Source organism: Papaver somniferum, chromosome 2 (genome assembly GCF_003573695.1).
Source record: "Papaver somniferum cultivar HN1 chromosome 2, ASM357369v1, whole genome shotgun sequence".
Classification (NCBI taxonomy): domain Eukaryota; kingdom Viridiplantae; phylum Streptophyta; class Magnoliopsida; order Ranunculales; family Papaveraceae; genus Papaver; species Papaver somniferum.
Window position 1 is genome coordinate 208,554,864 of NC_039359.1, and position 72,089 is coordinate 208,626,952.

General features: G+C 37.9%; 3 protein-coding genes, 1 long non-coding RNA gene and 1 pseudogene across 6 annotated transcripts; 4 read left to right on the forward strand and 1 right to left on the reverse strand.

Moving 5' to 3' along the window:
• Positions 1 to 5,373: 5,373 nt before the first annotated feature.
• On the forward strand, positions 5,374 to 8,668 carry LOC113350364 (MADS-box transcription factor 23-like). Of its 2 annotated transcripts, XM_026594476.1 has the most exons (9): positions 5,374 to 5,769; positions 6,114 to 6,155; positions 6,514 to 6,589; positions 7,135 to 7,196; positions 7,578 to 7,677; positions 7,793 to 7,834; positions 7,923 to 8,006; positions 8,092 to 8,240; positions 8,323 to 8,668. In XM_026594476.1, the coding sequence occupies exons 1-9, from the start codon at positions 5,588 to 5,590 to the stop codon at positions 8,324 to 8,326; spliced, it is 741 nt and encodes a 246-aa protein (XP_026450261.1). In that variant the 5' UTR covers positions 5,374 to 5,587; the 3' UTR covers positions 8,327 to 8,668. The 2 variants fall into 2 exon arrangements, with proteins under 2 accessions (XP_026450261.1, XP_026450262.1); XM_026594477.1 differs by lacking the exon at positions 6,114 to 6,155.
• Positions 8,669 to 14,376: 5,708 nt separating this feature from the next.
• LOC113352686 (trichohyalin-like) lies at positions 14,377 to 15,120 on the forward strand. The gene has a single exon (XM_026596481.1). The coding sequence runs from the start codon at positions 14,377 to 14,379 to the stop codon at positions 15,118 to 15,120; it is 744 nt and encodes a 247-aa protein (XP_026452266.1).
• Positions 15,121 to 24,617: 9,497 nt separating this feature from the next.
• LOC113350361 (boron transporter 4-like) lies at positions 24,618 to 28,429 on the forward strand. The gene is made up of 13 exons (XM_026594473.1): positions 24,618 to 24,640; positions 24,774 to 24,886; positions 24,975 to 25,057; positions 25,141 to 25,333; positions 25,421 to 25,725; positions 25,820 to 25,986; positions 26,071 to 26,244; positions 26,362 to 26,457; positions 26,591 to 26,707; positions 26,934 to 27,247; positions 27,403 to 27,682; positions 27,809 to 27,940; positions 28,130 to 28,429. The coding sequence occupies exons 2-13, from the start codon at positions 24,789 to 24,791 to the stop codon at positions 28,157 to 28,159; spliced, it is 1,989 nt and encodes a 662-aa protein (XP_026450258.1). The 5' UTR covers positions 24,618 to 24,640; positions 24,774 to 24,788; the 3' UTR covers positions 28,160 to 28,429.
• A 1,413-nt stretch (positions 28,430 to 29,842) lies between these two features.
• On the forward strand, positions 29,843 to 33,011 carry LOC113350362 (annotated as a pseudogene).
• Positions 33,012 to 63,718: 30,707 nt separating this feature from the next.
• On the reverse strand, positions 63,719 to 67,099 carry LOC113354458. Of its 2 annotated transcripts, XR_003361886.1 has the most exons (6): positions 66,638 to 67,099; positions 66,474 to 66,538; positions 65,909 to 66,028; positions 64,585 to 64,668; positions 64,254 to 64,471; positions 63,719 to 64,099 (listed from the first exon to the last, which is right to left on the reverse strand). It is a non-coding gene; the product is annotated as an uncharacterized LOC113354458 (long non-coding RNA). The 2 variants fall into 2 exon arrangements; XR_003361885.1 differs by having other exon boundaries at positions 64,585 to 66,028.
• Between the last annotated feature and the right edge of the window lie 4,990 nt (positions 67,100 to 72,089).

Consider the following 72,089-nt stretch of genomic DNA (forward strand, 5'->3'; position numbering starts at 1 on the left):
GAACAAGAATCTTTCAAAGCAAAAAACAGATAATGGTGATAATCTGTGGTGGTTATCTCTGGCTACCTGTCCCAATACATGTTAAGCCATCTTTCGAAAAAAAAGAGAAAATACATGTTAAGCTGCGTTGATTTGGCTGCAGGCTCACATGATAACCAGAAGTGGTTATCTTTCTCTAAAGAAATCGATACTTTTCCATCACTTGGGTTTCGTAGGGTGTTTGTTTGACACTTGTCCAAATCCCTGTTTTTCTTTTGGTTATTGTGCACTTGATCTCCACGTGGAACCTAGTACTACTTTCGATTGTTTTTCGAAGATCTTGCAGCTCAAGTTGCCACAGAAGTTGTTTCATATAGCTAGACATCGAGATTTGGACTATATAGAATGCATCTCGTTGAAGATTTGAATCAACAGACATCGTTCCCAAACAACCAAATTAAAAGGAAAAACAAATAGTACTACGTCCAACATAGCCTAGCCTGGACATTACTTACCGATTTGAAATTTATAGATGTCCATTTTAGCGAAGTATAATATGTATCAATATTTTAAAGTACTCCGATACAGAGATGATTAGCTAATTGCATTTAACGTTGATTTGGTTTTATCGATTTCCATAAGCAACTAGCGACTAATGTGATTCTCATAGCAAAACAAATGTATATGTGATCTAGAATTAAATGTGTAGATTGTCTCACGAAAGTTAGCATATATTACCATTATATGTAAGCTGGCCCCAAAGACAAACTTAGTTAGAAACATTAAACTTTGGACAATTAATTAATTAAACTGCTATTGTATATATAATTTGAGTATAAATTGTTGTCCTCACATTGAAAGTTAGGCCAAAAACTTGAATTCTAGAGATTTTGGCCCCCGACCAATAGGAATCGAGAGTTTTCACATTGAGAATTAGGCCAAAAGCTTGAATTCTAGAGTTTCTGGCCCCCGATCAATAGGAATTGAGAGTTTTGAGATCTTTTCGGTCCTAATTCGTGAGAACGAAAATAAAACCCTAATTTCCATTTCTGCAGCTGATTTCCCTCTGCCTATTTTTCTTTGTTTTTACAGCACCAAGAAACGTTTGTTGCGATTTCCCTCTGCCGGTTCTTCATTTTTACAGCACAAAGAAACGCATGCCTGCTGCTTTTTTTTCTTCTTCTTATTTGGTTGTTACAACAACATCCAAACCTGTTAGCATGCGTAGAGAACAAAGGAGCTTCCGAGTTATTTCTAATGGCATGAGACCTAAAATCTCTGCTCTCTCTTTTCTTCTCTGTATTCTTCTCTTCTTCTTTCATTTTTACAACAACATCCAAAGGCGTAAAGGTACCCTCTTTGTCAATTTTGTTTGGTTGTGAATTTATTTAGAGATTATTAAGTTTTGAAATACATGTACCTCTTCGTGAATTTTATTTTAGATTATTAATATTCAACTCAGCTACTTAGGATGTAGAATCTAATTGCTTTTATCCAACATGAATCACTTTTGAGGTAATATTCTTTGGGCATATCGTATGATGTATAATTTTGGAGTTTCTATGTTTATTGGCATCCTTAGTAGTCTCTTATGTAATGGAAGTTTATTATCAGGTTCCTAACTTCTATTGTAATGGTGATACGTCAAACAAATGAAAAAATTACGCTTGCTCATGCAACAAGTGCACAATGTATTTAAGGTACAAACTTATTCCGTCGGCATATGGTGAATCTTATTCCGCCGAATGTTAACACCACATATTGGTCCTTAAAGTTGCTACCAGTTAAGTCATTATTGAAGGAGTGGATGCCTGGACAGTTATAGTTGCTATGGTTGTTAGGTGAACGAGGTGTGCTTTCTATATCCATAGAGTAACGCATACAATAGTAGATGAGCAAGATGCAAGCGCTTGCATGGTATGCATGTATATCACAATCAGTATATAAAGTAGTAATCTATATGAATTATTACTCAAAGAGGGATAACCTAAAATGACCTGACACGGTACTGTAAATCCCTTTGTGCATGGATGTGTACTTGAAAAAATGTCTCAAGCAGCGATGGGATAGGAATCTTTGCTTATTGAATTATTTTATAGACTTAACTTGAGATTCCCCCCCCCCCCCCCCCCCCCCCCCCCCCCCGCGCTTTGCTATACGTAAATCATCCGACGTGTATTGTTTTTGTAAATAGTAGATTCATATGAGTTTTTCCCCCCCTTTACTTTGTTATACTTGATTACTGGCATATGAGTTTTCCCCCCTTTACTTTGCTATATTTTACCATTCATAAGTATTCGTAAGTGGTTGATCCAGATGACCTATGTTTTCTCCTTTGCTTTGATACGTAAATCATTCGGTATGTATTGTTTTTTAATATGATGTATCCATATGAGTTGTTTTTCTCCTTTTCCTTTGCTGTATTTGATCATGTATTATGTATTTATTTATTTTTGAAATATTTTGTATAATATGCTTTGACTGTCGATGCGAGTTAATGTTTATGATTCACCAATGGTTGAATTTCCATTAAATCCTATTTTTAAAAAAGATGTCAGCTCCATGTTCTCATCTTAACCTTATCTTATAGGCTGTTCTTAATAAGATATTAAGGGAAAACAAGAGCTTGCAGCCCAATGAAATATGTCAGGTAAAGGGTGTAAGTGGCACGAAGGTACGTACTTGGGTGTTTTCATACCAGTTTCTACTTGGGCAATTTAAGTTTGAGGGTGAATGTCTGAGTTGAATTTTTGGAGAGCTTGATTGCCTCTTTCTCTGTATAACTGATGTAGCTCATGCAGATTGGAGGGTGTCTGCGTGATCATATAGATCTTTCAAAGCCACCCCTATAAGAACATCATTAAGCTCCCTGATTCAGGGGGTACCACAACATATTTAATAATGAATGCAGGATTGGGATGCATGGATTCACTCTCCCAAATCGTGGGTCATGAACGTCATGCCTAAGCGTGTTTAATCTGATGAGTAAGTTTCTTTACATATTTTAATCTGACGAGTAAGTTTCTTTTCTCTCGAATGACAAGCTTTAGAGTGTAAAACGAGTGCACGACTCTTTAGGCGCTTATATAATTTTTGTATTGTTGGTTAAATAATAATCATCACCCTTTTGTTCACCAACATCAGAATTATATATGACCCGGAACTATGCACCATGGGTAAGAAGTCTTGGTCAGCTAGATAAAATTCATTCTGGGATGATCCAAAGTGTATTTATTTGATATTTTTCTTCCTATGCCCCTGGTGTCATTCGCAGATTGAGTCTATTAGACATCTTTTACTTTATTGTAGCATGGAGAGAGCAGTTTGATTTGTTCTTTTACCTGAATCGGTGTTTTATGTCGATTCATCCAACTCAGTTCATCAACCGATAAAGAATCGAGATAATCACGCGTACGGTCAATATATTTCATTTCAAAATCCTTATGTGATGAACTTGGCATCTCTAGAAACACAAATGTTTTATAGTGTTCCAACATAAAAGTCCTGATCTGAGAGCTAAAAATTCACATTATGTTCCTCTTATAAGATGGGCCTCATCTCATATCATCAACATTCTCATAATAAATCTATTAGGTTTCATCGTAATAATCTGTATTGGACTCATGCACCTCCATCCAATTAGGTAAAAGTACACTTTGATGTAGCTTTTAATACTGACACTAAAAAAGATGGTATTGGTTTGATACTTGCTGACTCTGGGGATGGGTTTATGGCAGGGAAAGCAGAAACTAATACTGCTACAGCCTACAAGAGCAGAGCAGGCTGAGGAATTAGCGTTATTTGAAGCTGCACAATGGTTCAAGGATCTGAACTTACCACTATCTTCAAATACAGTCTTCTATGAAAGAGATTGTAAATATAAATCGAACATCTGTTAGGATAGAAAACTATCTATGGAAAATTGTCGATATCGGCTGGGTAGTTTGTCCTACGAGATTTAGCGTACGGGGAATTCAGTAACGGTTAACTTCATATGACATAAGTTTGTGATATTTTTCAAATAGAAAAAAAAAAGAAAAAACAAATGATTTACCCCCTCAGCTTGCTTCCGATTTTCATTGGTTTTCTTTGTTTTTACATTGAATTCTTCATTTGCTCAACTTTCCTCCAATTTTCATTCTTTAATGGAGAAACTCCTTAATATGATAGCGTTGTGATAAAATACAAATAAGCTGATGCGACCTGTTTGGTTTAATAGGCTGATTTTATTACTCCAGAGTACAGTAGAAACTCTATAAATTAATGTTGTCGGGACCATCAAAATTTATTAATTAAACGAGATATTAATTAACCGATAAATTAATAATTATTAATTAATATTTTATTAACTTATAGATAAATTTCATATTACAAGTTAGACAAAATTGATGCTTTCGTCATTGTAAACTTCGATCAACAAATAACACAAGTTTAGACAATTTGGATGAACATATAGACAGTGAAATCACTCAAGACTTGCGAAATATGATCGAAAAATTGGGCTATCACAATTCAATGAATGTCGAAGATGTCCTAAATTATCCGAAAGAAAATGAGGTTACAAAGTTGTTGACTAATGAAGAAATAATCAAGAGCGTTATGGGACTTGATAAAGATGTAGAATAAGATGATGAAAGTTCTAATATAGAGCCCCCTTTACGAAACGAGGTTACTAAAGCGACAATAACATTGAATAATTTCTTGTTGAGCTATGGGAAAACAACACCAAAACAATGATAAGAAAAATTAGAGATGAAATTCAATGCAATATTAACTAAATCATTTTTCAAAAAGTCTGCGTAAATCACTAATGTATTGAATATATATATATATATATATATGCATTATTAATTTATATTTCATATGGGATATACATAGGTCATCAAAAATGTATTATCTTATAATTATAGCGAATTATTAATTTGGCACGTTGTCCCCGACTAGGGACCCGCCAAAAATATTATTTAAGAGAGTTTATTAAATAATCGAGTATTAATTAAAAGAGTTTCTACTGTAATTAACTTTTTTTACTTTTACGAAGATATAAATCTAATCTTGGACGACCAATTTTATAAAAAAGGTTAAAGTTTATGAAGTCTAATCTTGGAGTATCAAATATTTGCAATTTATATGTTTTCGCAGCTACAACTATTTGATCTGCTAATACTACATTTTGACAAAACAGGAGAGACCCGTATCTTCATTTTTCAGCGCCAATTACACTACAATTAACTTAGCCCCGTGCAACGCACGGGAAGGACACTAGTTTACATTAATTTTCTGATAAGTGCTTATCATTTTTTATACATTACCTATTTTTGTAACATGACAATATATGTGATAACCATTAACCACTACTGGTTTTGCTGAAACCTGCAGCAGGAAAATAGTGCTGTTGGGTCTTTGTTGCTTAGATAAACAAAACCGTAGATCTGTCGAACAAAAGTCACCTCTAAGGCTAAGGACTACTTATACCAGCAAGATATTCTTCTTTTAGTTCTCTTCAGAAATTTGTTCATTTCCCATTTCTAGATCCCCATTTTTGGTTTTTTGATCCTAATTTCCCATTTCTAGATCCCTCTTGACTTTGCTTAGGAGCTACAATAAGATGGGGAGAGGAAAGATTGTGATTCAAAAGATCGATAACATAACAAGCAGGCAAGTGACTTTCTCAAAACGAAGGAACGGATTGATTAAGAAAGCCAAGGAGCTTTCAATTCTTTGTGATGCTGAAGTTGGTCTTATCGTCTTCTCTAGCACTGACAAGCTTTATGAGTTCTCGAGTACCAGGTAAATCTCTCTTTCTGTTAATTAGTATGTCTTTTAATTTATCGCCTTGTGTCAATTGAGATCCCTATTTGACTACATACAGCTCATTAAAATCAACACCAAACGAGTTCAATATCAATTAAGTTTTGTTCATGAAACAGTTATCTTGCTTCTTATACGTTTGCTTCATGTATCTGAAGCAGATAACATGAACTGCATGGCAATGAACTAGCAAAACTTAATTAGGGAATTTGATCACTTGCAGCTACTAAAGTTTACTTACTATCCCTGTACTTGTTTTCTCTTTCTTATCTTAGTATTTTGACCCAATTTTTCTTTTTCACATCTTAATTTGTTAAAATAAGGTTGAACACGCTCCGATCGGATCAGCATAGATCGATCTTACGGTTCGTTACTTGCCTGATAAAATTATGATGCTTTTTATCTCTTTCTTCTGTATCAACATTTTTCTCTATCATTTTCTCTTGATACTGGATAGGTACGGGTCCATCCTACGACATGCCTCAAGGAGATTCCCCATCTCCAACTTTATATAAGGCGAGGGATGTGAGAGTTCTACCAATTAACATTCTTAAAAGTGGAAATCTCACTCTCAAAAATGTTTTTCTTATACGATTTTTGACTGACATGCTTTACTGATTTATTTTCTCTATAAAAGGATGTTCGATTGCTGTTAGACTAGGCCCTTGTAAGTCTCTAATGTATAATACTAATAATATTTCATTACCTGTTTTGGTATTATAGCATGAACTCTTTACTGGAGCGATATGATACATCAAAGGAGGAGAATCCATTGATGAATGCATCTACTGAGGCCAAGGTAGACTTTCAACAGCCTTCACTCTGTTATTCCCATTAACTACTGGCCATGACATGCTGCAATTTTTTAAGTAGTTGCTATTTACTTTCTCTTTGTAACCTTTTTGTAGCTTTTTAATTCACTGTCTTTGTGATTCATGGTGCATTTTATTTGATTTTTCCATTTTAGGGTTACATTAATTTACCATCAAACAATATACAGTATACATTGGCACCTAATAGAGGTTACATTTCTAGAGAATGTCTTCTATAGGGTGACATATGAAACACCCACATTTATCATCGCAGAAGCTGTAATATTGACCCCATTAGAAAGTTCGACTATAGTACAACACGCATCATTATGCACAAAAGTATATTGATTTTCTTACTATGCTACACCTTTAAACCCAAGATATATATATTAACTAGGCAAGCTCAGGGAAAAAAGAACTGCTGGCTAATAAGTGCTCTAACTGTTATAACTCCTAAAACAAAAACTAATATTCGTGTAAATATGTGTACATACAATCCCAGCCTAAATACTACTACTTATTTTACTTGCAGTTTTGGAAACGGGAAGCAGCAACCTTAAGGCATCAATTTCAAAACTTGCAAGAAGGCTATTGGTATGTCAGTTTTACTGTATAGGGAATGGATACAGAACAAAGAAATGCCAACTAAAATGAAAATGCAAAGTCTAACTATATCCACTTGAAGTCTGTAGATTTCTCAGTAAAAAGATGAAACCACCAATAAAGTCGTTAGATTCGTGAAACATGAAAACACTTAGCATGTGTTAAAACTTTGCACACCAGATACCTTTCATGAGCATGTGTTAAACATTGCTCACCTTATACCTTTCATTTCATGTAATTTCCAGATGAGAATTGCTAGCTTGTCAAAATTTCATAATCATACATCTGCTTAGTGTTAATACATAAATGAATATGTCATCCAGATAGTCTACAAACCTTATAATTATATATCATGCGAAAAAAAATATGCAGGCAAATGATGGGTCAAGAGTTATGCAGTTTGAGCGCTAATGAGCTACAAAATCTGGAAAATCAATTGGAATTGAGTTTGCGTGGTGTCCATATGCAAAAGGTCTAACATACTAAATCTTCATGCGATGCTTTCATCAGCACTAACCAATACATACATATATATATATATATTCCGGGTGAACAAATCCTAGTTAACAAGGTTTTTATTTCGACAGGACCAACTTCTAACAGATGAGATACGCAAATTAAACCAAAAGGTCTCCAAAGAACAGAAACTACTTACCTATTTCATAACTAAGTTGATATAACTCCAAACAGCTAATACGTTTGTTAATTATACTGCAGAGAAACCTTCTTCGCCAAGAAAACATGGAACTATTTAATAAGGAACACCATACACGTCAAGAAAATTTGGACTTGTTAAGGAAGGTAATTGCTCAGAGTTTATATTTTTAGTTAAGTTGACCCACCTTGTTGTGGTACAGCCCATCCAAGCATTAAATTTTGGTCACAGATCAATGAAGCGAGAGATGCAAATGAGACAGATAGGATGTCTCATTCTCCAAATGGCTTTAATCTTGAAGAAGATATCAAAGTCCAATTAAGCCAACCACAACAACAAAACTGTGATACACCAAGGGGGGAAAAAGCCACAACACTGAGGTAAAGTCCTTCCTGGTGCTATAAACTATGCATACGAAGTACTTCAATTTTAAAACTAATATATTAAAATTTCCATGAACAGCTGACGACAGTTGCGGTGATGAATGGGTGTTATAAATCCTGGACCGAGGCATTTGTTTCCCTTTGAACTTCACTCAATGACTCTGCAGTCTCCCTCTAAGCAATCCAAATAAAATAAAGCTTGAACATAAGTTTTGTGCTCTTTTAATTTCGCAATCTCCCTTTTCTGGTGTCGCTGGCTGATTTTGCCGCCAAATCTTTTAAAACACATCATCAAATTGTCCAAATATTCCGAATATATATCTTGACGTGAGGTGTGCTTATGAAATATACATATGATATATTGTAAGTAGAGAACCTTAATATTTGGTTTGAGGATAATTATAAAATGGCTATCCATGCATGTATGTTAGAAAGCTTACAATTTGTGGTGTCTAAGACCTTTAAGAGGTGAAATCTAGAAAAAGTCGGGTGAGTCAGGCACATGGACTTCAACATACCCATAAGCCTAAAACACAATGCTAATTGGATGACACCGATCGTCCGAAGCTGGTGATAACTTTCCCTCTTCATATCCATGGATTTTCCTCGGAAGATCCAGGTTGTCATATTTATATGTCCATGTGCATTACTAGTATTTTGGCACCAGTAGGTCTTGGCTGCTGTTGCTACCTCGGTACTCAACTGATTCACGACATTGAACAATTGTCCGTCCATTACTAATCAGTATTTTCGGATCACAAATCAGTTAGTGGCTTAGTGCTACGCCATCCTTTGTTGTACAGTTTTTGCGGCAAGTCAAAAGAATTTAGGTTACTAACAGTACTGTGTTTCGTCTTATGGTTGTTTGCTTCCTTACTTCTACTAGTAAGAGATGATGACCATTACGTTTGGATTTTGGCAGAAGTGATCGGATCATTGTATCAACCAAACTACAATCTATGACAGGAAAAATTTAATCTACGATAACAGCTGATCAAACTTTACTCTTGAGTGTCACAATGAGTAAACATCAGTAACATAATTCACTAGAGAACTCCTCGATTGTCCGGCCTGAAAATCAAGTCCGAGAAGATTAATAGAGTATTAAAACCGAGCAAAGGAAAAGAGTATTAATAGTTTTGGTTGATGGAAGTCTCTGTTGATGATGATCATCGATATAGAATCTGTGTTTGAAAATAGAAATTTCATTACTTTTTTTAATTTTTATTAATGATACAAAATTTCAACTATGGAGATAATATTTAGAATTTCTGAATTCACAATCAGATGGGAAGTATTAACAACTCACGATGAAGACTAAAACGTCCAGACTAGCAGACGTTTGTCATGTGGAGTGAGCAATAAAATAAATCAATTTTTTTAATTGCGTAAGCAGTGATGGGAGCAACCTTGGCTACAGTCCATCTCAATTTTGCAAGCCCTGGTGCTTATCACCATACACGTCAAAAGACGTGTTTTTGTTTCTGTTTTTTTAAATGGAAAAACAGTAGTTGTGTACTAAAATATTTTCTGGAAATCAATGTCAGGAAACGCTCATAATGACCGATATAACATAAACACGATGGTAAATAATGGCTGTTTCTTAATTCGCATATGTCAAGCGCTTGGAGGTCCTAGAATACTGTATAAGAAATGAGAAGCTGGATATAGACTGAAAGATTGCCCTTGACATTTATGGCTTTTGCTTGGAAGCTTCAGGTTTTCAAATTTCAATTTTCAGGTTCATATAGCAAATCTATCTTAGCTCCTGCTTTTTCTGTATAAGAAGCTGATTCGATTAGTTTTGTACCAAGTCGTAGAGAACCAACACCTTTTGGTTTTTATAGAAGAGATCGGATGTTTTTGTCAATCAAATATCTGTGATAATCAGTTGTGGTTATCTCTATCTGTCCCTACTGTACATGTTAAGTTGCATCATGTTGTCTGCACTGCAGTGATCACATGGATAACCAGCAGTGGTTATTTTCCTCATATAAACAAATTAATACTTAATTGATTAATTTCCAATTAATTAGTTTGCTTTTTTGGCATCTGTACGTACTCATCGAAACATCCCATCAGAGCCGCAGCAATTAAAAACAAAAGTTAAATAGTTTGACAGATACTTATGTCCGCGTATCTGAATTCACGTTTTCTGTGAAACAGCCAGACTTGCACCATGTTTGTTTACTCTAGACTCATCTGAGTCGTCTGGATCTGAATCATCTGGATCTAAGTGAAATCACCTGATTCATCTGAATCTGAGTCGATATGTTTGTTTTGAGTCAGATCTAACTCGTCTGACTCGGAAATAAGTGAGTCAGTGGTTTGGTCCCATGAGTCAGGGGTATTTTGTTACGTGACTCAAATGAGTCCGAGTCAGGGGTTATGTCTGAGTCAGAGGTCGAGTCAGATCTGACTCAAAATGGAAAACAAACGGTCTGACTGCTGACTCGGTCCGAGTCAGGGGTTGACTCAGATTCAGACGCCGAGTCAGCTGCAAACAAACAAGTTCTTGGTATAGTATTGCGCGGGTAGGTCTCCTGTCCGGGAATACTGAGGAACTCTGTGTACCGTGAAGAAAGGTCCAAACTAGCAGCCGCTACTCAATGGATTAGGTAGTAAAAGAAAATTTTTTTGGAACCCGAAAGCCGGACCCAAGTCCCTATCTGAACCAAGCCAGTTAGACTGGCCCCACTGTCAGACCCAACACCGCTTAACCCATTATACAACTAATCTACTACAAACCTTTACGGCGGCGGGGATTGAACCCTTGACTTCCTCCTTACTGGAGTTGATGGGATATCATTGAGCTATGCTCTTGGACCTATTGGTCATAGTATATACTCTCCAGAAATCTTGATAATAAATGAGAAGCTGGTGATAGTTTTCCCATGATATGTATGGGTTTTGCTCGGAAGCTTCAGGTTCTCATAATTTAACGTTCTGGTCGACCATATATTATTCGGGGACCAACCAACTGATCTTGGCTCGTACTTCTTAACTGATCTGACTGGTTTTGTACTAAGTAAGACATATATAATTCATTTGGATTTTTATAGAAGATATCTGATCATTTTTTCAAACAAATTACGATCTATGACATAAAAATTGTCATCTTCGATAAGCTCGTCAAACTTCGCCCCAAATTCTCTTCTAGCAAAGTGATGAAGTTGACCGACCCCAAAACATTGTAAACACCAAATTTCAGGAGCAATAATATTACTATAATCACAAGGTACGTATGATGATCTGCACAGATATATCGGGTGAATTCTAATCCGGAATAGTTCATGTTTCCATGACAAACGACGTTTGTGGCATGAATCGTCAAATCCACCATTCATGCAAACGCTAGGCATCCAAAAAGCAAATTACTATGATTTTTTTTCCCCATTATATCATTACCATGCTAACACTAGGCATCCAAAACACAACCAAGTCTGCTACAGGAATACGAAGTTACCAAAGTAAAATAAAAATGAAACCGTTTCTACCACTAGAGTGGTAACCCCTCATGAAGTTCGGTACACCTGACGGTGGAGATAGCTCTGGACGTAGTTTATAATGTCAAAAGGAAAGTTTGGTATCCTAACTAGCTACCGTCGTTTTGGTTTCAACCATTTTTTTATAAAAATAAACTAGAGAAATTATAATGGTTGGAAAATAAGATTGTCTCGGATCTAATTGAGATTTGTTAATCGTTATCAAGAAAGTCTAGAAAAATAAAGTATACAAATTGCGTACCTGCTATGTGGTGCTAGCTGAAAATATCTGGCTAGTGCTACGCCGTTAGCCATTCAAATTGAAAGAAAAAGAAAAAAGAGAGAGTTTTAAGCCAGCTAGAACGGATGATGTGTTCCTTTTCTTCTGTGATGCAGGTACCCATCTTAATTGGTCATTGAAAAGGATGGACCGGAAAATCATACTTGCAGATTTGCATAGAAATCTTAGTACCAAAAAAAAAAAAATTGGTTAAAAAGACAAAAATCAACAATTCCTGGGTGAAATGGACAGTTAGATTTTGATACTGTTTAAATGGACAAAAATGTAAAAATAGGCAGGATGTACCAGTTTCATCGTGCCCATTTTCAAATATTTTTTCTTATTTTTAATTTACACAGGATGTATCCAGTTTCATCCTTGGTATTTTTTAAATTTAAGCTAGGATGAATCTAGTTTCATCCTTGCTATTTTTTTGGCCATTTCACCCAAACTATTTTTTACTCGTCCATTTAAACCGTGATTTAAAAATATTTGGACAAATGACCCATTTTCCGAAAAAAAAAACAAGTTTGACATTGGATTATCTCTTACAGGGGTTTACTCAATAAATACATTTAATGATTTCCAAAGAGTTTAATGGATTTACAAAGTATTGTGTTATTGGTTGTATACTTTTAAAATCTCTTTCAAAGTTTATGTTACTCGTTGTAGATTGTCAAAAGGTCTTCTAAAGTTTGTGTTACTCGTTGTAAACTTGAAAATTCAAAGACTTTGCATACTTACCTATTTTCAAGACTTTGAGTGACTTTTGTGTATATATTTGCCTTGATAAAAGTCTTGCAAAATATGTAAGATTTTGGAAGACTTCCAAATTTTTTATAAAGATGTTTTTTACTCACTTTTATTTTATTTCATGAATACAAAATCTATAAAACTCCTATTATAGATGAGTATAAATTATATGATATGATTAACTGTTTTAATTAAAAAACTAAACACTTTTTAATTTTAATTATCATGTACAAATGTACAATAATAATTATTTAACTTATTGTTACACTTTATTTTATTTATTGAACAAAAAAAATAAGTTATATATATAAAATAATAATAATTTAGTTTAGTTTAATTTAAGTTACTATAATAAATAAGCTACAATAAATTTAATATTTATGTGTATCATGCATATTTTCATATAAAATTTGTTTTTACAACTCTTCGCGACTCTACAAATGTCTGCAAGACATTAGACAACTCTGCATAACTCCACAAAAGTTTTCTCAATTCTGTATAATTCTCGAAAAAGTTATTAATTTTCATGACTCTTTTTAAATCTCTACAAATCTACGAATGTATTTATTGAGTAAACCCCTGTTATTTCGTTATAAGGTCACATTCATGATTGATCATTTTTCTTTGTCTTTGATCCAAAAATAATAAGCCTTTGCGTGAATGGCAAGCAGGGTGTACGAGAGAAGATGATGCTTTTGTAGGAGTGAAATATCGCACATTCATTATGTATGCGAAGTAAAGATCATCTACCTTAAGCGAAGACCATCGCAGATACTAAAATAAGGATGACGTATTTAATGATGTCAGCATAGTCACGAGTAAAGTGTGATGATCTATGCGAAGTGTAAAGTGTGCGAGATTGAGTGAATGTACATGAGCGATTGTAACGCACAGTGATTCCGAAAGTAGGGTATCTATTAGTTGTCATCCACTATGTAGTACCCTATATAAGGGGAAGGAATCTGTGTATTGAGAAAGATCTCTAGGGTGAGTGTTGGATAAGAAATTAGGAGAGAGAAAGTTTATTTGGAGAACAGGTAAAATCTTTGTAATATTTTGTATTCGATCCCAAGATCTTGATTAATAAACGAGTGATTTCCATTATGATTACTTAGAAAATTATATAATATTGAACGGATGTGGTTGTAGGATTTCCTGCAACTGCATTTTGGCGCTAGAAACAGCTTGGAGTGGTATATCCTGTTGGTGAATCTGTTTAAAAATCAAGTTTCCAGAATTAAAAAACCTAGAACTTTTCCTTCAACATTTGAGATTTTCATCATCACATCTTTTCAATCCTTTTCAAATAGTTTTTCATTTGATAATACAAGAAAGTGGAAATGGTAAGAATTAGATCTACTGTTGAGCAAGCGGCAGCAGCCATAAGAAGTAAAGAATTGCCGAATGAAGAAGAGGTGACATTCATGAGCAATTAGAGGAAGGAGAAAGAACAAATCAAATAAATGATTTTACAAATGGACTACATCGTACACAAGGACAAAATAATGATATTGATTATGATATAGTGAGTATTCATACTGCACATACGAATTCTAACGAAGATGAAACACAAAGAACTGGAGATGCAGGAAGGATTGAAGGAAATGAAGAAAATATGACACTTGAAGAACTTAGACAAAAATTGATTGCAGAGCGACAAAGAGAAGATGAAGAGTGTGCGATTTTGATACGACAGAATGATGATTTAAGAGAAGAGAATCTCAGATTGCACGAACAAAGATCAAGAACCAGCAGAAGTTCATCAAGACAAAGTCGATCATATCGAAGAGATGCCAGGCGAGAGCAAACATTAGATAATATTGATGAGAATTTGCAAGAAGATGATAATATACAAGATCAACGCGACGAGAGACGCACAGTAAATGACCGATACGAGCAGCCACATGAGCATCGTCGCAGACAAGAAGATCAAAGGATCAATAGAATTCAAGATGCAACCGAACGTCATCGTACTCATTACGAATCAGATAATGATGGAGAACATGATCCGGAACAAAGGAGAATTCTATTACATGGTAGACAAATATTGAGGGATCATTATGCACGCGAACAAGAGGAAGAGAGAAACAACGATGTTCGTGAACGTGCGAGATTTGAACGTGAAAGACGTAGAAGACGAAGAGAAGAAACTGAAGAAAGAGAGATTGAAGAGGCTATACGTCAGAATAATCATGAGAATAGATTAAGACAAGACAGATTAAAAAGACCTATGCAACAAGATTTAGACCAAACTATGAGCGAAGAAATTCTCAGAGAAATGGCTGAATTGAGAGAAAATGATGACTACGCGAAAAAATGGTGGAAGAAGGCAGTTAGAGGAAGCAGTAGAAGAAGCTGAAAAAACACCTTTTGCGAGGAAAATTCAAATTGCAATAATACCACCAAAATGAAATTTACCTGTATTCACTAGTATATTTGATGGTAGTACATGTGCAGTACAACATATAAAAGCCTATAGACGATCTTTATTGCAGTGGGAAGAAAATGATGCAGTGTTGTGTAAATATTTTCCTGCGAGCTTGACTGGAGAAGCCTTGCGGTGGTTTGACGGATTACCAGTAGGAACAATTAGATCATTTATTCATCTACAGAACGTCTTCTTAGGACAATATATCAGTAATAATATGTTAATACCAGGAATTGAGACGGCCTTTGGACTTCGCAGAAGGGTCAATGAAAGTTTGCATCATCTAACAACACGTTGGAGAACCATGTGTAATGAAATGGCAAGACGAGTAGATGAACGATTTCTTACACTAGCCTTTGTCAATGCTCTTTTTCCTACAAATTTATTATATACACAGATTTTCAGGATAAAAGAAACCATCATAATGTCGGAGTTGCGTGAATTTCAAGAAGAGTATATTGCACTTGAGGAGAAGCTGGGAGAAATGGAATCTTATCCAGTTGCAATGCCTAATGCGAATACTGGGAATGCAAGTTTACTCCCAAGGATGACAAATGCGGTTGCGAGTACATCGCAGGGAAATCAAGGAAAGAAACTTACAGAAATGGAACAAAAACTGGTAGCAATGGGTAGTGCAAATCAAGAGGAACTCGAAAGAGAATATAAAGAAGCACAATCCCAAGCTAGAGGAAGAAATAACAAGATTCAAAGAATGGATAATCCCATGGTAGGTTATGGAGGTCAATAACCATATCATAATAAAAGACAAGGAACTGGAAAGATGGTCTGGGAAAAAATAAGCTTGACAAAGTTGAATACTACAGTAGACAAAGTCTGGGAAGCTGTTATACTAATGGAAGAAATTCCTGAACCACACAACGTAGGTGATGAACCACCACCGGCAGAAGTATCAAAGAATTTTGTGTATATCATCACTTTCATGGTCACACAACAAGTAATTGCAGAAATGTGAGGAAAATCATACTGAGAATGATTGAGCAGGAAAATTGAACCATTTCTTAGTACAGCAGCCATCGAATTTACCGCCACCAGCACCAGGAGGAAATACATATGGTGAGGAAAAAGGAAAGAATACATTTGTAATTGAAGTAGGTGCAAAGGCAAAAAACCTATATTGAAATTCGATTATACACTCTTTCAAAACTATAGAAGATTTTCATGACAACATCTTAAGTCGTGTGTATGCGAGAGATAACGATGGAAGAGAAATCCTCAACCTTGCGAAGATATCACCATTAAAGGATTGTCAAAAACAGTCCATTTCGTTCATTGCGGAAGAAACACCAGGAGGAGGAGAATTACATGAGTGTCCATTAGTGGTGAAGTTGGGAATTAATCCAAAAGCAAAAATAGATGATGACGATGAAGAAGAAGGTGAAGCGAATACTTGGGCTATAAATAGAATACTCATAGATCCCGTGAGTTCTGTTGATATTCTCTTTTATCATTCATAAAAGACTATGGGAGGAAGGGATGAAGAGTTAATTCCTTCAACTTAAAATATTTATGGATTCAATGGCGCTGCGAACAAGCCAAAAAGATAAGTAAAAATGAGAATTCCATTGTGAAGTCTGCCAACAGAAATCGTATTTTGTGTTGTTGATGTTGAATCACCTTATAATGCTCTGATTGGGAGACCATGGTTGCATAGTATCTTAGGTGTGGCTTCGACATTTCACCAATGCATAAAATTTCCTTTACCTCAAGGTCTAGGCATAATAAGAGGAGATACAAATGAAGGTAGAAATTGTCGGGAAATTGATATTGACAAGTGCGAAGAGCGAGAATACAAACGAAGAAATTAGAAACAGCATGCTAAAGATAGCCTAAGGGGTGAAAGATTAATGGTGGATGTAGTGTCAAAATCTTGAAAAATAGAAAAGAAGGATATTAAAGTAAAATCTTCTGCAAATAATCACACCAAGCGAGTCAGAAAGATTACTTCTAAAGAAGGAGAGTGAGTGCAGAGGAAGAAGCTGTGTTCTCAGAAGAACAGTAACATGTGCGATGATACTCGCACAAGGGAAATTGAAGATATCATGTGAAATAATGTTCTGAGAAGCATCAATGAACTTAAAGAAATACAAAAGATGATAGGAGCAGAATAGTAATATGAATATCTTTCTTTATGTATGAGAACTCAGTAAGAATTCTATGTACTAAAGTTATATAACTCACAAATAATAATGAAATGAAAACTTTATATTTTCATAAGATGATATCATATCAAGAAAAAAAAAGGCAAATGTAAGACCTTAAAGTAAGACCTTAGTATAAGGCAACAGAGTATATAACCACAGAAGAGAGGTATCCAACTGTGGCGTGCACCCTAGTTCGCATAAATGCAAGAGGAAAAAAGTAAGACCTATCGCACGTTATAATTGGGGAAACTTGATAAGCATAACTCAAGGGAAAGCTACATCGACCCTGGAACTTGAGTTATGGAGATTTGGGGTGAGAAAAAACGAAAAAGCCCATCCAGGAGAGGTGCCTTAAATTTTCAGTCTAAGTTGATTCTCTTAGATTAGAAGACTAAGGTAACAATGTCTCTCTTAAGGAGTGCAGAAATCCGATCAGGGCACCGAGGTACACGGTTGAGTCAAGAGTGCCCGGGGCGTCTGGAGCGTACCTTGCCACTCTTGACAAGTTATGACTATGATGCACTTGATCGGTCCGAAGATACCCCACTTAGGGTGCGGTCTCGTAACCATAAACCTTATCGGTGGAGGGTTAAGAGGCTGTGAAATCAACTGGTTTTTGTATTACCGGATGGGAGGATCCAACCTTAACCCGGTAGAGGTACGCTTCCTTGAAGGGGCAACCAGGGGGAATATAAGGACGGCACCCTCCATTAGGGAGCTGAATTGTATCAAAAGACGTAAATATCATGAGGATTTTCACTCACGGGAGTATTAAGGCTTGTCATATTTACGCAAAAGATAAACTTGAAGAGGCAATAATACAAGAAAAAGATAAGGCAAGATCAATGGGTTGATATACTACAGTATAAAGACTTCCTGCGATTTCGTCGCACAAGAACAAATAAAATTCTAGGCAAGATAAGACCTTTAATTAGGAAGGCAAAATAAGACCTCATGAGAAAAATACGATATAAGTTAACTTTGTTTTGCAGGAATTGATAGAAATAAGTTAGCTGTGAAGTGTTTCGCACGATAAAAAATATGATTGAAGTAGAAAGCGACACTATGTTCATCAGCCTATCAATCTGTGACAATTAGTAGAGGCAAGAATGGGAATGGAAATATAAAAAGAGTGTTAATTGCCCCATTTAGTAGTTTGATGCATGTGCGAAAAAGATGAAACTTTGATATTTGCGAATGCGAATATTAGTTAAAGGGAACTTATAATTAAGGGTTGAAAATAAACATTTTAAAGGTATATAATTCTAGAATACATGAAGATATACAAGAGGCAGAAGAAGGATTTACATCAAGTGAAAAATAATTAATTATCTTCATTATTATGTTCGGCCTCAGAATTATTTCCTTCTTCTTCGTACTCTTCATACTCTTCATATTCCTCTTCACTATCAATAATATCAGGAACAACATCGTTGGGAGGAACGTCTGCGAATTTATATTTAGAGAAAGGAATGCCATTGTCAACACAGACTTTTTTAACTGCTGCATCACGATCACGAATGGCATCCTTACCATTATTTGGAACAGTGAGGATATAATTCTTTTTTAACTGCTGATATTTGGAGTTGCGAGCAGATAACTCCATTGATAACTTCTCGGTTTCTTCAAGACGTATCTTTTCTGTAGCAGCAAGTTGTGTCTTTAACTCTTCAATCTACTCCAGATAATTCTTTTCTTTATCTTCGAAATATAAACAAAATGGTTAGACTTAAAAGATATGTCATCTTCAAGAAATGACAAATATGAAAGAAAAAGCAAGTGACCTTCGTGATTGGAAATAATGTCTTTAACCAGCGCAGAATGTTCAGATTGAAGGCTCACGTTTACGGATAAATTTTCCCTAGCATCATTCAGAACTCTAGCAGCCCAACTAAATTCAACTTCACTTTCTATGAGAAGTCGAGAACGGATTAAATTTATTTCCTCAATTAGTGCGTTCTTTTCGCTCAAAGCGAAATCACGTTCATCTTGAACTTTAAGAATAGTTTCTTGGAATTTTTCTATTATTTTCGCACCCTTGAGAGCGACCTCATGTTTTTCAGTAATGAGTTTATTCTTCTTTACTTCCAAAAGTTGAACTGTCTTCTTATTTTCATGAAGACGGCGTTTGAAGTTATTAAGTGTAGTTAATAAAGGTCTATGATCCATTCTAAGAGCAGTATACTTCAATCTTAATTCCTCCAGGCTAAGGTTCTCAAATCCTTTGGTTGGATAATTTTTTAAAGAAGAATTAAGATGTTCTAAAAGAATTTCCTTGTCAGGAAAGTTAGATGCCTCATCAGAAAGGTTATAAATATCTGCGAAAATAAAGAAATGAGGAATGTTAATTATCACGTAAAATAAGGAGAGTGCGAAGATCAAAGATTACGTACCAATAATTTCATCATTTATTTCTCGAGCCATGCGAAGTAATTCAACGTTGGTAGAATTTCCAGCCTTAAGTTTGGTATTTTCTTTCCCCAAACTGAGAAGTTTCCTTTGATAATCCGAAGAAACCGCATATGATAAGCGAGATACCTGTAAAAGTATAAGAAAGATGTTATGTGTCGGAGAACAAGATTAGAAATAGTATAAAAGAAGGTATAGATATTACTAAAGAACCAATTGCATATTGGAATCTTGGGTTTACAACAGAAGCAGTTCCTCGAAGATATGGATCATCCAAAATAGGAGCATCGCAGACTTTCGAGACCATACCAAAAGTTCATTGTAGACCATCATCATTAAGAGCCGACATGGGATCAGAAAAAAGGTTGGATAATTCTTTCATTGAAGAAGAGATTGATGGATCTTCAGAAGAAAAAATATCATTATCACTAGATTCAGAACTTGAAGAAGGGTAGAATTTTTTACGTTTCCTGGAAAGATCGGAAGAAGAAATTTTTGGCCCAGATTTAGATGCGAGTTTCTTGGTTCGTTTCTTGGTTTTCCAAATATCCTTAGTACCCGAAGTTTCAACCAGCGCGAATAATTAAGATAAGAAACAGAGGCAACAATATTGTTTAAGTTAAGAAGGAATGTTTCTTACTTCATTATTCTGCGAAGATGATGCATTGTGCGACGTTTTGTCCTTCTTAGCAGCCTGAAATCAGAAGAGTAGGAAAATAAGAAATAGAAAAAACAAGGTTATGCGAAATTAGGAAAAATATGCGAAGACTTCATACCATCTTATTATTCTCATTATCAGATAAGAAAAACTTCCAAGGTTGATAAACAGAAAGATTCGCAGGAAGGGGAAGATCAGAACCATCAACAGCTCTTCCAGATACATAAGGACCTACTAAAATGACTGGACAATTAATCCATCAAGAATCATTATACCTGCGAGCAGTACTATTAGATTTATCGTTCCAATCAACATCTCGTATAATTTTCTGGTCTTCAGAAATATCATCTTTTCTTCTTAAGCGAATGGCCCATTTTGTCGATTCGTTTTTCATGATCGCAACATAGTAGTTTTTGAAGAAATTATCAACAGTGTACTCCGCAGAGTTGATGGCTTTATCACGGTATAATGCATTTCGCACTTCATAAATATAAGAGGTTCCTAATCCGGCTGCGCGACGAGAGTATTCTAAAGCTATTATAATAACATCACCACTCAATTGAAATATACCTCTTGCGAATCGTTCATCAGATAGAATTTCATAGAATAAGGGAATTTCCGGATTATACAATGGGATGGGAAGATTATTCAGAAGTTGTCCTAATGAAATGATGATATTTTGATTAGACCACTGTTCAGAATTTGTTAACTCAAGATTGAGTTTGGATGAATAATCAGAATGGGAAGGAAGAGAAAGTGAAAAGCCTCTTGTGGAAAATTCTCTTTTCAACCTGGTGAATTCAGTTTGCATCTTTTTACCAGCTGAAGCCATTATAAGAATGAGAATGACGGATATATAGGTGAATGAAATCACAGTAAAAAAAAAATGTATCTTAATCAGATCACGGACGGAAATTACAGCTAAAATGCAGAAGCAGGGGAAAAGAAAGAGGAAGGTAAAAAGAAGAAAGAAGATATATAAGAAAAATTTACTCTCGTTTTTCGAGATTTTATCTCATTAATGCGAAGAATGAATGGATAAAAATAGACGGTTATAAAGACGTGTCTAGATAACGAGTGGATAAAAAGACACGTAGGTAAGGAAAGATCGAATTCTGGAAATGTGTCGGCAGATGAGAAAAAGAAAAGTCAAGCATGTGCGATATTATTAGATGGAGATTCTTCATATCGCTCACTTTATAAAGAGAACGAAATGACAAGAGGCAAAATGTAGGAGTGAAATATCGCACATTCATTATGTATACGAAGTAAAGGTCATCTACCTTAAGCGAAGACCATAGCACGTACTAAAATAAGGATGACGTATATAATGATGTCAGCATAGTCACGAGTAAAGTGTGATGATCAGTGCGAAGTGTAAAGTGTGCGAGATTGAGTGAATGTACATGAGCGATTGTAACGCACAGTGATTCCAAAAATAGGAGATCTATTAGCTGTCGTCCACTATGTAGTACCCTATATAAGGGGAAGGAATCTGTGTATTGAGAGAGATCTCTAGGGTGAGTGTTAGACAAGAAATTAGGAGAGAGAGAGTTTATTTGGAGAACAAGTAAAATCTTTCTAATATTTTGTATTCGATCCCAAGATCTTGATTAATAAACGAGTGATTTCCATTATGATTACTTAGAAAATTATATAATATTGAATGGATGTGGTTGTACGATTTCCTGCAACTACAGCTTTACAGAACAAATAAGGGTTAGTGAGAACTAGTTTAAAAAAGAAAGAAAAAATATCTTCCATGGGTGGAGACTAGAACTGGCAAACAAGCCAAAACCCGCTGGTTAACCCGGACCGGATCATGAAAACCCGCGCCCGGCTTGGCTGGTTGTCTAAACAAGCCGGGTTAGGGTTGGAGAAATGCCGGCTTGTTAGAAAACGGGTAAACCGGTCCGGACCGTAAACCCGCGGGTGCAACTCATATACCCGTAGACCCTCCCTCACTCACACTTCTCCATTTTCCGCGTTCCCCTCACTCAGGCCACGTTTCCAACTCCATCGTATAAAATCGAAAAAGAAAAGGGTAAAACCCTAGTTGTCGCCCTCACTTCCTCTTTCTTCTCCTTCTCCTTCACTGGCTACGATTCTTACTTTCTCTAGGTTTCTCAGCAGGGGACGAATCCAAATAATATTTTCCAAGCCTTTTCCTTACCTATTATACTCGGTAAGATCTGGTCGGTCTCTTTTCTTCTTCTGATTAATGTTGTCCTTGTTACGATTTTTTAATATGTTAGTGATGAGATTGAATGATTGATTATATTTGCTTCTTTTTTGAATTTGGGTCTGCAGTCTGCTACTTTTTCTTCTGATAAGGTAACATTAGCTGGATATTGGACTATTTCTGAAGAACTTGAACTTTGTCGTTTGGAAATTTTGCCTGGAACTGCCTCTGAAGCTCCACAATTTCGGGTAGTTTTCTGATAAGATGGGTTTGGGTTTTTTGTTGGTGGTATTTAGTTCGATTTAGTGGTGGTGTTATTTAATTATTGGCTGTAATCAAAAGAAGATGAATTTAAGATGACATCGACCGATGGGTTTGTTCGAATTGATACTCACTTGAAGCTGCTGCAACCGAGAGGAGAAAATGTGGATCTTAACTGTTATTAATGATTGATATCGAGATTCAAGAGTTGTCTGTTGTGGGGGAGATTAAGGAAGGATGAATGGGTTTGGTGCTGAACAAAACAAGATGGGTTGTGATTGTATTGTAAAAAGAAGAAACAAGAAAGAAAGAGTTGGTCTTGGATCTGTTGAATGAAATGAAAGTGGTGAATGATGTTGAAGTTGGGGATTAGATGAATGATTAGAAAGCAGTTTGTCTCCCATTGTTGTCTTTCGTTATACAACATTGTCCCCTTTAGTCTTTTATTGTGTTCTGTATAATCTGTGTTCGGTTCATTCTTGTTGTTGTATCTGCATTTCGCTTCTGGGGTAAACTAGGTTTACTGTTTTAGAGGTTGCCAAAAGATATAATCTATACTCAGTTTATTTTTAATTATAATTAAGCTTTAATTTTTTTTTAGTTAAACAGGCCGGGTAACCCGTGAACCAGCAAGTTTTACCCGTTATGGGCGCGGGTTGAAAAAATGACCACCCGTAAAGAATATCAACCCGCAGGTTTTGGCCCGTGCTAACCCGAACCCGTGTAACAGTAACAACCCAGCCCCGGCCCGCCCGTTTTCCGGCTCTAGTGGAGACTGCTCTAGTGGTGTACTATCCTTTTAGGCTCGATTATGACTCAACAACTAGCAAAAAGATACAAACCAAAGCATCATTTCTATACCATGACAGTGTAGACACAAATAAAGCTTTTGGCGAAGTAAAATGAAAAAGAACTTCAATTGTGAATCGAATTTGAGCCATTCAAAGTGTCATATACAACAAATGCAAGATTATAATTGAAGTTTTTCATTCCATAACGAGAAGGTTAAAAAATGGAAAAAGACATCCACAGAAACGGTAAGAAAATCACAGTTTTGGTTATTTTGGATGCCACCTCAAACCCGAAACGTTGGAGGTTACATACAATGATAGTACAAAAATAAATAAATAAGTTAATAACGTTGCTGATAAACTTGCAAAAGATGGTGCTTCCAGAGAACACGAACAAATCTGGATTGAGAACATTAATCAAAGTTTTATGAAAGAAAAAAATCAATTACAAAAAATAATTAGCACCGACGAGTCTCCAAATTCTATGATTTCTGCTTTTCAAATCATGTTCGCTTTACTACATGGTAACTTGTACCCCTTCTTAGTTGTTGTTAGAAGTCTGCTTATCAAAAAAATAAAGAAACATAGATAAGCCCTTTGGCATTGTTTTTATTGATAATTAAAGGGTCTCTCTGTATTTCTGTTAATCTCGTTCTCGTCAGTAACGTAAGAAAAACCAAATCTAAAGACTTTTCATGGGGAAACGAATTCCTGGCTGGAACAAACGAGTAACCAATCAAAAGTATACGCGTGTCAATAACAACCAGTTGTTGGTGGGGTCCACTGTGAATTTCCCGTTTTTTTTAAACAGAAGTAGAGGAGGGTTTGTCTGTGGTTTCTTCTTCATTTACTCTCTCTCTCTCTCTCTCTCTCTCTCTCTCTCTGTCTCTTGCTCAACGAAATTTTTCATTTTCTGAAACCAATTTAAACACCACCACACGTTTTCATCTCTGAAGTGTGCTGTTTTCGATCATCTGCCACTGTTAGGGTATTTATATAGCTTATTTAACATGTACTAATGGACCAATAGATATATAGAAGGATAAAAGTGTAAAGTGTTTTAAGTCAATGCTCTGTAATTACTGAAACAACTAACTACTATGTTTCTTGGGTTGTTCCAGGCAGCAATAGTTACCATGATCAAAGATCCATTCAAAGGGATAAAAGATGATATACAAGGAAGAAAGTTGTGTTATAAAGATGATTGGACTCATGGGTTACATTCTGGCTTCAGGTAAATCAAATCTACTCTCATACTTTGAAATCTTATTAGATAGATGGATATCCTCATTTGCATAAGGCTGTTTGGCCTTCATTTGCAGGATATTGGCACCTACAACCTATATATTCTTTGCATCTGCACTACCAGTGATTGCATTTGGAGAGCAACTGAGTAAAGAAACAGGTCAGGATACAGTTACCCATACATCGTCTTAATTATCTTGATAAACAGGATTATGGACTCCCAGTAGTGATTTTTGCTTGTAGATGGAAGCTTGAGCACAGTGGAGACTCTAGCTTCAACTGCGATTTGTGGTATAATACAATCATTATTTGGTGGACAACCTATGCTAGTTTTAGGCGTTGCAGAGCCAACCATTATTATGTATGGTTATATCTATAATTTCTCTAAAGGGAGAGCAGATTTAGGGTCCAAACTATTTGTAGCTTGGGCTGGATGGTGAGAATTTTTCATTTCACCTGTTTTTAGAGCCACTGTTAGAACGTTAAAGTATACATATCTTGTAATTGTGATGTTTTTGTGTAGGGTTTGTATCTGGACATCCCTTATGCTCTTTCTCCTTGCAATATTCAATGCTTGTACCATTATCAATAGATTTACAAGGATTGCTGGAGAACTTTTTGGCATGCTGATCGCGGCCCTTTTCATTCAAGAGGCTATCAAGGGAATGTTTAGTGAATTTGCGATTCCAAAGTCTGAAAATCCGAACGACGAAAGGTATCAATTTCAGTGGCTGTATACAAATGGATTGTTGGGACTGATCTTTACCTTTGGACTTCTCTTTACTGCTTTAAAGAGTAGAAGGGCCAGGTCTTGGCGTTACGGCACAGGTAAGAAAAGTATCTAACTGATCTATAACATTTGCACTTCTTCTAAAAGTAACTTTGAATTTGAAAACATTTTCGAACTGATCTATTATTACAGGATTCCTGAGAAGCTTTATTGCAGACTATGGGGTTCCTTTCGTTGTTGTGGTGTGGACAGCGATGTCATTCAGTATTCCAAGAAAAGTTCCATCTGGAGTTCCACGAAGGCTTTATACTCCTCTTCCATGGGAATCTGCATCGTTGTATCATTGGACAGTAATCAAGGTAACTATATATTTAAATCAACCTACGTGCATAAATTTTCTAAACCTTGATGTAGATGGCTGAGGTGTTTTATCGAAATTGCAGGATATGGGAAAAGTGCCACCGGTGTACATTTTTGCTGCCTTTGTACCAGCTGTGATGGTAGCTGCTCTCTACTTTTTCGACCACACTGTTGTTTCTCAGATGGCACAGCAAAAGGAATTTAATCTAAAGAAACCATCTGCTTACCACTACGACATGTTGTTACTTGGTTTTATGGTACTCTTAATTACCAAGCTTAAGATTATTCAGATTAGTTCATTGATTCATTCATATTGCCATATATAGGGTTCTATGTTTTGATTACTTTTTCTCAACTTGAATCCATCATTTCAGGTTCTGATATGTGGATTGCTTGGAATTCCTCCTTCAAATGGGGTACTTCCACAGTCTCCTATGCACACTAAGAGCCTCGCTGTTCTTAAGAGACAGGTGGGTTAAGAATCTAGTCTTCCTGTCTATTTCACCGCTCCTGGTAAACAAGAATATAATTTCATATATCGGCCAAGCACGTTGATCTGTCTCTTTCCAAGTCAGTAAACTCAACACCCTTTGCTATTTGCAGTTGGTTCGGAAGAAGATGGTGAGGAGTGCTAAAGAAAGCATAACCCAGCACGCTACTGGTTCTGAAATTTATGACAAGATGCAAGAAGTGTTCATTGAAATGGACAAATCGCCTATAGTAAGTAATATTCTCATATCCATGAAGAAAATTCGGAAACATAACATCCGTCTTTCCAATCTTGTTATTTCTCAACCCCATGATTTCTTTCTTTGAATACCCATATTACATTTCTATCATCTTAAGAGGTAAGTGCTTTCGGAATTTTGGAAACATAACATCCGTCTTTATTTTTCTTTCAAACACGTTCACGCTTTTATGTTGGCTGCATGGATTATGTGTGCAGTCAAGTTCAGCTGTAAATGACTTGCAAGGCTTGAAAGAGGCTGTGTTGAAAAGTGATGACGGAGGCAAGGATAAATTTGATCCAGAGAAGCACATCGACCAACATTTACCCGTCCGGGTTAATGAGCAGAGATTGAGCAATCTATTACAATCTGTCCTAGTCGGTAGTGCTGTATTTGCGATGCCTGTCATTAAGTTAATACCAACATCAGTACTGTGGGGATACTTCGCCTACATGGCCATTGACAGTCTTCCTGGGAATCAATTCTGGGAAAGAATGTTGCTGCTCTTCATCACTCCTGGTCGGCGGTACAAGTAAGTAGATTTTCATTTACTAGGATGTTGAGTTCGATCAAATTTTCTGATTGTTCGGTCGTCAACTTTATAAAATATGTGTGATCTGAATGAATTACTGAATATTGCGAAAGGTAATGGCTTCTTCTTTTCTCTGCATGATTGTGGCTGAGCAGGATTTTAGAAGGAGTTCATGCTTCCTTTGTTGAGTCTGTGCCCTTTAAACACATCGCCAGGTTTACTATCCTCCAGTTCGTATATCTTTTGATATGTTTTGGAGTAACATGGATTCCAATAGCTGGAATACTGTTTCCTTTACCATTTTTTCTACTAATAAGCATAAGAGAGCATCTACTCCCAAAGTTGTTTCAGCCGCACCATCTATATGAAATAGATGCAGCTGAATATGAGGAAATTGCTGAGGCACCAATTAGAAGTCGCAGTCTCTCATTCCAGGTAAAGAGTTAAATAAAGAAGCATTGCTGAGTATTTAGTTAGGTTAAGATTGATACGACCTAGAGTTATACTAGTTATGGTTTCCTTGTACATATTTATTTTGATCTTCCATAAACATTCGATCAGGAGGTGGTCGCATCTGGTGAGCAGAGTGGTCTAGAAATTTGTGGTGCTGAGATACTGGATGAGTTCACTACTAGTAGAGGAGAGTTGAAAAACCGAACTGTATCATTCAGAGAAGATAGCAGACCGTTAACGGTAAGGATAGGCTCTTGTTCACTTCATCCTATACTCACACAACACATTTACATGTCCATTTTGTATGTGCATGCGATGCTAAGATATGTTCTTTATCTCCGTTTACGTAATGATGTTAATTAATATTCTTAGAGGTATAATACTGTTCTATTGATGATTTTGTTTTGCTACATCGTATAAAAATTGCAGGTCCACCCTAACAGCACTGGAAATGAGTGAGTGCGACGCTTATAGCCAGCAATGTACTCTGGTGGGCGAAAATCCTAATAGTAAAAGTTTGCGTTTATCGGCGTAAAGATGGTTCGAGGCTGCTGCCCGAAAAAGTAGTTAGACCAGGCCGCAGTCGGTGCGTATCTTACTTCAACTCCTATGTACAGAGATGCGTTTTGTCATGGTGCTGTATAGGTTGTATTGATTGGTGCCTAGACTCTTTTGGCTTGTTTTGTGTGGCTTGTTTGTTTTGGGTGGATGGAATGGATTTAGTTTCTGTCACGCACTAAAGAGGTGAATCGTCGAACTTCTCTTAAATCCCTGTACTTGGGGATTTTTTTAGTTATTTTTATTTTTGCTTCATAAAAAAGCCACCATTATAAGAAAAGGCAACAAAGCCAAAACTATATATCGAAGTAGGGTTGGCAATGGATAACCGAATATTCGATATCCGTCCGAGTCCGTCCAAATCGTTAGGATATTATCCGAAATTTCGGATAACGGATATCGGATACGGATGTCTTATCGGATATTCTTATTTTAACCGGATACGGAAAAGGCATTATCCTATAGGATAATATCTGATATCCGTTAAAGAATGCATATGTAAATTTTTTTATATTTTTTTTGAGTAATATATTTAGTTGTTAGCTTGGTAATATGTGAAGAGTGGTAGAAATAAAAATATTATGGAAGAACAAAAACCAACTAGTTTTATTAGTTGTGAGAAAACCGGAGAATTTTTCAATATTGATGGAGAAGATTTGAGTTTTTGTTTAAATCTAATTTAATATAATAATTTTTAAAGTCAAATTTGTGCATTTGATCAAGGTATTTGGTTTTGTCTAGTCGAATTTCCTTAGGCTTCCTTTGATTCTTTTTGTAATTTATGAAATTAGTGGAAGACTAAAAAAAACTTAAATTACTTTTATTATAATGAATTACTATTGGTTATTACTGAATATTATCGGATAACCGACATTATTATCGGAACGGATAACAAAAATATTTTTGAATATCCGTCGAATATTATCAGATATCGTCGGATAGCTACCGTTGACAGTCATATATTGAAGGCATTCATAGTGCCGTGCCCAACCCTGAGTTCTGGCTGGCTACAAATTCCCTACTCTTACTAGGTTGGTTAGCAACATTTAACATAAACATTTTCATCTTATCCTTACAAATAATAATCTCGAAAACCATCAAGTGATCCGACTGTTCTCACTCTCCCTCGTAAGGGAGGTTGGGTTAATTCGAACCAACATTTCCTAGTTGGGACACTTCTAACCAACCTATGTGGGGATTGAAGGTCATATTCATGTACAAAACATTATCCCCTAGAGCAATATTCAACATATTCTGGACTATGCCGTTAACACGAAATTTGGGTTTACATAGTATATTGGTTCCAATCAACGAGAGTCACTGTTCCGGTTGACCGGGATCACCCCATCAAGTGGTTCCAGCAGGGTCCATGCTGTGAACCGCGGGTGTACTACACCCCTCCCGCCATTTCCAAGGGGTATAACTAACGGAGTCAATTGTATCACGGAAACCGTCAACACGTGTCGGATCCAAAACCAATATTCCGTATAAAGGAACGCCGTTAGTCATGGGAAATGGTAGAGTTAAAAATACTACTTGTATATTCTTTCTTCTGCTGCTCCACCATTCTCTTCCGTTTTAATCGTTTGCCTCTGATCAAAAAAATAATAAAAATTTTTTGCAAACCCTACCACCCCCCAAGAAATTTTTGGTTCCTAGAAGGATTCAAGGAATATATTCTCAAAATTGAGCTCCTTTTATTGCTGCCCATCAGGTCTGTTTCTTCTCCTTCTCCTTCTTTTTCTCTCCATTTCCTTTTGTTTTTTCAATTTTCTAGCGCTCATTTTTGTTTACCTGTAAATGCTGTAAATTGGGACTATTGAGAGTTGAGAGGTAAGTTACGGGGAGGTTTATCAATGGGTTGATGTTTAAAAATGGAGGAAGAGGAGGGATTTCTGGGAAACCCCCTCTGAATACCATTTGGGGTGAAACCAGAAAAAGAAATGGGGGACAAATAAAAAAGGTTTACTAATTAGGAGAAACAGAATTCAGTGCTGGGTTCGCCTGATTATGAATGATTACTGCAATTGAATTTTCAACTTCTCAACTGTTGGTTGTGTATGTGTGGTTTGTCTCAATATCTGATTTTGGGTTTCTTAATGAATTAGGAAAATTGATGGGTTGTTGTTGTTCAATGCTGGGTTTCATGAATTTTGAAGTTGTTAATTTGTAGTACTACTAGTTATTGCAAGTGTGGTGGCATTCTAATTTTGTGGTGTATCACTATCTTGTTATTGTTCAAGACCGGAGCGTTTAACTTCAATTGCGTTGCAAATTCATGTGTGGTGTGGCATTGCAGTTTTGTATTTGCAGTAGTCTCATTGTATCTTTTTATTCTTGAAGACGAAAGTGTTTAACTTCTGCATTGCAAATTTATGTGATTGGGATCCCTTATAACTTTTCGTACTGTTTTTCTTGTTTTCCATGTAGAGTATTGTTGGTTCCAGTTTCATGGCAGCTCACTTACATGAAGAGATGAGGAGACTGCAGAGTCTTGTGTGTAGACTAACTGCAGAGATAGATGTAAAGAATGAAAGGATGGAATACATGGAGAGGAGGGTAACCGACTTGTCGACGTCTCTTGATATAATGACAGATGAGAGAGATAAACTAAATCAAGCTTTTCTTCAGCTATCGATGTCACTTAGTAGAATGACGGAAGAAAGAGATCAGTTGATTCAAGCTCATCTTGAAGGTAACTACGGTGTGCAATGAACATTCGACTATACCATTTGAACACTCTAATGGGGTTGTTAATGCATGCTTTATGAAGACATTTTTTTTTGTAACAAGCCTTGTTTTGTTTAAGGTATCAACTGAATCTAACATGTATGCCCATCTTAACTTTATTTCAGAGATGAGAAGTATGCAGAGGATTGTGTACGAGAATGAGATGCTTATGAGGGACTTAGAGACTCACAATAGAGAACTCGAGCAGCAACGTAGGAAAATTGACAAGCGTGAGGCCCAATTGGATCTCTGAAGCAAGCAACTTTCTCTCTTAAGGGAAGAGGTATTTATACTTTTGTCAGCCTGAACTCTATTGATTAAACCCTCGATTCCCTTTTATGTCTTTTCGGGCAACTTTGTGAACCATGACAAGCAAACATCATTGGAACAGAAAAAGAAATTGGAAACCTTTTACCAGATATATCTCTGTTTGGATTGCCACTGCGACACAGGTTACAAGAAAGCTAAATACTGTGCAACAGAATTTTGAAAGAGGGAAAGATACAAGTAATGGAGAAAATGTTCAAGCCTTAACAGAGGTGGAAGATATGCGCAAAAAACTGGAAGAGAAAGATTATGAGTTGGATATTTTGACTAATCTGAATAATAGAATGGTGAATCACTTTGTGCAAGAGTTTAAGAGGAAGAATAAGAAGGATATCAGTGGAAATCCTAGAGAATTATAGAAGGCTGAGGACAGCTTGTGAGAGGGCAAAGAGGACTCTTTCCTCCACTGCACAGACTACAATTGAAATTGATTCTCTCTACGAGGGTGTTGATTTCTACACGTCTATTACCCGTGCCAGATTCGAAGAGATGAACATGGATTTGTTCAGGAAGTGTATGGAGCCAGTAGAGAAGTGCTTGAGGGATGCTAAGATGGATAAGAGCAGCGTTCAAGACGTTGTTCTAGTTGGTGGATCGACTAGGATCCCTAAAGTGCAGCAATTGTTGCAGGAGTTCTTTAATGGGAAAGAACTCTGCAAGAGTATTAATCCCGACGAAGCTGTGGCTTACGGAGAGGCTGTGCAGGCTGCAATTTTGACTGGTGCAAGTAATGATAACTTGAATACGATTTTGCTGTTGGATGTTGCTCCTCTCTCCCTTGGGCTGGAGACTGCTGGAGGGGTTATGACTACTTTGATTCCAAGGAACACCACCATTCCCACCAAGAAGGAGCAAGTTTTCTCTACCTATGCCGACAACCAACCTGGAGTGTTGATTCAGGTGTTTGAAGGAGAGCGAGCAAGAACCAGGGATAACAACCTGCTTGGTAAATTTGAGCTTTCTGGAATTCCACCCGCGCCTCGTGGTGTCCCTCAGATCACTGTTTGCTTCGACATTGATGCAAATGGTATTCTTAATGTATCTGCTGAGGATAAAACTACAGGGAAGAAGAACAAAATCACAATTACAAATGATAAAGGAAGGTTGTCGAAGGAGGAGATTGAGAAGATGGTGCAGGAGGCAGAGAAGTACAAGACAGAGGATGAAGAGCACAAGAAGAAGATCGAGTCGAAGAATTCTCTGGAGAACTATGCATACAATATGAGGAATACCATCAAGGATGAGAAGATTGGTGGGAATTTGGATCCAGCTGACAAGAAGAAGATTGAGGATGCCATTGAAGGTGCTATCCAGTGGCTTGACAGCAACCAGCTTGCAGAGGCGGAGGAATTCGATGATAAGATGAAAGAGCTGGAGAGTGTTTGCAACCCGATTATTGGAAAGATGTATCAAGGTGGTGCTGGACCTGACATGGGTGGTTTTGGTGGCATGGATGAGGATGGTCCTTCAATGGGTGGTGCTGGTGCAGGACCCAAGATTGAGGAAGTTGATTAAGTTGAATAACTATCACTGCCTGGGGGCGTGAAGTTGGATGGGTTGTGTTTTGTTGTTAAGCTCAGTTTAGTTTACTTGTTTTTAAGTTTAGTTTTTCTGTAACAAATGATGATGGTACAGTCTTGAGTGTTGGCTGTTGGAAATATCTGAGTTTTAGTGGATGTCCGTCTTTCATATCGTCTGTGTTTCTTTTTTTTATTATTTTTGGTTCCTGTCTATGTTTGAGTTTTGATTATGAATTTCGCTGGTAAAATTAATTTTCTTTGTCTTTCATATTGTCTGTGTTACATGCTTAAAAACAAGCAGTACTAATTAACTTTCAACATGTTCTGGCAGAGAAGGAGAACTTGTCAATTTACTTGCTGAAGAGCTCCCTTCAGAGCTATCAGAGCCTGCACGGAGCACTCGGTACAAAACTTTGCTTGCTAGAGATGGGATGCAAGAAAAGGACTGGTTATCTCTGGTTGAGGTTTACACTGATGTGTGGTTACTTGCAATCATATTTTTATTTTGCTGCCAGATTTGAATGCGATAGAAACGACAGGCATGCTCTTCTTTTTTTCCTCCCCATACTGATGCAATTAAGCTTTCATTTTGTTATCTTTTATCAAATTGCCTTGTTTTTCTGCATTACTTTTGCTTATATCAGTGGCCAATGGGATGTGCATATAAATTCTTCTTTACCATGCCAATCAAGCAACTGAAATATTTATTGACTTCCTAAAAAGTTTTCAGAGAGGTGTGTCATAGCCGTGGTACTGTGATGCGACATTAGTTATTTTTGGGGTTGACCGGGTTGAACTTATCTGAACCAAAACATAAGCTTACCAAGCCACTGCCGGTGCCCAAAGTCAACTTATCCTATGGATCTGCTGTGACATCTGCGAGAAGTGGTTTCATGGAAAGTGTGTCAGGATCACTCCAGCGAGGGCTGAGCACATAGTACTAATTCCGTTTCAGGAAAAGTGAAACTTTCACTTCTCCAGAAACAAAACAGAAGTAGTATTTGTGCCAAATCGCACGGTCAAGTACTAAATTGACTTTAGTCATAACACTACATTTAGATACAACGAGTCAACGAGGTGTACTGTGTAAACCGTAGTACTGAATCTCTCCCGCCATTTTTAACCAAATATGAAATGGACTCCGTTAACACGTGTCAGTTCCAAAACCCTCAATGTTACAGTTTAAATTTTAATATATGTTTTATTTCCTATCAAAAAAAAAAAAAAAAAACTTAATCAGGCAACAATCCGTTTGATTCACGGAGATGGCATGGCTCAGCTACTTTATTCTGATGGCTTCTCTTCCGATTTTAATCTTCACACACCTCTGCAGTACTGAACCCTAAACACATCAAGAGATTTTTGTCGAGATTTTGAGCGAAGAATACGTACAACATATTCTCTTCTAATTTTGAGCTTCCATTACTTGCTGCTGTCAAGTCTGTCTGTATCCATCTCCATTTTTTTCTCCATTTTTGATCTAATTTCTAGGGTTTTTCTAGAGATTCTTTTGTGAAACTAAGGAGGAGCCATGCCCAAGATTCGTCGTTTCAGTTGGGGTTAAACTAAAAGAAAAACTCGGGGCCAATTTAAAAAGGTAATTAAGACGATGTTATTTGTTGGCAGGGATTGCCATTTGCCCCACCCAAACCCATCCCCGTGGGTACCCGCCCCTATTGAGTAGAGTTTTACCCGTATAAACGGGGTTGGGATTGGATATGGGTAATACCCGAAATTAGTGAAGCGGGATGGGGCGGGGATGGGATTCTAGGTCCCCTCCCTATACCCGCCCCGTACGTTCCCATTTTATGATTTTATTTATTAATTATTTATATTATATTTAAACTAAGATATTATATTATATTATAAAAGAAAAGGTAAAAGTATAAGATATCATTAATTATTTATATTATATTTAAACTAAGAAATTATATTATATTATATTATATTATAAAAGAAAACGTAAAAATATAAGATATCATTAATTATTTATATTATATTTAAACTAAGAAATTGTACTATATTATATTATATTATTTAATTATTGTATTGATTATATTATATTATTTAAGCTTTCTTTATTATATATATTATATTACTTTATATGTATATTACACAGTGATCCCAAAATGACAACTATATCCACACGAGGTGAATCCGAACAGTCTGAACACCATGTCGAGACAATTCCAAGTTCTCCAATGGATGATGACCATGGTGAAACTGCCGAGGCAAACATTACAGGTGACTGTGATAATGCCGAAGGTGAAATTGCTATAGTTTCAGGGAAGAAAAGATCCATAGTGTGGAACCACTTTGAAAAGAAAAAGATAAAAGGGGAAGACAAAGCAGTTTGCAAATATTGTCATAAACCATTAGGAGGAAAAAGCACAAATGGGACTAAACATCTACAAGCACACATGAAAATATGTCCTCGACGTAAACAGCAAGACATAAGACAATCAATAATCACTCCGAGTAAAAAAAGTGACGGAAGAAGTCAGCTTAACACGTACATTTTTGATCAATCGTTCGCTAGGAAGGAACTTGCTTATATGATAATCATACACGAGTATCCGCTTTCCATCGTTGAACATGCTGGATTTAGACGATATTCATATGCGCTTCAACCGTTGTTTAAGGTGGTATTTAAGTTTGAAGAGTATTGGTTTGTGATCAATGGAGTAATGGCCGTAGCAATTATGTTAGATCCAAAGTTTAAGATGAAATTGATTGAGTTTTATTTTCCACAAATTTATGGTCAAGCTTTTTCAAAAATCGAAATTGATCGAGTACGCGATTTATGCGTTGATTTGGCGACGGAGTATGAACTGGAAGTAAAATTTGTTGAAACATCTGTTAGCCAAAATGATTTGTCTTTCAATTCAGAGATGCATGGTTTTAACGATGACGTAGATCCTTTGGAAGAGTTTGATATGTCTGTCTCTAATACTGCTCCTACTAGTACTGTTAAGTCAGAATTAACCAATTACTTAGAAGAAGATCTTTTACCTAGGATTGGTAATTTTGACATACTAGCATGGTGGAACACAAATGGGATTAAATATCAAGTCTTGCAGTGTATGGCTAGAGATATTTTAGCGATTCCAGTTTCAACGGTAGCTTCCGAATCAGCTTTTAGTACCGGAGGTAGATTTGTGAGTGTCCAACGTAATAGACTTCATCCAAAAACGTTGGAAGCTTTGATGTGCGCTCAAGACTGGCTATGGGATATGCTGAATGGTAATGAAATTCTCTTTTTATTGAAATGTTTTTTTTACATTTATTACATCATTATGGTTATATGATACACTTTCTTATTTTGGCTAGGTGGATCAAAATTCGATGGTGAAACATTTTGGGAAGAAACTGAAGCAGACGATGAGGTGATCAACATGGAGGAAGATACTTGATAAGAAATAATTAAGAACTAAAATGAGTGATGCTCGTTTATAGACCAATTTGTTTTTCTTTTGCTTGTTTTACGATGAATTTATGAGTTTGAAATTTTAAATTATTATTATTATTATTGGTTGAACTTAGGTATTGATTATTAAATTAACTCATCATATTTGAGCTTAATGTTATGGGTAACCCGTAAAAAACCCGCCCCGTACGGGTATTTCCCATTCCCGCCCCGTCCCAGATCAAACGGGTAATGGGGAGGGTGTGGGTTTTTTTTTGGGAACAGGGCAGTGACTGGGATACAAGATCCCCGCCCCATACCCGCCCCATGACCATCCCTAGTTGCTAGTGAAACCCCAATTTGTGCATTGTTTCGGAACAATTTGTTTCTTTTCTTAATTAATTAAGGTTGTGTGATTATGAGGAATCTGTTGTTCTTATTAAGGGGTGTGAATTTAATTAGTTTTCTCCTTTTCAAATGTATCTAGTAACTTCACTCTTTTAATAATCATTAGCTAGGCGCACGAGGAGGAAAATGGCGCCTGGCTAAACGCCCTAGGCGAAAAAATTTGAACAACTGTGTTTTTCTTCTTTCTTGGCGCTAGGAGAGCTTGGCGCCTCACACACCGTTGGTGTTAGATGTATATTCCAATATCTTTTGTATATTCCAGTATATTTTGTATTAGATGTAAATATTTGCTTACCTTCTTTAAGAAATATGTTACCTCTGTCAGGATATTCGACATAATCTTTTGTAAGCTAACTTCTTTATATAGGAGTTCTCATTGACAATGAAGACACACAATTTTCTTGTCTCGTCTGGTTTCACACTCTTGTGTTCTATATACTTTCTTGTCTTGTAACTACCTTCATGGTATCATGAGTCCGGTTTTAGATATGTCAGGCGATTTAATTACATCTTCTTCTTCTCCTAAGAATCGTTCATCTATATATACTTTAGCTTCAAACGATGGACCGGGAACTATGATCACACATGTAGTTCTCAAAGGATCGAATTATGAAGAATGGGCTAAAGGGTTTCGTATCTCTCTGGGCGTAAAACGAAAAATTGGCTTCATTAATGGTAAAGTCTCCAAACCTTCTGTTGATTCTTCTGATTTGGATGATTGGTGGACTGTCAACTACATGATTGTTTCCTGGATTTTTAATACGATTGATCCAATTCTTCGTTCTTCAATTTCTTATCGTGATACTGCTTTCGATTTATGGGAAGATATTAGACTTTGCTTTTCTCTAGGGAATGGAATAAAAATATTTCAGCTCAAATCTAATGTTGCTAGTTGCAAACAAAAAGATGGAGAGTCCATTCAAGATTATTACGGGAAGATGAAGAAACTCTGGGATGACATCAATGATTTTGATGCCTTACCTTCCTGTCAATGCTCCGGTTGCACTTGCGGTTTGAATGTGACTCTCAGAACTCGGCGTAATAACGATTAGGTACGTGAACTTTTAATGGGTCTCGTACCCTATTACGCTAATGTTCGTTCTAGTATTTTGGGCACCGAACCACTTCCGTCTCTGCATGCGGTGTATTCTCGTCTCATCCAAGAGGAAGAAGTCAAATCATATACTCAACAAAGGGAGGATACAGCTACTCCAATAGCTTTTCACGTATATAAGCCACAAGGATCAAAAAACGGAGGGGCCAAACCTCCATTAAAGTGCACTTATTGCGGTCACAATGGACATCTTGAGGATCGTTGTTGGGAGAAGCATGGTTATCCAGATGGTCGCCAGCCAAGAAGTCCACCTGCGACTCAGACCAAAAACGAATCATCATCTTTCCGTAACCCATCATCTACCAAGGCGAATGCTATTGTTGGTGAGATATCAGCAACTACAAATCACGTTCGTCTAACTGGTAAGAGTGGTCATACCTGGATTGTTGACACCAGAGCTTCCAATCATGTTTGTTGCGATGATAACTTGTTTGAATGTTTTCGTGATATTAGTCCTATTCAAGTTGGTTTGCCTAATGGTGTAAGTATACAGGCAACCAAAATTGGGACTGTAAAGTTGAATGATTCTCTTATATTGCACAATGTGCTGTATGTTCCAAAGTTCACTTGAAATCTCATTTCCGTGTCTCAATTTCTATCTTCATCACATGCTAACCATGCACAGAAGCATCTGTTAAGTGTTCAATTCACTAACTCTGAATATGTTATACATGACCATACTCTGAGGACGAAGATTGGTATGGGTAAGCTCACTGATGGGCTTTATTTCTTGATAGCGGGGGAACCAGCTCGTGTTAATGTTGTGTTAGAGAAGGTTGCTGCGGAATTATGGCACAAACGACTTGGCCATCCTTCTATTCAAGTATTGAAGTCTCTACCTCAAGTCGGTCGTATTGATAGTCAGTTAGATTTTCATGCTTGTGAAGTATGTCATAGAGCCAAGCAAACTCGTACTTCTTTTCCATTAAGTGATAATAAGGCAGTCGATTTATTTCAGTTAATTCATTGCGATGTTTGGGGCCCTTATCATGCAAATCATGCTTGTAACTCGAGATATTTTTTGACTATTGTGGATGATTTTTCTAGATGTGTTTGGGTGTATTTGATGAAAACTAAAGATGAGGTGCCTATCTTGTTAACAAATTTTTTTGCGATGGTTGAACGTCAGTTTACACAAAAGGTTAAGATTCTACGCAGTGACAATGAAACTGAGTTCAAAGGTCTTTTTCCTTATTTTCGAAAGAATGGTATTGTTCATCAAACTTCTTGTGTTAAGACACCACAACAAAATGCAAGGGTGGAAAGGAAGCATCGTCATATTCTTAATGTTGCTCGTGCACTACGATTTCAGGCTTGTTTACCAATCTATTTTTCGGGTGAATGTGTCCTAACTGCTGCATATCTGATTAATAGAACTCCTTCTCGTGTTCTTAATTTCAAAACACCGCATGATATTCTATATGGTTCGGCTCCTACTTTTAACTCTCTTCGAGTCTTTAGATGTCTTTGTTATGCGAAAAATCTTAGTCCTTGCGATAAATTTGACAGTCGCAGTCGTCGTTGTATATTTCTCGGTTATCCGTTTGGAAAGAAGGCATGGCATCTATTTGATCTAGACACAGGTCAATATTTTCAGTCATGAGATGTAGAGTTTATTGAAGATGTTTTTCCGTTAGCTGATAAAAATGAGCTTCTGCGACTGCACTCTTTGTATCTTGATGAGACTGCTGGAACTATATCTAGGGATATGTCTGCAGATCCCTTTGAAGCTGATTATAATGTCTTGCCAGTTTCTGGTGGTTCTTCTTCCGCTGCTGATAATGACGCACTTCCACGGACTAATTTAGGAAGCTCACCATATCTCCAGGATGTTGCACCAGATCTCCAGGACGTTGCACAAGACTCTGTACACATCACAGACGATGATAATGTACAAGTACTTCATCCGCCAGAACCTGTTGTATGTGATACACGTTCTGTTGAAGGAGATTCTGAATTAGTATTACCTGATGCTCCTCCACCTGTTGTACCTGATTCTGAATTAGTATTACCTGATGCTCCTCCACCTGCTGTACCTGTATCTGGTACAGGTTATATTCCCACAGTGACCGAAGATAGTGAACCTCATCACCACATAGTTACAGATGAGGATCTGGGGCGTAGTAAACGTACAAAGTTTGAGAATGTACGTCACAGGGATTTTGTAAGTTGGCAGGGTGTTTCAAAACAGGCTAACACAACCTTGGTTCCCCCTGAAGCTTTACATGTACCAATCAAGACCTCAGGTACTCCCTATCCTATAACCCATTTCGTGAATTATGATGCTTTTTCTGTTGCTCATCGTACATTTGTTGCAGCCATTTCGAATGATGTTGAACCTAAATCATTTAAGGAGGCTATGGATGCTCCCAGATGGCATAAAGCAATGGAGGAAGAGATTTCTGCCCTAATCTCCAAGGGTACATGGACAATTGAAGATATGCCTCTTAACAAACATGTAATTGGTTGTATGTGGGTTTTCCGAATTAAGCGAAGATCTGATGGCTCCGTTGAGCGCTACAAAGCCAGATTAGTCGTCCTTGGCAACCATCAAAAGGAAGGAACTGACTTCACAGACACTTTTGCTCCTACAGTAAAAATGGTTACTGTACGAACTCTTCTTGCGGTTGCTGCAATCAATAACTGGGAGTTAGTTCAAATGGATGTCCACAATGCGTTTCTTCATGGCGATTTATATGAAGAAGTATTTATGCGACTTCCTCCTGGGTTCGGTAATGGATTTTCTGGCAAAGTCTGTCGACTTCGTAAGTCTTTGTATGGTTTACGTTAGGCTCCCCGGTGTTGGTATGCAAAGCTGGCAACTGCTTTGCGTACATATGGTTTCTCTACAAGTGCCTCATATCACTCGTTATTTCTCTATCGCAAAAGAAATATTATTATGTATATTCTAGTATATGTGGATGATCTTGTTATTACTGGCAACAATAAGGCTGCCATTTGCGAGTTTCAAGCATATCTCAGTAGATGCTTTCATATGAAGGATTTGGGAGAATTAAAATATTTTCTTGGTATTGAGGTAGCTAGAAGCTCTAAAGGCATTTTCCTTTGCCAGCGTAAATATGTTCTAGATATCTTGACGGAAACAGGTCTTCTCGGATCCAAACCAGCTAGTATCCCAATGGAGGAGAATCATCGGCTAGCTCTTGCTTCAGACACGCTCATGCCTGATCTTGCTCGTTATCGAAGGTTGGTGGGGAGACTAATTTATTTAAATATTACATGGCCTGATATATGTTACTCTGTTCATACTTTGTCTCAGTTTATGCAACATCCAACTCAATCTCATTGGGTTGCTGCACTTCGAGTTGTGCGTTATTTGAAATCTAGCCCTGGGAAAGGTATTTTACTTCGAGCTGATTCCAAATTAGTTCTTGAGGCCTATTGTGATGCAGATTGGGCTAGTTGTCCAATTAGTCGTCGTTCTCTCACGGCCCATTTTATTTTTCTCGGCGGTTCTCCTATATCGTGGAAAACGAAGAAACAAACCACAGTGTCTCGTTCTTCAGCCGAAGCAGAATATCGTGCTTTAGCCTCCACAACTTGTGAGATTATATGGTTAAAAGGATTGCTCCGAAATTTTGGTGTAGGACATCTAAAACCAGTTTCAATTCATTGTGATAGTCAAGCTGCGTTACACATTGCTAATAATCCCGTCTTTCATGAGCGTACGAAGCATATCGAGATTGACTGTCATTTTGTGCGTGATGAAATTCTTCGAGGTACTATCGTTCCATCTTATATTCATACTACTTCTCAGCTAGCTGATATTCTGACTAAAGCTTTGGGACGTCAGCAGTTTCAAAATCTTCTTCTCAAGATGGGCATTTCGACTCTTCATGCTCCAACTTGAGGGGGGGGGTGTTAGATGTATATTCCAGTATGTTTTGTATACTCCAGTATCTTTTGTATTAGATGTAAATATTTGCTTACCTTCTTTAAGAGATATGTTACCTCTGTCAGGATATTCGACATAATCTTTTGTAAGCTAACTTCTTTATATAGGAGTTCTCATTGACAATGAAGACACACAATTTTCTTGTCTCGTCTGGTTTCACACTCTTGTGTTCTATATACTTTCATGTCTTGTAACTACCTTCAGTTGGTCTTATCTTAACATTCTTGTTTTCCATGTAGGTTATCCGTGGTTCAAGTTTATTGACAACTCCCTTACATGAAGAGATAAGGACTAAGGAGACTTCAGAATCTTGTGTCTAGACTAGATACTGTGATAGATATAAAGAGTCGAAGGATTGATTACATGGAAATAAATACGACCAACCTATCGAAATCCCTTAGTAGAATGACAGAAGAAAGATATCAGATGAATCAATCTCACATTGAGCTATTGAGATCCCTTAGTCTAATGACAGAAGAAAGAGATCAGCTGAATGAAGCTAATGTTGAGCTATGTATGTCCCTTGGTAGAATGACGGAAGAAAGAGATCAGCTAAATGAAGCTTACGTTGAGCTATCAACTTTGACGAATCACCTGAACCAAGCTTATCTTGATGGTAACTATGTTGCAGTTGGCTACTATCCCAGATGTTCATTCTAATGGATTGTGCATGGTTTTACCAACATATTCAGTAATTTCCCTTCTTGTTTAATTCTGATATCAATGCTCATACGTTTTACTTCAGAAATGAGAAGTGTATGTACACCTTTCATCATCCACCACGTGTACATGAAGAGACACGTGGAAGGCATGCAAAACAAGATATCAAAACATGATAACAAGCATCTCATCAGAAGATGCCACCGGTCAGCAGATCTGACGGTCAGGGACAGAGGATCACAGAGGTATGATGGCTTAGAGGAGCACCAAATAATACCCCTTGGGTGTTAGTATACCCAATCCCGAGGAAGATCCTAGATCAACGGCTGAGAGAGAGTTTGACTGACACAGATGTGACCAGACTAAGAGACACTAGTCTGACACGAGCAGACATCCATCTACCCGCATTAAATACCAAAGAGATATACACGTGTCAATCAGCTCGTGGAAGAAGCGAGGATAACCCTTCGTATTCAAGCTTATGCAGCAGCATTTGCCGAAGACCTCTGCGTAATGGGCACAAAGCACAAGAAGATAAGGTTACAACGGCACCTCAGAAGTAGGACCCACGTTCCAACCCTATAAATACCCCTTTCCACTAAGAGAGAAGGGGTCGACCAATACAGAGAAAAGATAGGAGAATATAGGAGAGAAATAGGAAGAGTAAGTGATCCCCTACTTCCGCAGATCTATGTGTACTCTAAAGTCATTTGACTATCTTTGTAATCATTCAATACATAGTGAAACACCAGCCCCGTGGATGTAGGCCTTAATGACGAACCACGTAAATCTTTGTCTCATTTATATTTCAGCACTTTACATTCAGCATTGAACGTCATGTGCTTTACATTTATGTTTGATTCTCTATTTACCCCTTTATACGAACATTATTTATGATAATATTCGACTAGACAATGACAAGCCCGAAGGCTTAGAGTTGATGAATCGATATAATCATCCCCTTTACATATACGACGTACAATTTCAGAATTAGAATGTACGCGAATATTGTTTGTGAACACGTGGATGGCTTCGAGATTTATGCGTTCACAATATGGCGCTAGAAACAGGGACTTTGTCCCGGTAAAAGATTTATCTTATCCTGTGATTTCACCTTAAACGCGCATTATGGTTGTGCCCTATTCTTGGTTCAGCGTTCTTTCAAAACCTTTTTTATTCTGGGTTCATGGTCTTCATTTTTACAAACACCATATCAAAGCAGGCAAATCCACGGCTATCTATCACAGATTTGCACGTGAGGCGTTTTTCTTTTAAAACTAAGACTTAATAATCCAGATTCATGAGTTCTCGCTACGGATCTGCCTTTTCAAGAGTTTTCCTTTTCAAAAGTAGTCTGAAAACAAGGTCCATGATTGTTTATTAGAGGATTTGTATTGCGAAAACAAGACCGATGGAGTCTTTATGTTTCTCTTTTATTAAGGCCCTTGGGCAGCTCATTTCTTTTTATTCCACAAATTTTGCGGATACGAATGGCACTAACCCGATCCTCGTGGATATCATTGGTTTTCTTTATTTATTCCCCTATGCAGAAAAGGACTAAAAATGGAAAAGATACTAGAGGCAGGAAAAACCAAAGCCTCATCAAAGGAGACACCGAGGACTACCCCGGTCATGACCCGAAGCAAGCAGAAAGGAGACAAATCTAAAACAGCTAATCAGACGCAGAATGCTGCGGAAATCACCTCACCTATGAACACTAACTCCATTGCAGCCGCGGCTCTCAAAGAAGCAGCCACAAAGAACAATGCAACTGTTGCGGCCCTCTAGGCTACAGAAGCTAACAAAACTTTGGTTTCAAACCAAATCCATCAACAAAGAGAAGTGGTGGCAGAATCTATGACACATCAGCCCGCACATCCGCCAGTCTTCGGAATGCCGTCAACCAACGGTCAAAATCAAACCATACCAGTGGTTTTAGTACCGCGAGTGGAAGCTCAACCGAGGGGACCAAACTTGGAGATACCAACAATTGAAGCTGATCCTCTACCACCCTTAATACACACAGTAGACGAAGGGGGAACCATGCCCGTAGGGGTACAAGCCGGAACTCCCAATCAGGGATCTAACCAGTCCCACCGACTGATGGTAGAGCTCGAAGAATTGAAAAAGAGCCAGCAGGTCTATGCAGATGTTGTAACTCTTTTGGACAGAGAGAACCAAGACTTAAAAGATCGGATTGCCCAAAGCACGAAGACCAGCCAACAACTGGACGAAGCAAATTCTAAGGCACCAGAGCCTAATCGAGACCGAAGAATCATCCTAGCAAAAGCCGCTAGGGGAAGCAGTGCATCCGATCCGGATTATGCCGCCAAAGACTCATACTATTATGACAGTGAAGATCGAAGAAAGAAACGCTCAACTGAGCACGAGAACGTGGGACATTACCGTGCAATGGAAGAGCTGCGTGATGAGATGATGGCTGAGATCAGGAAGTTAAAAGCCAGACAAGGCGGAGGAAGGCTTGAAGAGGTGATGAAAGAGGCTAACTCCACGCCCCTAACTCATCGCCTGGAAAATACCCCCATTCCGCTAAAGTGTCATGTCCCAACTTTTGAATGCTATGACGGATCCAGTGATCCCGCGGCACATATCCGGTATTATAATCGTATCTTAGCCCGATGGAGTCAAAACGACGCCGTCCTCTGTAGGTATTTCCCATCAAGTCTGAAGGGATCGGCTTTGTCTTGGCTTGACAACCTGCTACCTGATTCCATCAACTCCTACGATCAACTCGCAGAGAAATTCTTGAGAACCTACATGTACAACAAAGCTGTCAACACCGGAATGGATAAACTTTTTTCTCTGGCAATTGGTTACAAGGAAAACACGAGGAAATACACCAACAGATGGCATAAGATCTGCCAATCCATAGGGAGTGTGGATCCCGTAGTAAGCATCAACTGCTACAAGTGGGGATTAGACCGAATGAGTCCACTGTTTGTTGAGATCCACGGAACTGTACCTAAGACAGAAGGAGATCTTCGAATAATTATTGAGAAGTATGCTCGTCTTGAAGAAATCCAGCGTGAGAACCCGAGGGCACAAACGCAGAGGTCTCACCGTACCAATTTCGCAGAACAAACCAGCGGGGCTAAAAGAAATAGCTCAATGGAACGACCGCACGAAGATAGGAAGGAACGAAGAGATGAACGACAAAAAGACTATCGAAAATTCGAAAATCAGGTTTATACGAAGCTCAATGCTACCTACGCTTGGATCTTACGAGAGATCAAAGGAAGGGAAAATTTGGAGTGGTCGTGGTCTAAGGGAAAACAGCCCCCAAGGACCGAGAAGTCAAAAGATTACTGTGAGTATCATTGCTTCAATGGTCACCAGACCGAGAAATGCAAAAACCTCAAAATAATGCTCCAAAAGTTGATTGATGCTGGCGAACTCTAGCAATACATACGAAAGGAAGTCACCGAGGACAGATCCAAACGAACCAAGCAAGTCCAACTTCCAGAGGGAAACCGCACAATCAACACCATCTCGTGTTCCGAAGCCGTAGGGCCCTCACTTACAACGCAGATAGGAAAGAGGCTACGAAATAAATTTGAAGACCACTGTGAATTATATAAGATTGATGGAGTAGAGGTGGACGAGCACGAAGAGTGGATGGACGCACCTATCATCTTCGATACTGAAGATATCGAAGAAGATATGGAATACCATAACGATCCCTCACTACCAGTGGCCGGATGTAACCTCAAAAAGATCCTCATCTACGGGGGAAGCTCAGTGAACGTTCTATTCTACGACGCCTTCAAACAGATAAAGCTCCATGATGAACAGTTGTTGATCTCTTATTACACCATCTACGGGTTCAACGGAGTGCCCACAAAGCCATTGGGAGACATCGTGTTGCAGGTCAACGTCGGGCCTATGAAAGTAGAAACACGATTCAGCGTGGTAGACGCCTCATCCCCCTATAACGCCATTATTGGACGAAAGTGGGTGCATAAACTCAAGGGAGTGGCAGCAACTTACTTCCAATATCTCAGGTTCCCTACACCCGAGGGAGTAATGGAAAGCAAGGGAGATCGGGTCTCTGCAAAAGAGTGCCAGGCCACTCAGGATCGTATCAACAACGAACAGGAAGAGCAGCGAAAAACCCGAAGGATCAAAAATAAAGAAGCTGCAAAAGAAAAGGCCATAGACCTGTTTCTCAAAGAAACCGCAGGGAAGGGCTTGACAAAAGATGATAATGTTCTTAACACAGAGGCAAGTACTTCAGCAGACAACGAAGGACAGAAACATACCAAATAGCAATTAAAGAACGTCCCAGTCCTTGGGGACCCGAAGCCGGTGTTCACACCAGTGGAGCCCGTAAAAGAAATCAACATAGGAACGGAAGAAAACCCGAAGATGATCAAAGTAGGGACCATAATGGACGAAGAAAGAGAAGCTTCCTTAACCAAATTACTTAAAGAATACGCGGATGTATTCGCCTGGAATTTAGGAGACATGCCGGGGATTGATCCAAAAATAATCCAACACGAGCTGCGCACCAAACCAGGCACGCCACCTTTCAGGCAGAAAATAAGAAAAGTTGCACCAGAGTATCATAAGGCAGTAGAGAAAGAACTTCTGAAACTACTAGAAGCAGGCTTCATCAAGGAAGTCAAATACCCTACACGGATCTCGAACATGGTCATCGTTCCTAAGAAAAATGAAGGGGTTAGAATATGCATCGACTTGACTAACCTCAACAAGGCATGTCCAAAAGACAGCTATCCCCTACCGAGTAAGCAGTGGAAGGGTACGAAGAGCTGTCATTCATGGACAGATATTCTGGTTACAACCAAGTAGCCCTGGCAGAAGAAGATCAACAACACACAACATTCTACACCCCGCATGGCCTTTATTGCTACACTAGAATGCCCTTTGTACTTCGAAACGCAGGGGCAACTTACCAGAGAATGGTCGATGCTATCTTCAAGCCATGGATTGGTAGTACCCTAGAAGTCTACGTTGATGACATGCTCGTCAAAAGTAGGCTGCGCAAAGATCACCACCAGGACCTGAGAGATATTTTCGAAGCAATGAGGAAACATCACATGAAAGTAAATCCAGAAAAATGCACCTTCGGTGTCACCTCAGGGAAATTTCTCGGATATCTGGTAACAAAAAGGGGTATTGAGGTAGACCCCGCGAAGATTCAGGCCATAGTGGAAATGCCATCTCCGAAGAATTTAAAAGAAGTGCAAAAGCTCAATGGGTCCTTAGCAGCCTTGGGCAGATTTATTGCCCGATCCTCGGACAAATGCAAACATTTTTTCAATATTCTCAAAAAAGGGAGTAAGTTTGAATGGACCGCAGAATGCGAAGAAGCCTTCCAAAGAATCAAGGAATACCTGGCTTCAATTCCAATCCTGCAGAAGCCTGATCCTGATGAGGTTTTGGCATTGTACATAGCAGCGACAGAAGACGCAGTTAGCGCAGTGTTGGTCAAAACCAATACGAAGATAGAACAACCTATCTATTATGTCAGCAAGACCCTCAATTCTGCGGAAAGGAATTACACGAAGATCGAACAACTCATCCTGGCATTAGTATGGGCTACTCAAAAGCTGAGAACCTATTTCCTAACTCACTTCATCCGCGTCCCATGCAAAGCACCACTGGAAGCAGTCCTCAAAAGCGCGGGAAAAGTAGGTAGAATAGCCAAGTGGAACACCCACCTGGACCAATTCAACATCATTCATGAAATTCAACATTCCCAAAAATCCCAAGTATTGGCGGATTTCTTAGCAGACCTCCCCCTGGACAACGATGAAGAGATTAGGGGAATACCAGAAGACGAGAGGAAAGCAAGGATCCAGTTGATGTCCTCGAACCCGCGAGTCAAAGACAATGGGAAGTCTTCGTTGATGGTTCCAAAAATAAGGAGGGGCAGGAATAGGGCATTGTCATCACCACCCCAACTGGAGAAAGGATCGTACAGGCACTCAGGTTAGAATTCAAAGAGCATACTAACAACATCGTCGAATACGAGGCAGTCGTACATGCCCTCCGCTTGATAATAGAGATGGGGGTAACTGATGTAAGACTGACAAGTGATTCGCAGCTTGTCATACGGCAAATAGGGCTCGAATACAATGTGTACGACGACACCCTCTCAGCTTACATGGCCTTGGTCCAAACATTGGCATCACAAATTCCGAACATCAAGTTCCGGCACTTATGCAGAAGGGATCTCAGGCACGCGGATGCCCTAGCATATATATCATCCATGCTGAAGGACAAGAGTATCGAAGCTATCAAAATAACAAGGGTATACGAGCCTTCGATTGCATCACAATTTTCCTTTGCTACAAATCAAGATACAGTGGAAGAAAATATCGAAGATCAGGTGGGAGAAGACATCCGTGACGATTTTGACGAAGAAGATATCCTGTCAAGAGCAAATCAAGACGAAGATTTCACAACGAAGATGATTGGAGAATGATGATCCATGCGTTTCTCAAGGATGGAACCTTACCCGCGGATCAAACAAACCAGGAAAATACTCTCCAAAGTAGGAAGATATGATCTTCGGGATGGGTCCTGTACAAGAAATCTTTCCTCGGACCGTTACTACGTTGCTTATCCAGGAAAGAGGGGCATCGAATTCTAAACGACATCCATTATGGTGACGCAGGGAATCATAGCGGCATGAGATCACTAGCCGACAAAGCAAAAATGCAAGGATATTACTGGCCCACAATGATACAAGATGCTGCAAGAATGTCCCGACGATGTGAAGAATGTCAGCGTTTCGCCAAAAAGATACACGCACCAGCAACAACGTTGAATTCTGTGGATAGTCCGTGGCCATTTGCAAAATGGGGCATAGATATCGTTGGGCCTTTCATCGAAGGATCAGGGAAAAGACGATTTTTGATAGTAGCCACGGACTACTTCAGTAAATGGGTGGAAGCCAAAGCCTTAGCCAGGATCAGAGACGTGGACGTGTTTACTTTCATATTCCAAAACATTATTTGCAGGTTCGGCATACCAGCGGAAATCGTGTCCGATAATGGTAAACAATTACAGGGGAAAAACATAGACATGCTCTTCGACACTTTCAAAAAAAAAACAAGTCCACCCCCATATACCCTCAAAGCAACGGACAAGCGGAAGCTACTAACAAGACCCTCGCCCTTATCCTCAAAAAGCAATTAGACGAACACAAGGGGCGATGGTGTGAACAGCTACACAATGTATTATGGGCATACAGGACAACACGAAGATCTGCCACTGGGGAGTCCCCATTTCTCCTCACTTATGGAGCTGAAGCAGTCATCCCAACAGAGATCCTCATGCCAACCACAAAGACCGAAGCATGGGAGAAAAATCTCACAACAGACATGATGTTAGAGAGACTGGACGACCTGGAAGAAAGGAGGGAAGCAGCATTGCAAAAGATGGAAAATTATCAACGGAGATTAGCGAGAGAGTACAACAAAAAGGTTAAGCTTCGAAATTTTGTAGAAGGGCAGTATGTGCTAAGAACAATCCCGCAGTATCAACGAGAGAAGAAATGGGGAAAGTTAGCACCTACATGGGGAGGACCTTTTATAATACACGACATTGCGGGAAACGGTTCCTACTATCTTCGCAATCTGAAAGGCGAGGTCCTCCGGCACCCTTGGAATGCTAAATGGCTCAAACCGTACTACCCATAGGAGCAGCGCAGCTTTGCATCTGCGTGAAGAATACCAGAAGAAGAAGGCAGCGTAACCGCTTTACATGTTTCTATCTCTGGACGAGGAGTAGCAGGCCTCAACCTATCAATCAAACAAACTTTTTGGGAAATCTTCAAGCAAACGAAATGGTCAAAAGGCCCGCTGGGTGAACGCATGTACATTACATAATAAATTAACAATATTGGGGAAAGTAGTTAATCTACAATCTCTCAGGGCTCCCCTATCAGTGTCTATGAGTGTAAGACCAGGGGGAAGGCACCCAGCAGAAAGAGATACCCAACCAATTTTAAGGCAGCGGGTCGACGGAATGGGTGCATGTAAATATTTCAAATAAGCATCCATATCCTAGAACGCTGCCTCGGCCCCCACCGTTTGGGAATCCTCTGGCCCAGGATTCGCCAGCGGGGTGACAGGTCTCAAGACGATCACGAAGGTATTTACCTTTGTCGCACCCAAACACTCTCAACTTTTTAAAGCAAGTTATTTCTAGTTTAACACTTCACAATACTTAAAATAAAAATGAATTGATAACGCAGGTATGCCAAAAGGATGATCCATTTCATAAAGAGTTGATTACAAGTTCAGCAAATAAGATAAAGCAGGAAACACATCAAAAAATGATCCGAAATTATATAATCAACAAGGATCAACTTTCTATGACTAATAAAAGAAATCTACTTGGACGATACAGCTCCATCAACAGGGTTGTCTCTGCGAGATGAAGGTACGCTACCACCTGAAGAAGGCCCAGAAGAACCAGGCAAGGGCGCGGGAAGGGGACGACGCGGATAATTCTTGACAAGACCATGTTCGACTTTAAGATCAAGTTCAATCTTATCTAGGACTTTGTTGGTCTCTTCAGCCAACTGACATCGAGCTTTATAAGTGATAACAGCGGTCCGCTGGTTGGCCTGAGACACAATGCAGATAGGCGTTCCGCCTCTTTGGAGGCAATCTCGCTGCTTCCTCACGAGACGCGGCCAACCCTTTGAAATAGTTGGCTTGTCCTTCCTGCTGCACTAAGGCAGATTGAGTTTTTTAAGCTCATCATTTGCTGCGTGAAGCTGTCCCTCGAGTGCTGAAAACAAGAAATACCAAGGGGTTAAAACAAGAAATAACAGAATCACACTCGATAAAACGAGGTTATACCTTCGACATTAGCCGAAGCCTCTTCATACTCATTAACAACTGCCCGAGCCTCATCAAGAAAGTCATATTCGTCGGATAGTTTCTTATAATCCGTTTGAAGGTTCGTAAGAGCAAATTGACTCGCGTCTAAGTCTACCTGCTTCATTGAATCCAAGTGACGAAGATGGTTGACTTCGTCATTCATCTCCCCCATCCTTTTATGGAGTCGATACACATTCACTTCAAGATCTCTTTCAGACTCCACTTGGCGAGCAACATCAGCTCGAGACGCTGCTAGGGCTTTACTAAGAGCACCAACCTCACCTAGCATTATCTCTTTCCTCGGAAAGATGCAGCATACTATCCCTAACCCCGGGGCCTAAGAAAGAACGAGCCTGTTGTAACTCTCCTTCCAAAAAGCGCACTCTAGCCTCTAAGTCCGAAGCATGTCCTCGAGCTTCACGCAGGTTGTCATGCGTCCATAGCAGCGTACCATTAAACAAACGACGGTCATGATTGTACTTATTTTGCACATCAACCATCAGTGTTCGTTTTTTCACGCCACTCAGCTGCTAAGGCGTTGTGCTCATCAGCACGAGCGTTCCACTTTACGTCTTCGCTTTTCAACTTACCCACCAACTCTGCAATGCGGGATTTCTGTTGTTCCCTTTCTTTCTGAAGCCATATGAGCTCGGGGACTCCACCCACTGAAGATAGGGTGGGGAGACTCAGACAGAACACCAAAGTACAAATAGGGAATCACGAGGAGTGAAAGACCAATAAAAAATTCGAACCTGGGAGGGACGATACATTTCTACGAGCTTTCTCCAATTCATTGCGGACTATAGCAAGTTCCGAACGGAGACTCTCCTCAGCATTACCCAGCCGCTCCTTTTCCTTCAGGCGACCCCTCAGTTCACTTAGTTCCATTTCGGCCGCAGATAGTTCTTCTTCTCTATGACGAAGCTTAGCCTCCAACTTTAAAGACTTTGCTTTAAAGAATTGGTATAGAACATGGTTACAATGTTCGCTCCTCATCATCTATGTCACAAACAACAAACATTATTATACCCAAGGAATCGGATATCGCGAAGAATACAATGTTCGGATATCATGAGGCAATCAGTACAAGGATTTACCTCTAAGACACACTGCTGGGGAAAACTGTATTGGTACCCATCAGCTATGGCCATCATATCAGCAACAGAGGAGGGAGGGTCAACCACTATGTTAGCTTCCGAAGCTCTCAGATTCTTCTCCCACATCTCAGCAACGCGGGCTTCAGAAGACACTTGCATCATCTGACGAGTATAAGCGTCAAAATTCTTCTCACCAGGGACCACTGGCGCAGGGTTGGGGACGAACATCAAATTTTTCTTATTAAGCAAATCCAAAATGGCATCTTCGCCTTCAGGCATTAGCGAGTAAGGGAAATCCTATGAAGGAGATTCAACCACAGACTTCCCTTTGGCTGTTCTCCCCTCACTCGCGCAAGTCTCGACATCACCAGCCTCAGTATGATCACCTTCGTTTTCAGCCTGCTGACCAGTAGCACCTTGTTTACCAATATCCCCAAGAACATCTCAATCATCATTTTGGGAAAGCAATGAGAAGTCTTCGGCAAGACCCATGGAAGCGTTCACATCAAAGGATTCCCCCGCGGAATATATCCTACCAAAAGAAAATTCAGGGGAAATAACGGGCAGAGTACCCACGCCACCAATATTATCGCCAACAGGGGCAGATCCACCCCCGCCAGTACCACCTACGGTAATACTACCCTCAGACTCACCATCATCACCCGCGGTAATTTCTTCTTCACCATCACCACCCGTGGTAACTTCTTCTTCACCATTACCACCTTCGTCATCAGGATGAGAAGTATCGGTACGCTCTTCTCCATCAGATATTTCTTCATCCTTAGCATACCCTTCGTTTACAGGACTCGTAACCTCCTCATAAACCTCGGCCTCACTGGTAACCACAATATAAGATTGTTTGGGTCCAAGTTTCTTCTTCTTCGACACCTACAAACCAGTACACATACCCACAAATGCTCATTTTTTCCCTCACTTCAAAAATGAAAATTATTTCAAGCAAGGAAAAAGGGGCAAATAGAATAGAGAATATAAGAAGAAACTATACCTTGGAAGCAGCACTCTTCGGTGGATGGGTAGAACCAGAACCCTCCTCCTCATCTCCATCAACGACATCAAGAGCGTAAGGAAAATTCATGCCCGCGAAATTCAGACGCCAAGGACAGAAATCTCCATAATGAGAAGGAGGAGCATTTCACGAGGCTTGCTGTTTTCAGATGGACGCCAACCGCGCGGACCAGGAATCCAACCATAATCCCAAGGACCAACTACCTCAATAACAGTATCATGCCATTCATAATCATGATCCCGCTTAATCCTTTCACGAGCAGGAAAGAGTTTCCGTTTAGCAGATCCCTCAGTACCAGGAACATACTTCAGCTTGGCATCACTCACCTCACTCAAAAGACGAATTTCACCACGAGGACCAGCAATGTTACGAAGACTAACACTCCACGGCTTACGGTTTCTACTGTTGACATAATCCCCAAAGGAACTGTTAAAATTCTGAGGAGTGTACCACTCTCTCTCAGCAGGATTTGGAACATAGTAGGTCATCATAGTCTCTCCCTTGCTCCGCAGGTAACATTCCTTCAGTGCACGAAGATAATTCCCAGATAATTCCCAGATAGCCAGCACGTCATAATAAAAGGAGTCACCCGACTTATATAGGGGCAACATGAGACCCGCCTCGAAGGCTCCAACCGTAGTCAATAGATGAAACTCATCAAACTGATACTTAGCAAGGAGCTCGTAAGTGATATCATCGTCAGGGGCATAGAAGCGAACCTCAAAAGCTTGAAGCTCATGTTTTTCCTTGAACATCTCAAGATCAATACGCTTGAAAGTGACCTTCTTCTTACCAACTGAAATGTTGCGTATCACGGGGACAGTTTCTTCTTCGTCTGCGGAATCAGAAGTAGGACTCAATTCCGAAGCTTTCCTTTTAGAAGGAAGATTTTTAGACGGATCAGCTCTCGACATAGTACCCTTGGAGTACTTCCCTTTGAAAGAAACCGTGGGAGGAGGCGGCAAAGATTTCTGCGGAGGCACTGAAGGAGGATCCATTGAACGAAGGGGCAGAACATCCAATGTTTCATTACGAGGAGCAGGAGCCCGCGTACTCCTAGAGTCATCACGAGGAGGAGCCTGCGTACTCCTAGAATCTTCACGAGGACGAGAAGGGGCGCGGTTAACAACATACCTAGACCCAGAAGGACCTTCGGCAAATCCCCTTTCTTAGTAGGCACAGCCTTCGCACCAGAGGAAGATGAAACCCTATGACCCCGAGGGTCTGATTGCGAAGACTTATAAGGACCTTCCCCAAGTGGAGATCTGTCAGAATCTCGACGCGGAGGGGATCTTGGCGGACTAGATGGCGGGGTTTGGTAAGGAGCCCGCGGACGATCAGACATATCTACAAGCAAACACAAAAACAGTTTAGAGAAGAATACGAGGAGATCACTAAAGATCAAAAAATCCATAATTGATGGTTCATCCGGATAAACATTAAAAACCCTAAGAACTAAAAATAACCAGAAATACCCTATCAAACTCCAGGGATAATACTTAGATACAGACTCACAGACTTTGTAACAAAGAACAGTGGCAAGCATATATTCTTCGACATGTGTGTTCTTCATCACAAAGCCAAGAATACAGCACCAGTAAACAAACGGGTAGATACATAGATAAATCAATGATGAGCAGCTAATGAAAAAACCCATACTTGTATAGAAGAGGACGACAAGCACCAACCACAGTCGAAGATAGAAGGATCGGAGATATCAAAAGCTAGTTATCTGTGATACAAGGGAAACAGCAGTCGAGAGCGAAAGAGACAGAAAATTGAATGCTGTTATCTTTCTCACAAGAACGACGATAATAAATGACTAAAGAACAAGAATAGAAAACAAAGAAAGGATGAACACTGACAAGAAGAGGATGAACACTTACAAGAAGGGGATAAAAGTTTTTTTTCACATTATCTTTCCTATTTATAAAGCTAGAGAAGACAATAACTGTCCCTCGTACCAAGGAGCAGTTATGGGGAAAGTTAATGCAAAGTGGGAAACGTGCCCGTATTTATAGGGGAAGTTATTTCAGGAGAGATAAAACGTGAATGACGACCTTTCTTCTTTTAAATTGTAAAATACGCCCAAGTCAGAAGAAGAGGGGAAAATTGTATGTACACCTTTCATCATCCACCACGTGTACAGGAAGAGACACGTGGAAGGCATGCAAAACAAGATATCAAAACATGATAACAAGCATCTCATCAGAAGATGCCACCGGTCAGCAGATCTGACGGTCAGGGACAGAGGATCACAGAGGTATGATGGCTTAGAGGAGCACCAGATAATACCCTTTGGGTGTTAGTACACCCAATCCCGAGGAAGATCCTAGATCAATGGTTGAGAGAAAGTTTGACTGACACAGATGTGACCAGACTAAGAGACACTTGTCTGACACGAGCAGACATCCATCTACCCGCATTAAATACCAAAGAGATATACACGTGTCAATCAGCTCGTGGAAGAAGCGAGGATAACCCTTCGTATTCAAGCTTAGGGCGCAACATATGCCGAAGACCTCTGCGTAATGGGCACAAAGCACAAGAAGATAAGGTTACAACGGAACCTCAGAAGTAGGACCCACGTTCCAACCCTATAAATGCCCCTCTCTACTAAGAGAGAAGGGGTCGACCAATCCAGAGAAAAGATAGGAGAATATAGGAGAGAGAAATAGGAAGAGTAAGTGATCCCCCTACTTCCGCAGACCTATGTGTACTCTAAAGTCATTTGACTATCTTTGTAATCATTCAATACATAGTGAAATACCAGCCCCGTGGATGTAGGCCTTAGTGCCGAACCACGTAAATCTTTGTCTCATTTATATTTCAGCACTTTACATTCAGCATTGAACGTCATGTGCTTTACATTTATGTTTGATTCTCTATTTACCCCTTTATACGAACATTATTTATGATAATGACAAGCCCGAAGGCTTAGAGTCGATAAATCGATATAATCATCCCCTTTACATATACGACATACAATTTCAGAATTAGAATGTATGCGAATAGTGTTTATGAACACGTGGATGGCTTCGAGATTTATGTGTTCACAAGAAGAATGCGGAGGATTATGGATGAGAATGAGACATTTATAAGAGAGTTTACAAATCAAAGGACAGAACTTGAGCAGCAACTTAAAGAAATCGAGAAGCATGAGGTGCAACTGGATCTGAAAAGCAAGCAACTGGTTGTTTTAAGGGAAGAGGTACTTATCCTTTTGTCAACTTGAACTGAATGAATTATACCCGCATGAATTACTTCTTATGTCTTTTCTACAACCTCGTCAACCATGAAAAGCAGGCATCGTGACAATGACAATATTGGAAACGTTTTATATCTTTGTCTGAATTGCCACTACGATGCAATTGCAGGTGGAGGATATGTGCAAAAGACTGGAGGAGAAAGATTATGAGTTGGATGGTTTGATGAACATGAATAACGCCCTTATTACCAAAGAACGCATAAGTAACCACGAGCTACAGGAGGCACGCAAAGTTGTAATCGAGGTAAGACTTTATGAATCAAGTTAATTAACCCATGTGCACATATATAATCCAAAGCAAATAGGTGATTTATTCTTAACGTACAGGGTTTGGATGGGTTTGCAAATATACGTTCAAGTCCTCCTGTTGGGATGAAGCGGATGGGGGAGCTGAATGAGAAAACATTTCGAGATATTTGCATTACCAAGTTCTCAACTACAGAATGGGAAACAAAATCTGCTGAGCTATGCTCGTTGTGGCAATATAAAATACAAGATTCAGGGTGGTATCCTTATAAGAATGTGACTATATATAAAGAGCTTCATGTGAGTAATCATTCTATCAAACTCATCTTGTTTTACTTTTGTCCACTTCCTTTATATTTTCATTGCTTTCTTTTATGTACCATCACTGTGGAGTTAGTTTGAGGAGTGCTGTCAATTCTTTGCGGTGCAGGAAGTAATAAATGAAGATGATGAAAAGTTAAGAGAGCTGAAAGATGAATGGGGCAAGGCAGCATATGATGCTGTAGCTACTGCTTTACTGGAGATGAATCAGTACAATGCCAGCGGAAAATATCTTAGAGCCAGGAACGGGAACGAGGTCGGGAGCGGAAGCGAGGTCGAGAACGGGATTCGTAAAGATTTTAAAAAATGAAATTCGTGGAACGTATCCGGAGCGTAAATTAGGTTCATAGAAAAATTAGATATACTACTAATTTTCCTACACTATCGTTCATTTTCTTTTTTATTTTTGTGTCTTCAAGAATTTGGAAGCTAGTTTGGTGCATAGAAAATATAGGGAAGATATTGGGCTTGGGCTCCAACTTAGCCCACGGTAAAAACAAGACATTTTTAATTAAAAATAACCCAAGCCAATTCTAGGGTTTTAATTCAAAACAACATTTTTTGTTCTTCTTATTTTTCAGGCAGCCGTCTTCTTCTTCCTTGCTTCTTCTGTACCTTCTTTCCCAGTCTTTTTTCTCTGCTCTCTTTCTTCCCTTTCTTCTTCCTGTTCTTCTACTATACTTTCTTTCCCCTTTCCTCTTCCCTTTCTTTTTCTCTGCGCTTTTCCTCTTTCTTCTTTTTCCCTTGCACTGAAACGTTTCTCACCGAGTGGGAGCGCGTTTTTTCCATATCAGGAGCGCGTTCCCATCACGAATTTCAGTGGGGAACGCAAAATCGCGATTTCGAATGAGATTCGTGAGGTGGTTGGACGTTCCTGGCTACTAAGGAAAATATCCAGTTCGTGAGCTTTGGCATTTCAAGGAAGGAAGGCAAGCCAGCTTAAAGGAAGTAATGGAGTACGTCCTACAAAGATTGAAAGCCCTTAAAAGTGTTAAACGTCGGAATTACAGCTGTTTCTGATCAGTTATCTCTCATTTGTGAGCGGCTGAAGTTACATTTATGGGTGCAAAAGTCATCTAGTTTTTCATTGGGCTTGAAAAACTTAAAGACCCAATAGAGAATTTGGCACCCAAGGGTGAGCAATTGACCACACCCAAGCCATTACCTTTACCACATGAATTTGTTGCCTCATTTTGTTATTGAAAATTTGAAACTTGTTTTGAGGCATACCAATTTTTTTTTCGAGGCATACCAAATGGTGACAAAATAGGGTCACTAGATAAAAATGATCATCACTTCTTACCCACTCATTTTTAAGAATGGCAAGTATATCCTTGTTTAATTAGTGTTAATGATAATGATTAGATGTTAATGATTGTGATTAATTAGTGGTGTTAAAGATTGATTAAAGTTGAGTAATTAGTAGAAAAAATCTGTTTTTTGTGATAGAGTTTGGGGTTTAAGAGGAAGAAGAATTGAAGAAAAAAAACCTAGCTTTTAGAAATTTATGAGAAATCTGAGAATTTTGTGATTCAAAATGGGTGTTGAGGAACTTTATGCTAATAATATACAGATATAGTTGTATAGGATGTTTAGTCTCCTTTCTTTAGGTTGAAGTCATCAAAACCGAACTTTTAGGAGATCTGTTTTGGTTTCGGCTGAAAACTAAAGGCCGAACTTTACGCGCGAAGAACCATTCGGCTTCTAAATTTAAATCCAAACCCAAGTATTTGAGTTTTTGTTTATAGTTCGGCTCATTCGAACTCCTTAATAGTTAGCCGAACCTAAAGTTTATTCTTTGTAGTTTAAGAGGCCACTTACAATATAATGTTCCGCTCAAAATTTAGCAATACCAAAACCAGCCGAACATCAATGAATCTCTGAACCTATTCAAGTCAAAAATTCGGCCGAAAACCAACCAGAGTCGAATCAGACGAACCTAATATTTCCCTAAAAAACAGCCTAGCTAGGTTCGGGTAAAAATATAGCAAAATCGAATCAGCCAAACTTAATGATTTTTGTAAAACTATGAACTAGGTTCGGCTCAAAAATTGATATTTGTAGATCTGCCAAACTGTTCTTCTGAAACACACAAAAAAAAAAACGAAGGTAGGTAGGTTCAATTAGGGATTTTGCGATAGTTTGATATCTCTCGCGCAACACTTCATTTTACTGATGATTTTACAATTGTGACTTTAATCAATGATCAAAGATTTATGAACGAACGATTAATTGACAATGAAAAAAATCTCGAACGGATTAAGAGAGAGAATAAGAGAAGAATAATTGAACTGATTTTGATTTTGAATTTAATTAGTTTATGTTTTTAATTTTGATTTTGATTAGTTTAGGTTTAAGTAATTTAAAATAATTAAGGGTAACTTAGTAATCTACCCATTGCTAGGACCCTTATAAGCATACCCTAAGCATACCCTAGATGGTATCATCATTTAGTATGCTTAAAAAAAAGGAGTATTCCTTAAAATAGGTTTCTTATTATTCATTTACTCCCCGAGTTCTTATATTACCCATTTGGGTGGTAAAAACTTTAGCCAACATGCACAAAACAACTCGATAGTGGTTAGAACTGGTCCAAAATCCACTCACTAGTCTCATGGTCTGTTGTTGAGGCTAGTAATGTAGTTACAAGAAAACCTATAACTACACTCTTATGATATTATGTAAAAGATTCAACACATGGTGAATATAAACTCAGATCTTATTATAAAGATGAAGGTATTACAAATGGGTGATAAATAGAACCCTAATTACAATCCTCACAACTTTATCTCCAAGGAAATACTTAGACTTGAAAAGAACTTAACCCTTTTACAATGTTCTCTTGGCCCTTATATAAGACTTTACATAGTGGATGAAAACTAATATTACATAGTGGATGAAAACTAATGAAGCCATACCTTTCGTCTATTATTACGTAAATCTACAGGCGATTCCATCGCGCTGATAAGAGAAAGTCAACATTGTATTGGCGCAAGGTATCACACTTATCACGTGAACCATATCTTCGTACAGCTACATTATGACGTCATCACTTACCTCAATAGTGACTCATTAGGGTCATAAAATCGGTCTTTGGTGTGAACCTTTCTTTCGCGTTTATTTAGTCTTCTTGATTCGCCTAATTTCGATTATACGATATTTCTGTAGCCACGTTTTGCCTCTTCTCGCAATGTTCTTGCGAAAGAAGAATGGTGTGAGAACATCTAACTATTTTCGCATTGATCTCGTCTCTTAATATTCTCTGCAACCACTGATATGATTATGTACTTTAGGCGTAATCGTATACACGTGTTGGTAGTTACCCTGGTTGATTTACACGTCTCTCTTTCTTTCCCCTTTTAAATGGTAACTGCTCGTGCCAGTTCGCATTCTTTAATAAATGTGAATTAAAGATATTATTACTTATTTCTTTTTTAATCACTTCAAGTTTATTTTCCCAAAACTTCTTATGCAACTTTTCTTTTTCCCTCTCCAAACTCTGTGAAAAATATTTTGCTTAATCAACAAGAAACCCCTGTCGCTGAATCTCCGGTCATTGAATCCTCGTCAAAATTAGTCAACTTCCTTTTACTTCTTTTGCTTCAGTCGATCCTCCCGAGTTTTTTTCATCGGTTATTGTTCTTGAATGTTTATTTTCTGCTGATGCTCCTTATATTGATGATATTCCCGTGATATGTCTTTTTAGCCAAAGGGCGCCGAAATCAGTCAAGTAAATTGTGTCAGATTTTGAAGCAGAGCTAAATTGAAAGGGATTACGCCTCAAGATTCCAGATGGACCTCTGACCTTGATTATGACTGGTGTATCAGAAAAGATTGGAGTGCAAATAAGATCATTGTTTCGCTTGGGTACCTGCAGGCGGGCCTTCATATTCCACTTTATGATCATGCGATACCTTTATTTTATGAAAACCTCTCTAAGATGAAACCTCAACGTGGGATGTTCCAATCGGGGGCGATACTATTCATATTATACGCGAATTTTCTCTTCGCCCAACTGGTAAGGGTCGCTCCACGCGTCCGAATTTGGCTGACGACTATAACCCTGAAGATTATACCGTCGCATCCTTCTTCAAATATTACACATTTCACTGTATTACACGTAAAGATTCGCGTTGGGAATTCTCCTTATGTGATCTAAAAAATATCAAGAAGGAGGATAGAGTCATCAATGTTGTTGATCAGTATAGTAATACCAATGATTATCCTCTCATTTCAAGTTGAAAAAGCGAGGGTACAACAACCACACCCAACAATTCGATTAGCAATCTGTATGGACAAACTCCAATATACTTTCTAGAGAATCAACTAGACAGTCAGACTCAATCAAGATTAAAAGTATATCAAAGAGTGTATATCTCAATCTCTCGATTTGATCTTTACTCAAGCAAATAGAAATCTGCGAGTCTTTATCAAAGAGAGATAACTTGGATGGTACCAAAGACCAATATCCAAGTGCCAATCAATTTAAATCAACAACCAAAAGGTCGGATATTCTAATTGATTGAACAACGCACAACCTCTGATATTTCAATTACATAAACAAATATAATGCGGAATATAAATAACACAGACACCAGAATTTTGTTAACGAGGAAACTGCAAATGCAAAAAAAAACCCGGGACCTAGTCCAGATTGAACACACACTGTATTAAGCCGCTACAGACACTAGCCTACTCCAAACTAACTTCGGTCTGGACTGTAGTTGAACCCCAATCAATCTTACACTGATCCAAGGTACAGTTATGCTCATACGCCTATGATCTCATCAGGATGCTACGTACTTGATTCCCTTAGATGATCTCACCCATAACTAAGAGTTGCTACGACCCAAAGTCGAAGACTTTAATAAATAAATCTGTATCACACAGAAAAGTATACAATAATAGATAAATCCGTCTCCCACAAATATGCCTATGAGTTTTTGTTCCGTCTTTTGATAAATCAAGGTGAACAGGAACCAATCAACAACCCGGACTTATATTCCCGAAGAACAACCTAGTATTATTGATCACCTCACAATAATCTTAATCGACGCAGCGAAAAAAGATATTGTGGAATCACAAACGATGAGATGAAGATATTTGTGATTACTTTTCTGTCTTGCCTATCGGAGATATAAAATCTCGAGCAAATTATTACAATCGTACTCGTAACGATAGAAATAGTAAGATCAGATCACACAACTACGATAAAAGTAGTATCGGTCTAGCTTCACAATCCCAATGAAGTCTTTAAGTCGTTAATATGGTTTAGAAGAAGAAACCAAAGGTTAAAGGAGAATCGACTCTAGCTTAGCACACTAGTATCACACAGAATGTGTGGGGATTAGGTTTCCCAGTTGCTAGAGTTCTCCCTTATATAGTCTTTCAAATCAGGTTTTGCAATCAATGTTAGCTTGGTAACAAAACATTCAATATTCACCGTTAGATGAAAACCTGATTAGATTCAAGCTAATATTTCTCAACCGTTGGATCGAAAACTTAACTTGTTATACACAAATGAAATGTCCAATTTTGGGTTTATGAATCGTACCCAAACATTAAAATTTATTGGTTCAGCAATAGTTAACCAAGGTTTGCTATATGATCAATTTCATATCAACCATCTTCTTCTTCACCATAACTAGTCCAAATGACTCAAATGAACTAGTTAGAGAGTTGTTCAATTGCAAGGAAATCTTATGTAACTACACAAGACACAGTCGAAGCAAAATCGGTTTCATTCACTCGAATTGGGTTCGCGGACTTAAGCTCATGGAAGGAGTACACAAACTCCAGCAGAAATTCTCGGGTTTGAGAACTTCGCCAGTTCGAGGACTTGGCTCACGCCACTTCCATTTCTCTTGATCAACAAAGTTCACAAACTTTGGTTCAAGGAATAAGGACTTATACATATATGTGTTTCCACAACAATGCTTATATCCTACCAATGGTTATGTAATCTAAACTCTCATTTCAATCATTTGAAACATTCTCAGAGAATGTTAAATAGCCGTTATTCACAGATCATTTTTCGTCAGAGCAATTTCCAAAGTGATTGAAACATTACATGACTTTCGTCACTAGGCAAAGATGAATTTGGTTAAAGTGAAAGCTTACTAACACATATTTCGAGAAATAGATAGACGAGATAAACTCGGCTGGAAATAGCAAATGTGTATACACTACACCAAATCAGACATTTTGCTACACAAATAAGTGTGACATCTGATTTATTATCACACTTATTAGTGTCATAAATATGGTGTTTTTCTTTTGTTACACATTAGTGGTCACACTAATAAGTGTGACTTTAATTAATTTAAATCACACTAAAAAGTATGTCAAATCTCTGACATATATAAGTGTAACAATTTAAGCGGTAATTAAGAAAAAAAAAATATTTTTTTATTTCCCCACCCTGTTTTGGATCCATACACCCGCTTTCCCCTGCTTTCCCCAACCCACCACGTTGTTACACGATAATATTAAAAAATAGTACCCAACAAATTTAATAGAAATTAAATTAAATATAAAGAAATCCGTTTCAACATCAACTAATATCCTAATACACTTTTAAAACACTAAACAATAAAACCTAAAAATTATTATAAATTAAAACATAAATTCTGCCTAATAGTACTTATTAGGTACACAAAGTTTAATTTGTAACTTGCAAATGCTTCTTATACCATACTATCCAACCACCACCAACATGCGAAGATAGCTTATAGTAGTCATCACCTTGAGGAGGGTCCCAGATCGGTGCAGAATCATCATAGACGCACTCTATGTGAACTTTACCCTCGTTCTTTTGGACAGTTCTATGGTGACAGACTTCACCTTCCAAACCGGTCACCACATATCCAACTGCAACTATTTTTCCATTCCTAGCAAGCAGTGAACCAAGATGAGGGCTTTCCTGGTTTTGATAATAAGATTTAAGTTAATCACAAGTTTATGAGTTGCATAAAAATTCCATGGTGTTAGTCTAATTGTATCCAGTGTAGACAGCCAGCAAAGAAGACATCGTGATTACAAGTAACTAAAAAGGAGTGTTCAAGGATTTCAAATACCTTTAAAACCTGGCCAATTGCTTGCGTCAATGCAGATACTCCAGTTTTGTTGAGTTGAATTAAAGCTGGAAGACTCAATAACTAACGCACGAACACATAACAATATGTAATCTGAGCTCTAAGAGAAGTAACCAGAATAAGCCTAAAGTATACATATATTGCTTTCAGGATACTGAACCAAGAGCTCTGAAGTGAGATTAGTGATTGGTCAAAGATATCTGCCAAATTAATATATCAAAGACGATTATGAGAACTGACAAAAATAAAGGCTTGAAGTAAACAACAAGAACTACTTGAATTCAACAAATTTAAATCTAATCTAAATGCATACCTAGACAAAGTGGCTTATTACTCAGCCATGGTAAGCTAAATTCATTTTTTTCCAGGTTCTCTTCCTGCAATGATGGGAATTGTCCTACAAACAAATGAATACAAATTAAATGAATAAAAAAGATCTCTTCAGATATCATATGAAAGATATTTGTAATATGTGTAAACACATTTCAGAGTAGGGATACAGGTAACTTTGTTTTAATTAAGGACTTACTCACAACCTCATTAAATCTTATCTGATCCTACGTTCGCAAGCCGCCAACACAGTGGATCTTACCTGGCCAAGATTATGTATATCTAGCAATAGGCATACTTTAATTTAAAGAGGAATTGACAAGATAGGTAGAGCATATTATCTATCCTCTTGATAAGAACGAAAAACATATCCACATTACATCAGGAAAAATGTAGCCAGTAAGGATGGATTAATTTTCGAATAGATGATGCACATCCCTGTTCCCAACTTCTCATAACAGAGTTTTAGGATCAGTGATAATCGAAATACTTTCATGGAACATTATCGCGAGTAAGCATATTTTCTACAAACCCAAACTTCAAGTATGTTCCTACGATTAACTGAGAATAAAAGAAAAACTATAAATTCTTCACAGACTTTAACATAGATTACGCTTTAACTAGAAAAACTCACTATTCTTACCATAAATTTCTAAGAGCACAAGTGCTTTCATCCTTCCACCATCAGAAACCAATATCATGGTGGGTCATCAAGTTAGTGTTCATTTTCATCCTTCCGTTTCTATCTACCGGTCTCCCAACGAAATGTCATCACTTGCTCCATTATATGATCCCATTTAATAACACTACCACTCAACATTATCTAAAAGAAGTTAGACCATGTCATCATCTTTTGTAACATCTGCCCCTCTAGACATCTGTCCCTCTCACCAATTTATATAATTACACCACCAACTAAATAAAGATTAATATAGCTATAAGTACATAATAATTATTTAATCCAATATATGAGATAACTCTTGAGGTAAAACTTTTGTGTATGATTCTCTATGTACACCCACAAGTAAGGCAGGTGATATATAAGTTTCAAGTCATCTTTGGAACTTTCACATGAAATTATGGTCAAAGATTGTTTGAGTGATGAAAAAAAATTAAAACACAATGAAAAGGAATTAACAATACAAGCATACAAAAGTTCAGTTTAGTTCAACCTCAGAAACATTCGCCGCTCAAAGGAAAAGATGTTGCACAACTGTAATTGCTAATGAATCCACTTAAGACTAATAGTCTAATATGTATAACTGGCATTTACACTACGATGTCATTCAATAAGATAAACATCTAACCTGAAATGTATGGAACATCATGAGCAATTACCGTTGAGACGCGATGAGATGGAAGTTTACTTGTTTGAGATTGTTGTCAAATTTCTTTGTTTGCCTGCAAAAACCATTTTTGAAACCATCCTACAAATCCACCAGTAAAACTGTTAGAAGATTAGAGGATAGTCTGAAGTTGAAATAGTTTAGCAAAATGGAAGAATTTTAATTCAATTTAACAACAGCAAATTGAAGGGAAACTGATTTCATAAGTCTTGTGGGAAGCAACCTGAAGGAACACAATCAAAGGTATATCTTTGAACTGGCTAAGAGCTAAATGGCACAAACTTCTCATTGCCGGAAGGAAAAAAAATAATTCAATCTCAGTCTCAGTCTCAACTATTGTAAAACACTAAAACAGAACCCAGCTTGTTGATCCACAATATCCCTTTTGTTCTTTGCATTTACAAGCATTAAATAGAAAAATCAAAACCATTAAAAAACTAAACATTGAACATCTAAAGAAAAATGATTCTAAAACATAGATTGCAGTACTGCACTACCGCCAAAACGACAGCGTCTAGAACATTACCTGAATAACAAGATCAACAGTAGGAGTGAGCTAGATGATTACCATTCCCTCTTCTTCAGCCAAACCTGAAAATAAAGGTAACACAACTTTGGTGATAACTGGAAAAATAAAAACAAAATTGAACAAAAGATCAGCAGTTCACCATAAAAACATCAGACCCTTACCTCGAATTAGAGTTAAGAAGGAAAAGATTTAAGACCTTCAACAAAACACCCATAAGCCATACAGAGAAAGAAAAAAAACCTAATACAAAATCGGATTTCAAAATCAAACAAAAATAAACCCTAATGCGAAATCAGATGTAGAAAATCACACAAGAAAAAACCATCAATCTAACTACTCCTACAGACATAGGAAAGATTATTAAACCAATAGACAAAATAGATTTTGGTTTCCTTTGTAACGATAGGGAAATATATGATTGATTGGAAAAAGCAATCGACTTCTTCATACAAAAAAAAAAAAAGATCGAGAAGATTTAGGGGGAAATAAAATAAATTTGTTGGTTTCAATTTGTTCTGAATTTAGAGGGAACTGAAATAAATTGGGGGGAGTGGGAGCGGGAACTGAAAATTTTGGGGGAAGTTGAGGCGGAAACTAATGGTGAAAATTTTTAAGTGTTAAAATTTCGATTTGCTCCGCGGAGAGCTAATTTTGGAATATATACTAGTATTTCTACAAATTTCATTTAGTTAATAATTTTAATGCATTTGATCATTATTTATTACACTTTCCGAAAAAATAATTAATTAAACATAAAAGTTAAATAGAATTATAATATGTTGTCACACTTATTATGGATGTCACACCTATATGTGTGGCAACCAATGTCACACCAATTAGTGTAACAATTCAATGTTACAAATTACTCAATTTGGTGTAGTGATAGTGAAAGTCTATACCAAAACGACTTTTGTCTCAAGAGTACGAGATAGAGTAAATAGACTTTTGAGTGATAGATAAGTTCAAGTTTCCACATACCTTTTAGTCGACGAAGATCCACCAGTTCCTTAAGTAGTCCTTCGTCTTGTATGATGATTGCGATGGAGTCTTGAGCTCAACTACACTTTCTATCCTAGTCTGAGACCTAAGACTTATAGTATTGACCGCTAACATTGACAAACATGCTTGAAATAGCAACGCATGCGAGTTCGACCGAGCAATGCTCTAACAATCTCCCCCTTTGTCAATTTTAGTGGCAAAACTACTAATACATATGGAATACAAAAAATAAATAAATTAACTTTTGTAGCTCCTATTCAACATGTCTAATCTCCAACATTACTCGAAATCTTCGTCACTTCCAAGTACTCCAATGATCCCAAAGGTTGTAAGTTTAGTATCATCGTTGTTGAAAATCCGTAGGTATAACAACAAGAAAACAATAGTTCCCAATCATTGTTATACAGTGTCATAGTATCATTACACAACGTCAAACTTCAATTGTATCACAACTTCAACAACAATACTATGGTGATATGTATCACTCCCCCTTAGTCAATACTCCATCTCACATGGAAACCACTCCCCCTTACATAATGATCCGAAAACCATATGTATTTGTAGTGTGAACTACATATTAATTCTCCCTCCTTTTTGTCAATAAAATTGGTAAAGGTACAAAAACGGGATCCTAATGAAATTTTCGAAAGAGACATTTCATGACCAAAATAAAGAAACACACGTCATCTTATTTAGATGCAATCATAAAGCCGAAGCTAAATGCATTCATCAAGGATTTTAAAGATACAAGATAATCCTATAATATTCCACAACCGCACTCCCCACAAAGATATGGAAATTAAGCACAAGTTCAAAAAGAACTCTCCCCCATAAAATGTCATAGAAAGAACAACAAGAGCGACCTTAATTTCAAAAGAAAATAAGGATTTATTTGGACATAACAAATCACATACAAGTATGAATTTGAATCCAAAATATTCAATCAAATTAACCACAAGAGAATCCATGATTAATTCAATCGAAATACACAATCAAACTAATCACAGAAAGTAATCAATTTAATTGGTCATACTCGCATAAGAGAATCTATGGAGCAATGACTAAGTTAATCAAGAAATAATCAACCCAGTCAAGAACGCTCAAACATAAGTAAAATTATGGAGTCATAACTAAATAACCAAACAAGGTAATTAATTTAGTTCAAAAATACTCGACATAAAGTACCTTACGGAACAACAACAAAGCTAATCACAAAATAATCAACTTTGTTGTAATAATGCTCAAAATAAGACACATTACGGAGTCTCACAGTAATACATAAAATATGGATCAAGGAAGATCAATTACTGCGGAATACACAAGGATTCATTATATTTTTCATCATAATTTGCACAATGACAACCAATTGACATAATCCTTGCAAACAAAAGATTTTAACATATCTTCCATCAATAATTGACAATATAGGCTTAACTTTTGTATTTGTCAAAAGTCCATTCATTCCTTTATCAATATAAGAATATCGACTTACGAAAGACTTTACTTTTGACAAGATATGGGACAATCATAGTTCACGGACGCAAACACACATATCCCGTAAGAAATTTGCAATATATAAAAGCATAAAGATTAATACTGCACAAATCATCTTCCAAACAAGTTTATAATTTAAACCAATAAATCTAAAAACATGAAGATGAAAATGTTGGACATAGCTATGTGAAATCACAATAATGGTTATTCCAAACTCTAGTTATTCTTCTAAATAAAACAAGAGAAATAGAAGATTTATTATGCAAAAACTCCTACAAAACATTTCACTTACTTTCAGTACTCTTCTCAAATTCCATGTATTCATCAAGCTCATCTTCAATTAAATCAATCCTCGATTCTAGATGATCTATCTTTTCTTCGAGTTTCTTTGAAGAAGCTTCAAGTTCACCTTTTAGGACACGAACTTGTTCTATGACGAGATTCATGGTTAAAGAGAGATTATAACACTGAGAGACATAGATGTTCCCGTCCAGAGAGTAACCGTGAATATCAGGGCTCATCATATTATCAGAGGAATCGAATCGTATCTTTTTGGAAGGAAACAGAATAGTCCAAACATCACCTTCTTTACTTGAAAGGCTTGAATAAGACATGATAGAGAAGATAGAAGAAATGTTTATGCAAAGGAGAAAAACTTCATTTTTAAGAGCAACTGAGAACAAGATATAAATATCCAAAATGACCTTTGACCAAAACCCTAAAAAAAATATCCTCGGAAAAAGTTTCATAACTGAAAGATTTTTAAACAATCAAAAAAATATTGGTTAAAAAGGAAACCTTCATCACAACCCTCTTGAAGATTATGATTTTTGTTTATGAGGGATAAACAAAAATCATCAATACAATACTACAAACTGTAGTTGTTCCAATTCTCTGAAGAATTGGTTAGCTTCTTTTGAGAGGATGCAGTATGTGTTATACCTTTTCTTTTTTCTTTTGCTTTTAAGAGAGAAGAGTTATCTTCATCATTCTTTCTTTCTTTTAGCACAAATTTGAATACCTTGATTGTTGATTTTCGTAAACTATGCACTCTATTGGAAACCTCTTTTACAGCTGATGAGGGTTTTGTATGAGATTTATTTTTCCTCTTTTGAAAAAAACGTTTGACTGAGGAAAACTTTTCCTGTTCCAAAGTGCCACGAGTTACAGGAATAGATAAATTCTTGTGATTTTCTATATGATCCTTGTTGTCAAGATGACTTAAGGATGATATAGAATCAGGAGAAATTTGCTGACAATTCATAGTCGAAGAAGTTCGATATATTTTGTATGAATCACGATTGATCAACTCTGATTTTAAATTAGACAGTTGGTATTCCATATTTTCAATCCTTTTAATTAAGACTTCCTTTTCAAAGTTTTCTGAGGAAGCAAGATTGTTTATTTTGGAATAGTCAGGACTGTTAGGAGGACAAATGTGATTATCAGCAAAGAGATTAAGAGAACCACCATAGACATCATCCTATGGACAGTAGTCAAGAGTATCCATCCATGCTTTCGTTATCTCGCTCGTCTCCGTATCAGTGCAGTTGAAAGTATTGTGAATACTTTTATAGCACATGAAACTGGAATTGCTAACATAGTTTTTTTGAACCTTTTTATTGATTGACTGAGCTTTCTTTTGAGACTTTCTTTTTCTCTGTCTAAGAGTTTTCTTGAGCTGTTGAATAAACAGTGACAGAGTTGAATTAAAGCAATTATCATCCCTTTTGTAAGCCAATTGAGAACGTCGAGACTTACGATCAGATGTAGCAACTTGATTACTAGACGAATGACGTTTTTCTCTTTGTTCAAGTTCAAAATCGAAAATCTTCAACTTTCCAGCTAGGGTATTTATGAATAGTGTATCAAGATTATTTCCCTCAACGATGGCATGCTTCTTAGAATCGTATCTAGATGGCAGCGATCTGAGAATTTTCATCACAATGTCCTTTTCAGGAATAGTCTTACCCAATGCAAAAGATGCATTAACAATTTCAGACACTTTGCGATTAAACTCATCAAATGTTTCTTCATCTGCCATACGAAGGTTCTCCAAATCGGAATTAAGGTTTTGAAGCCTAGCTTCCTTTTCACTAGAGTTACCTTCGAATACGGTTTCCAAGATATCCCAAGCTTCTTGTGACTTAGTGCAATTTGTCACATGGTGCTGAAGATTTGGGGTAATGGCATGTATAATGGCATCAAACCGTCGGAGTTTTGCATTGCAGCATTTATCTCGGCAGGGGTGTATTCACCAATAGGTTTAGGGACGTTTACATCTCCAACTGCCACAACAGGAGGATTATAGCCATTAACAACATATACCCATGATTTAAAATCACGCGCTTGAAGAAAAGCTCGCATAGCAATTTTCCACCATAAGTAATTAGAGCCATCGAAGACTGGTGGTACGTCAATAGAGATAGAACCTCTGTCCATAGAGTCAGATCTCTACAAACACAGACTTGTAAGGTCTTAAACGTGTTTGCCTGCTCTGATACCAATTGAAAAAATGGGGGTACAACAACCACACCCAACAATTCAATTAACAATTTGTATGGACAAACTCCAATATACTTTCTAGAGAATCAACTAGACAATCAGACTCAATCTAGATAAAAAGTATATCAAAGAGTTTATATCTCAATCTTTCGATTTGATCTTTACTCAAGCAAATAGAAATCTGCGAGTCTTTATCAAAGAAATATAATGGTACCAAAGACCAATATCCAAGTGTCAATCAATTTAAATCAACAACCAAAAGGTCGGATATTTTAATTGATTGAACAACGCACAACCTGTGATATTTCAATTATATAAACAAATATAATGCGGGATAGAAATAACACAGACACCAGAATTTTGATAACGAGGAAACTGCAAATGCAGAAAAACCCCGGGACCTAGTCCAGATTGAACACACACTATATTAAGCCGCTACAAACACTAGCCTACTCCAAACTAACTTCCGTCTGGACAGTAGTTGAACCCCAATCAATCTCACACTGATCCAAGGTACAGTTATGATCCTATGCCTTTGATCCCAGCAGGATGCTACGTACTTGATTCCCTTAGCGGATCTCACCCACAACTAAGAGTTGCTACGACCCAAAGTCG

What these genes read in the sequence shown, in the direction of transcription:
- LOC113350364 (XM_026594476.1), top strand. Translation starts at nt 5,588, where the DNA reads ATGGGGAGAGGAAAGATTGTGATTCAAAAGATCGATAACATAACAAGC. An exon ending in GTGGTGTCCATATGCAAAAG is followed by an intron (nt 7,678 to 7,792) that starts GTCTAACATACT and finishes TTATTTCGACAG; the next exon opens with GACCAACTTCTAACAGATGA. An exon ending in TACGCAAATTAAACCAAAAG is followed by an intron (nt 7,835 to 7,922) that starts GTCTCCAAAGAA and finishes ATTATACTGCAG; the next exon opens with AGAAACCTTCTTCGCCAAGA.
- LOC113352686 (XM_026596481.1), top strand. Translation starts at nt 14,377, where the DNA reads ATGACACTTGAAGAACTTAGACAAAAATTGATTGCAGAGCGACAAAGA.
- LOC113350361 (XM_026594473.1), top strand. Translation starts at nt 24,789, where the DNA reads ATGATCAAAGATCCATTCAAAGGGATAAAAGATGATATACAAGGAAGA. An exon ending in TCGCTGTTCTTAAGAGACAG is followed by an intron (nt 26,458 to 26,590) that starts GTGGGTTAAGAA and finishes TGCTATTTGCAG; the next exon opens with TTGGTTCGGAAGAAGATGGT. An exon ending in AAATGGACAAATCGCCTATA is followed by an intron (nt 26,708 to 26,933) that starts GTAAGTAATATT and finishes TTATGTGTGCAG; the next exon opens with TCAAGTTCAGCTGTAAATGA.